Source organism: Salmo trutta, chromosome 26 (assembly GCF_901001165.1).
Source record: "Salmo trutta chromosome 26, fSalTru1.1, whole genome shotgun sequence".
NCBI lineage: Eukaryota > Metazoa > Chordata > Actinopteri > Salmoniformes > Salmonidae > Salmo > Salmo trutta.
Window position 1 is genome coordinate 48,393,699 of NC_042982.1, and position 72,089 is coordinate 48,465,787.

Below are 72,089 nucleotides of genomic sequence, written 5' to 3' on the forward strand. Positions count from 1 at the left end.
CACAAACCCACCGTGGCTGGACCAGGAAAAAGTACTCTTCTCTGACGAGTGGCGGTTTTGTCTCACCAGGGGTGATGGTCGAATTCACGTTTATCGTCGAAGGAATGAGCGTTACACTGAGGCCTGTACTCTGGAGCAGGATCGATTTGGAGGTGAAAGGTCTGTCATGGTCTGGGGCGGTGTGTAACAGCATCATTGGACTGAGCTTTTTGTGATTGCAGGCAATCTCAACGCTGTGCGTTACAGGGAAGACATCCTCCTCCCCCATGTGGTACCCTTCCTGCAGGCTCATCCTGACTTGACCCTCCAGCATGACAATGTCACCAGCCATACTGCTCGTTCTGTGTGTGATTTCCTGCAAGACTTGAATGGCAGTGTTCTGCCATGGCCAGTGAAGAGCCCGGATCTCAATCCCATTGAGCACGTCTGGGACCTGTTGGATCAGAGGGTGAGGGCTAGGGCCATTCCCCCCAGAAATGTCCGGGAACTTGCAGGTGCCTTGGTGGAAGAGTGGGGTAACATCTCACAGCAAGAACAGGCAAATTTGGTGCTGTCCATGAGGAGGAGATGCACTGCAGTACCTAATGCAGCTGGTGGTCACACCAGATACTGACTGTTACTTTTGATTTTGACCCGCCCCTTTGTTCAGGGACACATTATTCCATTTCTGTTAGTCACATGTCTGTTTAACTTGTTCAGTTTATGTCTCAGTTGTTGAATCTTGTTATGTTCATACAAATATTTACACACGTTAAGTTTGCTGACAATAAACGCAGTTGACAGTGAGAGGACGTTTGTTTTTTTGCTGAGTTTAGGTCCTGGATTGCAGGAAGCTTGGCCCCAGTGATGTACTGAGCCGTACGCACTACCCTCTGTAGCGCCTTACGGTCAGATGCCGAGCAGTTGCCACACCAGGCGGTGATGCAACCTGTCAGGATGCTCTCGATGGTGCAGCTGTAGAACTTTGAGGATCTGGGGACCAACGCCAAATCTTTTCAGTTTCCTGAGGGGGAAAAGGTATTGTCATTGCCCACTTCACGACTGTCTTGGTGTGTTTGGACCATGATAGTTCGTTGGTGATGTGGACACCAAGGAACTTGAAACTCTAGTCCCGCTCCACTGCAGCCCTGTTGATGTTAATGTGGGCCTGTTCGGACCGCCTTTTCCTGTAATCCACGATCAGCTCCCTTGACTTGCTCACATTGAGGGAAGGTTTGTTGTCCTGGCACCACACTGCCAGTTCTCTGACCTCCTCCCTATAGGCCATCTCATCATTGTTGGTGATCAGGCCTACCACTGTTGTGTCATCAGAAAACTTAATGATGGTGTTGGAGTCGTGTTTGGCCACGCAGTCGTGGATGAACAGGGAGTACAGGAGGTGAATAAGTACACACCCCTGAGGGGCGACAGTGTTGAGGATCAGCGTGGCAGACTTGTTGTGGGGGCGGCCCGTCAGGAAGTCCAGGATCCAGTTGCAGAGGGAGGTGTTTAGTCCCAGGGTCTTTAGCTTAGTGATGAGCTTTGTGGGCACTATAGAGTTGAACGCTGAGCTGTAGTCAATGAACAGTATTCTCACATAGGTGTTCCTTTTGTCCAGGTGGGAAAGGGCAGTGTGTAGTGCGATTGAGATTGCATCATCTGTGGATCTGTTGGGGTAGTGTGCGATTTGGAGTGGGTCTAGGTTATCCGGGAGGATGCTGTTGATGTGAGCAATGACCAGTCTTTCAAAGCACTTCATGGCTACCGGCATGAGTGCTACGGGTCGGTAATCATTTAGGCAGGTTACCTTCGCTTCCTTGGGCACAGGGACTATGGTGGTCTGCTTGAAACATGTAGGTATTACAGACTCCGTCAGGGAGAGGTTGAAAATGTCAGTGAAGACAGTTGCCAGTTGGTCCGCGCATGCTCGGAGTACACGTCCTGGTAATCCATCTGGCCCCTTGGCTTTGTGAATGTTAACCTGTTTATTGGTCTTGCTCACATCGGCTATCGAGAGCGTTATCACACAGTCATCCAGAGCAGCTGGTGCTCTCGTGCATGCTTCAGTGTTGCTTGCCTCAAAGCGGGCATAAAAGGCATTTAGCTTGTCTGGAATGCTTGCGTCACTGGGCAGCTCAAGTCTGGGTTTCCCTTTCTAGTCCGTAATAGTTTTCAAGTCCTGCCACATCAGAGCCGGTGTTGTAGGATTCAATCTTAATCCTGTAATGACGCTTTGCTTGTTTGATGGTTCATCTGAGGGCATAGCGGGATTTCTTATAAGCGTCCGGATTAGTCTCCCACTCCTTTAAAGCGGCAGCTCTAGCCTATAGCTCGATGCAGATGTTGCCTTTAATCCATGGCTTCTGGTTGGGGTATGTACGTACCAGTCACTGTGGGGACAACTTCATCAATGCACTTATTGATGAAGCCGATGACTGAGGTGGTGAATTCCCCAATGCCATTGGATGAATCCCGGAACATATTCCAGTCTTTGCTAGCAAAACGGTCCTGTAGCGTAGCATCCGCGTCATCTGACCACTTCCGTATTGAGCGAGTCACTGATACTTCCTGCTTTAGTTTTTGCTTGTAAGCAGGAATCAAGAGGATAGAATTATGGTCAGATTTGCCAAATGGAGGGCGAGGGAGAGCTGTGTATGCGTCTCTGTGTGTGGAGTAAAGGTGGTCTAGAGTTTTTTTTCTCTGGTTGCACATGTAACATGCTGGTAAAAATTTTGGTAAAACTGATTTAAGTTTGCCTGCATTAAAGTCCCCGGCCACTAGGAGCACCGCTTCTTGATGAGCGTTTTCTTGTTTGCTTATGGCCTTATACAGCTCGTTGAGTTCGGTCTTAGTACCAGCATCGGCCTGTGGTGGTAAATAGATGGCTACGAATAATATAGATGAGAACTCTCTCGGTAGATAGTGTGGTCTACAGCTTATCATGAGGTACTCTACCTCAGGCGAGCAATACCTCGAGACTTCTTTAATATTAGACATCACGCACCAGCTGTTATTAACAAAAAGACACACACCCCCACCCCTCGTCTTACCAGAGGTAGCTTCTCTGTTCTGCCGGTACATGGAAAATCCCGCCAGCTCTATATTATCTGTGTCGTTGTTCAGTCACGACTCGTTGAAACAAAATATATTACAGTTTTTAATGTCCCGTTGGATGATCGTAATCGTAGATCATAACGTTTTTCCCCAGTGATTACATATCAGCAAGTAGAACGGAAGGCAGTGGGAGTTAACTCGCTCGCCTACGGAATCTCAGAAGGCAGCCTGATCTGCGTCCTCTTTTCCTCCGTCTTTTCTTCACACAAATGATGGGGATGTGGGCCTTTCCCGGGAGAGCAGTATATCCTTCTCGTTGGACTCGTTAAAGGAAAAAGGGTTTTCCAGTTCATGGTGAGTAATCCCAGTTCTGATGTCCAGAAGTTATTTTCGGTCATAAGAGATAGTAGCAGCAACATTATGTAAAAAATAAGTAAAAAAAATAAGTTATAAACAATGCAAAAAAAACAATTGGTCAAGGGCATGTAAAACGTCAGCCATCTTAACACTCCTGCAGCCGCTGCAAACTACCCGACAACATAAGATTGCTAGCTAGCTAGACCATGGGAAAACTACTGCTCGCTATTGTACAGTAACCTGTTGGCCTTCAAGAAGGCCGAAGTTTTCATTAAAAACGGTCCCACTCTTTATGTAAAAATGTGATTGGTTGATTCCACTGTCACTCCAAAATGTTGCCCTAGTACAGTTGAACGGCAGATGCCTTGCTTCTGATTGCCTAACCAATGGCTGACTTAGATAGCTAGATTTTGATAATTTTTTCTCTTCAGTGTTAACCCTTTCCTTTCCAACTTAAACTGAAGAGATTAAATCAGAACATCATTGAACATAACAATATAATTTTTAATACTATAATAATTATTTAATAAATCCTTAGCCCTTCTCTGAAGGCGTTGAAGGCCCATTGTTCCCCACTTTGTTTGGGTTAGTAATCATTTATAGAGTGGCTCTATTTGCCCTCAGCGTGTATTTTTTTCACTACTCTGTATGTTTAAAGTAAATACTGGACATTTTGGACTTATTATGGAGAGTAATTTAACAAATTATAATAATGGTCTTGATTTGGACATTTTTCTGACCTCGGTCTTGACTCTGTCTCGGGACCCCTTCTCCCCATCTCAGTCTTGACTCGGTCTCGCCCCATTATCATAGGACCCTCTCTCATTATCATAGGACCCTCTCTCACTATAATAGGCCCCTCTCTCACTATCATAGGACCCTCTCTCACTATCATAGGACCCTCTCTCCCTATCATAGGACCCTCTCTCATTATCATAGGACCCTCTTTCATTATCATAGGACCCTCTCTCATTATCATAGGACCCTCTCTCATTATCATAGGACCCTCTCTCACTATCAAAGGACCCTCTCTCATTATCATAGGACCCTCTTTCATTATCATAGGACCCTCTTTCACTATCATAGGACCCTCTCTCACTATCATAGGACCCTCTCTCACTATCATAGGACCCTCTCTCACTATCATAGGACCCTCTCTCACTATCATAGGACCCTCTCTCATTATCATAGGACCCTCTTTCATTATCATAGGACCCTCTTTCATTATCATAGGACCCTCTATCATTATCATAGGACCCTCTTTCATTATCATAGGACCCTCTCTCATTATCATAGGACCCTCTTTCATTATCATAGGACCCTCTCTCACTATCATAGGACCCTCTTTCATTATCATAGGACCCTCTCTCATTATCATAGGGCCCTCTTCCATTATCATAGGACCCTCTCTCATTATCATAGGACCCTCTCCCATTATCATAGGACCCTCTCTCATTATCAAAGCAGCCTTTCTCTCATGAATATTTCCACACATCATCCTCAATCTATCTGCAGTCCTCTTTCTCTATTGCTCTTGCTATTTCCATCTTTCTTTCATTCTTCCATCCATCTTCAACTGCCTCCCACTCTCTCACACAAACTAATAGTGACATGTGTTGTCTACTCCTCCCCCTCCCCTCCCCTCTCCTTTTTTCTTTATTTTTTTTCTTTCTTTCTTTTGCACTTTCCATGTCTCTCACACATACAGAGCCTTCAGAAAGTATTCACACCCCTTGACTTTTTCCACATGTTGTTGTGTTACAGCCTGAATTAAACATGGGGCACTGGCCTACACACAATACCCCATAATGTCAAAGTGGAATTATATATTTTTAAATGTTTACAAATATATAAAAAATGAAAAGCTAAAATGTCTTGAGTCAATAAGTATTCAACCCCTTTGTTATGGCAAACCTAAATAAGATCAGGAATAAACATTTGCTCAATAGGTTGCATGGACAATAACAATTACTTCCTCTGTACCCCACAAAGGTCCCTCAGTCGAGCAGTCAATTTCAAACACAAAGAACAGGGAGGTTTTCCAATGCCTAGCAAAGAAGGGCACCTATTGGTAGATGGGTAAAAAAAAGCAGAACTTGAATATCCCTTTGAGCATGGTGAAGGTATTAATTACACTTTGGATGGTGTATCAATACACCCAGTCACTACACAGATACGTGTGTCCTTCCTAACTCAGTTGCCGGACACGAAGGAAACCACTCAGGGATTTCACCATGATGATAATGGTGACTTATAAAACAGTAACAGAGTTTAACGGCTGTGATAGAAAACTGAGGATGGATCAACAACATTGTAGTTACTCCACCATACTAACCTAAATGACAGAGTGAAAACAAGGAAGCTCATACAGCATATAAATATTCCCAAACATGCCTCCTGTTTGAAACTAATACTGCAAAAAACATGGGAAAGCAATTCACTTTTTGTCCTGAATACAAAGTGTTATATTTGGGGCAAATCCAATAAAACACATTACTGAGTACCAGTCTCCATATTTTCAAACATAGTAGTGGCTGCATCATGTTATGGGTATGCTTGTAATCATTAAGGACTGGGAATTTTTCAGGATACAAAATCAACAGAATGGCGCTAAGCACAGGCAAAATCCTAGAGAAAAACCTGGTTCAGTCTGCTTTCCACCAGACACTGGGAGATGAATTCCCCTTTCAGCAGGACAATAACCTAAAACACAAGGACAAATCTACACTGGAGTTGCTTACTAAGAAGACAGTGAATGTTCCTGAGTGGCTGAGTTACAGTTTGGACTTAAATCTGCTTGAAAATCTAAGGCAAGACTTTCAAATGGTTGTCTAGCAATGATCAACAACCAATTTGACAGAGCTTGAAGAAGTTTGAAAAGAATAATGGGGAAATGTTGCACAATCTAGGTGTGGAAAGCTCTTGGAGACTTACCCAGTAAGACTCACAGCTGTAATCACTGCCAAAGCTGCTCCTACAAAGTATTGACTCAGGGGTGTGAATAGTTATAAAATTAGATATTTCTTTATTTAATTTTCAATAAATTTGCAAAAACATGTTTCACTTTGTCTTTATGGGGTATTGTGTGTAGATGGGTGAGAGAAAAAAAATCACTTCAATCCATTTTGAATTCAGGCTGTAACACAACGAAATGTAGAATAAGTCCAGGGGCATGAATACTTTCTGAAGGCACTCACTGTCTCTCTCTCTCTATCACTCTCTCTCATCAAACTCCTCTCGCCTCTCTTGTCTCTAGAACTCTGGCTACAGGGACTGTGATGTCCAGTATGCAGAGCTGGATACTGCGTCTCTGGCCTTCTCCCCCAGCACACGGAGCTCTATGCACTCTGCCGGGGACCTTGTCGAGTATGCAACCATCCAGCCTAGCTCACACTAACGCATGCCATTATAGGCCTTTTCCCTCCGACTCTGGCCTCAAGGTACACAGACTAGTGCACTCTCCTCTCCCATCTCTCATCTCCAACTGCCTCCCACACTCTCCTCTCCTCTCCTCTCCCATGCCTTAATCTCCCACTGCCTCCCATACTCTCCTCTCCCTCTCCTCTCCTCTCCCATCACTCATCTCCAACTGCCTCCCACACTCTCCTCTCCTCTCCTCTCCCATGCCTTAATCTCCCACTGCCTCCCATACTCTCCTCTCCCTCTCCTCTCCTCTCCCATCGCTCATCTCCAACTGCCTCCCACACTCTCCTCGCCTCTCCCCTACTCGCCTCTCCCTCTTCAGCCTCCTCTCCCCTCCTCGACTCTCCCTCTTCAGCCTCCTCTCCCCGCCTCGCCTCTCCTTCTTCAACATCCTCGCCTCTCCCTCTTCAGCCTCCTCTCCCCTCCTCGCCTCTCCCTCTTCAGCCTCCTCTCGCCTCCTCGCCTCTCCCTCTTCAGCCTCCTTGGCTCTCCCTCTTCAGCCTCCTCTCCCCTCCTCGCCTCTCCCTCCTCAGCCTCCTCTCCCCTCCTCGCCTCTCCCTCTTCAGCCTCCTCTCCCCTCCTTGCCTCTCCCTCTTCAGCCTCCTCTCCCCTCCTTGCCTCTCCCTCTTCAGCCTCCTCTCCCCTCCTCGCCTCTCCCTCTTCAGCCTCCTCGCCTCTCCCTCTTCAGCCTCCTCTCCTCTCCCCTCCTCGCCTCTCCCTCTTCAGCCTCCTCTCCACTCCTCGCCTCTCCCTCTTCAGCCTCCTCTCCACTCCTCGCCTCTCCCTCTTCAGCCTCCTCTCCCCTCCTCGCCTCTCCCTCTTCAGCCTCCTCTCCCCTCCTTGCTTCTCTTGCCCTTGTCTTTTAGTCTGCTATTGTTTCGTCCACGACTTCTTTCTCTTCTCCCCTGAAAGATTTAATTCTCCCACTAGTGTGAAGACCATCTCTTCTCCCCCTGAAATAGTTAGTTTACCTGCTCGTGTAAAGATTATCACTGTTAAACAGGGCAGTGACTGCAGTGAGCCAGATTCACTGTTAAAACAAGCAGCTCTGTGTTCCTTCTCAAAGGACCTCCCAACTGCTGCCATCTTCACTCCCATTCAGGGATGGAAGTACAGAATAACATGACTGTGTCCTAAATGGCACCCTATTCCCTATATAGTGCACTAATTTTGCCCAGAGCCCTGCCTTATCTTTCACCCTATGGGCCTTTGTCAAAAGTAGTGCACTATGTAGGGAATAGGGTGGCATTTGAGAAGCAAACAATGCCTATGGACATGGTCCAGGTATAAGTAACACAAGAGTAATTTCCTTCATGTTGTCTCAACACAGTGCTGGTCCCAGAGAGAGACAACCACATGAACACAGTGCTGGTTTAGGGAGAGACCACCACATGAACACAGTGCTGGTCCCAGGGAGAGACTACCACATGAACACAGTGCTGGTTTAGGGAGAGACCACCACATGAACACAGTGCTGGTCCCAGGGAGAGACCACCACATGAACACAGTGCTGGTTTAGGGAGAGACTACCACATGAACACAGTGCTGGTTTAGGGAGAGACCACCACATGAACACAGTGCTGGTCCCAGGGAGAGACCACCACATGAACACAGTGCTGGTTTAGGGAGAGACCACCACATGAACACAGTGCTGGTCCCAGGGAGAGACAACCACATGAACACAGTGCTGGTTTAAGGAGAGACAACAACATGAACACAGTGCTGGTCCCAGGGAGAGACAACATGAACACAGTGCTGGTTTAGGGAGAGACAACCACATGAACACAGTGCTGGTTTAGGGAGAGACAACCACATGAACACAGTGCTGGTCCCAGGGAGAGACAACCACATGAACACAGTGCTGGTTTAGGGAGAGACAACCACATGAACACAGTGCTGGTTTAGGGAGAGACAACCACATGAACACAGTGCTGGTCCCAGGGAGAGACAACCACATGAACACAGTGCTGGTTTAGGGAGAGACCACCACATGAACACAGTGCTGGTCCCAGGGAGAGACAACCAAATGAACACAGTGCTGGTCCCAGGGAGAGACAACATGAACACAGTGCTGGTTTAGGGAGATAACCACATGAACACAGTGCTGGTCCCAGGGAGAGACCACCACATGAACACAGTGCTGGTCCCAGGGAGAGACAACCACATGAACACAGTGCTGGTTTAGGGAGAGACCACCACATGAACACAGTGCTGGTTTAGGGAGAGACCACCACATGAACACAGTGCTGGTCCCAGGGAGAGACAAACACATGAACAGGGTCTTTATGAATAAGCCTTTCCTTGTTGTTCTTAAAGAGGAATCAAGTCAACTGCCCTGTCTGTCTGTCTGTCTGTGAGACAACCACATGAACACAGTGCTGGTTTAGGGAGAGACTACCACATGAACACAGTGCTGGTTTAGGGAGAGACCACCACATGAACACAGTGCTGGTCCCAGGGAGAGACAACCACATGAACACAGTGCTGGTTTAGGGAGAGACCACCACATGAACACAGTGCTGGTCCCAGGGAGAGACAACCACATGAACACAGTGCTGGTTTAGGGAGAGACCACCACATGAACACAGTGCTGGTTTAGGGAGAGACCACCACATGAACACAGTGCTGGTCCCAGGGAGAGACAAACACATGAACAGGGTCTTTATGAATAAGCCTTTCCTTGTTGTTCTTAAAGAGGAATCAAGTCAACTGCCCTGTCTGTCTGTGTGGTGCAGCATCATAGGGGTCCAATCCACAGTTGCCCAAATACAAGAACGTAGTAAGGGCCTACTCAGACGAATGGGTGACAAATGTTTTCCGTGAATTTGAGCATTTCAGAAATAGAGTGACATCTAGAGGTTCAACAGCATGGAGAGTGACCGTTGGTCTACAGAAAGATCAATTTTAGAGTTGTTGAGTAGGGAGTTGGTCGTGTTTTTTGGCACACAGAAATATGATTTTATTCAACGATATTTCTAATTTGACATGCAAAGTCTTCCAAATGTAAAATAAAATTACAAATTAAAGTTTTCACTTTAAAAAGAAATGTATTTCATAAAGAGTTCATTCATGGATATGTTAATTCATGAAATATATGTTGATTAATGGAAGATATTAGTGATGCATTCCCCAGTTTCATTGAATGCACAGCTTAATGCTCAGCTTAATGAGAGACTGAATACACAGCTTAATGAGAGAGATTGAATGCTCAGTTTAATGAGAGACTGAATGCACAGCTTAATGAGAGAGATTGAATGCTTAGTTTAATGAGAGATTGAATGCTCAGCTTAATGAGAGACTGAATGCTCAGCTTAATGAGAGAGATTGAATGCTCAGTTTAATGAGAGATTGAATGCTCAGCTTAATGAGAGAGATTGAATGCACAGCTTAATGAGAGAGATTGAATGCTCAGCTTAATGAGAGAGATTGAATGCACAGCTTAATGAGAGACTGAATGCACAGCTTAATGAGAGATTGAATGCTCAGCTTAATGAGAGACTGAATGCTCAGCTTAATGAGAGAGACTGAATGCTCAGCTTAATGAGAGACTGAATGCTCAGTTTAATGAGAGAGATTGAATGCTCAGTTTAATGAGAGACTGAATGCTCAGCTTAATGAGAGAGATTGAATGCTCAGCTTAATGAGAGAGACTGAATGCTCAGCTTAATGAGAGAGATTGAATGCTCAGCTTAATGAGAGAGATTGAATGCTCAGCTTAATGAGAGAGAGAGCTTCTGTCACAGTGTGAAGACGTGATGCTTTTCTTACCTACCATCTTATTGGCATCATAGGAGGCTTGACATCCAGAGTAAGAGGCCATTTTCTAGGAGACATTCAGTTGTAAATGGGTTCTGTCGTTATGTAAAGTCATATAGACCAGGAGTCTGCGGTAATAATAACACAGTCTATGCAGTGGAAGTGTAACTTTCAAAATGACTTTTCTTCATGCCTATTTAAGCATCACAATAAGTCAATTTATACCTGGTTCTAACATGTGTCTTGATCTTTTCCACATTCTGACTGTGCCCCCATTGTAGCTGTTGCATCTACATATGGTAGTAAAATGTGTCTTTTATCTGTTCACTGTGTCCACATTGTGACCAGATATCCTGGTCCCTCCCTGAATGCAAATTATTTGATAGATCTTCTTTCAATATCATATTGATTATTTATTGTATGACACATTGATGCCATAAGTCAATGATGTCACCTGTCAATTATTTTAGAGGGCGGAATAATGATTTTATTTGTATTTTTTATTTATTTCACCTTTATTTAACCAGGTAGGCCAGTTGAGAAGAAGTTCTCATTTACAATTGTGACCTGGCCAAGATAAAGCAAAGCAGTTCGACACATACAACAACACAGAGTTACACATGGAATAAACAAACATACAGTCAATAATACAGTAGAAAAATAAGTCTATATACAATGTGAGCAAATGAAGTGAGATAAGGGAGGTAACGGCAAAAAAAGGCCATGGTGGCAAAGTAAATACAATATAGCAAGTAAAACAATGGAATGGTAGATTTGCAGTGGCAGAAAGTGCAAAGTCGAAATAGAAATAATGGGGTGCAAAGGAGCAAAATAAATGAATACAGTAGGGGAAGAGGTAGTTGTTTGGGCTAAATTATAGATGGGCTATGTACAGCTGCAGTAATCTGTGAGCTGCTCTGACAGCTGGTGCTTAAAGCTAGTGAGGGAGATAAGTGTTTCCAGTTTCAGAGATTTTTGTAGTTCGTTCCAGTCATTGGCAGCAGAGAACTGAAAGGAGAGACGGCCAAAGTAGGAATTGACTTTGGGGGTGACCAGAGAGATATACCTGCTGGAGCGCGTGCTACAGGTGGGTGCTGCTATGGTGACCAGTGAGCGGAGATAAGGGGGGACTTTACCTAGCAGGGTCTTGTAGATGACCTGGAGCCAGTGGGTTTGGCGATGAGTATGAAGCGAGGGCCAGCCAACGAGAGCATACAGATCGCAGTGGTGGGTAGTAAATGGGGCTTTGGTGACAAAACGGATGACACTGTGATAGACTGCATCCAGTTTGCTGACTAGAGTGTTGGAGGCTATTTTGTAAATGACATCGCCGAAGTCGAGGATCAGTAGGATGGTCAGTTTTACGAGGGTATGTTTGGCAGCATGAGTGAAGGATGCTTTGTTGTGAAATAGGAAGCCAATTCTAGATTTAACTTTGGATTGGAGATGTTTGATGTGAGTCTGGAAGGAGAGTTTACAGTCTAACCAGACACCTAGGTATTTGTAGTTGTCCACATATTCTAAGTCAGAACCGTCCAGAGTAGTGATGCTGGACGGGCGGGCAGGTGCAGGCAGCGATCGGTTGAAGAGCATGCATTTAGTTTTACTTGTATTTAAGAGCAGTTGGAGGCCACGGAAGGAGAGTTGTATGGCATTGAAGCTCGTCTGGAGGGTTGTTAACAGTGTCCAAAGAAGGGCCAGAAGTATACAGAATGGTGTCGTCTGCGTAGAGGTGGATCAGAGACTCACCAGCAGCAAGAGCGACATCATTGATGTATACAGAGAAAAGAGTTGGCCCAAGAATTGAACCCTGTGGCACCCCCATAGAGACTGCCAGAGGTCTGGACAACAGGCCCTCCGATTTGACACATTGAACTCTATCAGAGAAGTAGTTGGTGAACCAAGCGAGGCAGTCATTTGAGAAACCAAGGCTATTGAGTCTGCCGATAAGGATGTGGTGATTGAAGATTTAAGTGGTTTCACTGTCCAGATCCGTCTATGTACACTTGTAAGATATCTAGACACTATGGGCCCCTGACTACCTCTGGATGTGGTCAGGAAAATCTGATCACAATGTGTGTTTTGATTGTGTCCACATTTGAAGACAGGTGTACGCAGGATGTGGACAAGATCAGGAAAAAGGATACATGTCAGAACCAGGTATAAACGGGCCTGTAGAGATTTTCTATGGAGTTCATTGTGAAAGTTAAATGTGTATAATTCAGTTCAATTTAAAATGGATTTCAGACAAAGTTTGAGTGAGTGAATATTGCAGAAATTATCCTTCAGTCAGATGCTGCTGTAGAAGAGTGAGTGCTTATAGTCACAATGCTCTGAGTCAGTCTCATTGTGTCCTAAGATGGCACCCAATTCCCTACATTGTACACAGAAATGTAGAGCACTATAGGGAATTGTGTTCCACTTTAGGGAATTGTGTTCCACTTTAGGGAATAGTGTTCCACTATAGAGAATAGTGTGTCACTATAGAGAATAGTGTGTCGCCATAGGGAATAGTGTTCCGCTATGGAGAACAGTGTGCCGCTATAGGGAATAGTGTTCCGCTATAGGGAATAGTGTTCCGCTATAGGGAATAGCGTGTGACTATAAGGAATAGAGTGTGAGTATAGGGAATAGTGAGTGACTATAGGTAATAGTGTGTGACTACAGGGAATAGTGTGTGGCTATAGGGAATAGTGTTCCTCTAAAGGGAATAGTGTTCCTCTAAAGGGAATAGTGTTCCTCTATAGGGAATAGTGTTCCTCTAAAGGGAATAGTGTTCCTCTAAAGGGAATAGTGTTCCTCTATGGGGAACAGTGTGTCACTACAGGGAATATTGTGTCGCTATAGGGAATAGAGTGTGAGTATAGGGAATAGTGAGTGACTATATGGAATAGTGTGTGACTATAGGGAATAGAGTGGGAGTATAGGGAATAGTGTGCCGCTATAGGGAATAGAGTGTGAGTATAGGGAATAGTGTGCCGCTATAGGGAATAGTGTGCGGCTGTAGGGAATAGTGTGCGGCTGTAGGGAACAGTGTGCGGCTGTAAGGAATAGTGTGTCGCTATAAGGAATAGTATGCGGCTATAGGGAATAGTGTGCCGCTATAGGGAATAGTTTGCCGCTATAGGGAATATTATTTTTCTTTTGGGAATAGAGTGTTGCTATAGAGACTAGTGTTCCACAAGAGGGAATAGTGTTCCGCTATTGGGAAAAGTGTGCTGCTACAGGGAATAGTGTATCGCTATAGGGAATAGTGTGCCTCTTATAGGGAATAGGGTGTCACTATAGGGAATAGTGTTCCGCTATAGGGAATAGCGTGTAGCTATAGGGAATAGCGTGTAGCTATAGGGAATAGCGTGTGACTATAGGGAATAGTTGTGTGTATATAGGTAATAGTGTGCCGCTATCAGGAATAATGTGTCGCGATAGGGAATAGTGTGCCCCTATAGGGAATAGTGTGCCGCCATAGGGAATAGTGTGCTGCCATCGGGCATAGGAAATAGTGTTTCTCTATAAGGAATAGATTGTTGACATAGGGAATAGTGTTTCTCTATAAGGAATAGATTGTTGACATAGGGAACAGTGTTTCGCTATTGGGAGTAGTGTTCCACAAAAGGGTATAGTTTTACGCTATAGGGTATATTGTTCTGCTATAGGGAATAGTGTGTCACTCTAGGGAACAGTGTGTCGCTATAGGGAATAGTGTGTCGCTATAGGGAACAGTGTGCCGCTATAGGGAATAGTGTGTCGCTATAGGGAATAGTGTTCCACTATAGGGAAGACTGTTCCGCTATAGGGAATAGTGTGTCGCTACAGGGAATAGTGTTCCGCTATAAGGAGTGTTGTTAGGCTTTAGGAAATTGTGTGTGACTTTAGGGAATAGTGTGTGACTATAGGGAATAGTGTGTGACTATAGGGAATAGTGTGGGACTATAGGGAATAGTGTGGGACTATAGGGAATAGTGTTTGGCTATAGGGAATAGTGTGCCGCTGTAGGGAATAGTGTGGGACTATAGGGAATAGTGTGTGACTATAGGGAATAGTGTGGGACTATAGGGAATAGTGTGTGACTATAGGGAATAGTGTGGGACTATAGGGAATAGTGTGGGACTATAGGGAATACTGTGTTGCTATAGGAATAGTGTTCCCCTATAGGGAATAGTGTTCCGCTACAGGGAATAGTGTTCTGCTACAGGGAATAGTGTTCTGCTACAGGGAATAGTGTGTCACTATAGGGAATAGTGTGTCACTATAGGGAATAGTGTGTCGCTATAGGGAATAGTGTGTCGCTATAGGGAATAATGTTCCGCTATAAGGAAAAGTGTGTCGATATATGGAATAGTGTGTCGCTATAGGGAATAGTGTGTCGCTATGGGGAGTAGTGTGTCGCTATAGGGAAAAGTGTTCCTCTGTAGGGAATAGTGTTCCGCTATAGGGAATAGTGTTCCGCTATAGGGAATAGTGTGTCGCTACAGGGAATAATGTGTCGCTACAGGGAATAGTGTGCCACTATTGGGAATAGTGTGTCGCTATAGGGAATAATGTGTCGCTATAGGGAATAATGTGTCGCTACAGGGAATAGTGTGCCGCTATTGGGAATAGTGTGTCGCTACAGGGAATAGTGTGCCGCTATTGGGAATAGTGTGCCGCTATAGGGAAGAGTTCTGCTATAGGGAATAGTGTGCCTCTTTAGGGAATAGTGTGCCTCTTTAGGGAATAATGTGTCGCTATTGGGTATAGTGTTCTGCTTTAGGGAACAGTGTTCCTCCATAGGGAATAGTGTGTCGCTTTAGGGAATAGTGTGTGACTTTAGGGAATAGTGTTCTGCTATAGGGAATAGTGTGCCTCTTTAGGGAATAGTGTGCCTCTTTAGGGAATAGTGTGCCGCTATTGGGTATAGTGTTCTGCTTTAGTGAATAGTGTTCCTCCATAGGGAATAGTGTGTCGCTGTAATGAACAGTGTTCCTCCTATAGGGAATAGTGTTCCGCTATAGGGAATAGTGTGCCGCTATAAGGAACAGTGTGTCGCTATAGGGAATAGTGTGTCGCTATAGGGAATAGTGTGCTTCTTTAGGGAATAGTGTGCCGCTATTGGGTATAGTGTTCTGCTTTAGGGAATAGTGTTCCTCCATAGGGAATAATGTGTCGCATAGGGAATAATGTGTCGCTATAGGGAATAGTGTGTCGCTATAGGGAATAGTGTGCTTCTTTAGGGAATAGTGTGCCGCTATTGGGTATAGTGTTCTGCTTTAGGGAATAGTTTTCCTCCATAGGGAATAATGTGTCGCATAGGGAATAATGTGTCGCTATAGGGAATAGTGTGCCTCTTTAGGGAATAGTGTGCCGCTATTGGGTATAGTGTTCTGCTTTAGGAAATAGTGTTCCTCCATAGGGAATAGTGTGTCGCTGTAGTGAACAGTGTTCCTCCTATAGGGAATAGTGTTCCGCTATAGGGAATAGTGTGCCGCTATAAGGAACAGTGTGTCGCTATAGGGAATAGTGTGTCGCTATAGGGAATAGTGTGCTTCTTTAGGGAATAGTGTGCCGCTATTGGGTATAGTGTTCTGCTTTAGGGAATAGTGTTCCTCCATAGGGAATAATGTGTCGCATAGGGAATAATGTGTCGCTATAGGGAATAGTGTGTCGCTATAGGGAATAGTGTGCTTCTTTAGGGAATAGTGTGCCGCTATTGGGTATAGTGTTCTGCTTTAGGGAATAGTTTTCCTCCATAGGGAATAATGTGTCGCATAGGGAATAGTGTTTCTCTATATGGAATAGAGTGTCGCCATCGGGAATAGTGTTGCTCTATAGGGAATAGTGTGTCGCTATAGGGAATAGTGTTCCGCTACAGGGAATAGTGTGCCGCTATAGGGAATAGTGTTCCGCTACAGGGAATAGTGTTCCGCTACAGGGAATAGTGTTCCGCTACAGGGAATAGTGTTTCGCTACAGGGAATAGTGTTCCGCTACAGGGAATAGTGTTCCGCTACAGGGAATAGTGTTCCGCTACAGGGAATAGTGTTTCGCTACAGGGAATAGTGTGCCGCTATAGGGAATAGTGTAGCCACACACTATTCCCTGTAGCGGAATATATATATATACACACACACAGTACCAGTCAAAAGTTTTAGAAACCTACACATTTAAGGACTTTTCTTTTTTTTACTATTTTCTACATTGTAGAATAATAGTGAAGACATCATAATAACACATATGGAATCATGTAGTAACCCAAAAAGTTTTAAACAAATTAAAATATATTTAATATTTGAGATTCTTCAAAGTAGCCACCCTTTGCCTTGATGACAGCTTTGCACATTCTTGGCATTCTCTCAACCAGCTTCATGAGGAATGCTTTTCCAACCGTCTTGAAGGAGTTCCCACATATGTTGAGCACTTGTTGTCTGCTTTTCCTTCACTCTGTGGTCCAACTCATCCCAAACCATCTGAATTGGGTTGAGGTCGGGTGATTTTGGAGGCCAGGTCATCTGATGCAGCACTCCATCACTCTCCTACTTAGTCAAATAGCCTGTATGCAGCCTGGAGGTGTGTCTGGGTCATTGTCCTGTTGAAAAACAAATGATAGTCCCACTAAGCCCAAACCAGATGGGACGGCATATCGCTGCAGAATGCTGTGGTAGCCATGCTGGTTAAGTGTTCCTTAAATTCTAAATAAATCACCAACAGTGTCACCATCAAAGCACCCCCACACCATCACACCTCCTCCATGCTTCACGGTGGGAACCACACATGCGGAAATCATCCGTTCACCTACTCTGTATCTCACAAAGACGGTTGGAATCAAAAATCTAAAATTTGGACTCATCAGACCAAAGGACAGATTTCCACCAGTCTAATGTCCATTGCTCATGTTTCTTGGCTCAAGCAAGTCTCTTCTTTTTATTGGTGTCCTTTAGTAGTGGTTTCTTTGCAGCAATTCGACCATGAAGGCCTGATTCAGGCAGTCTCCTCTGAACAGTTGATGTTAAGATGTGTCTGTTACTTGAACTCTGTGAAGCATTTATTTGGGCTGCAATTAGGTGCAGTTAACTCTAATGAACTTATCCTCTGCAGCAGAGGTAACTCTGGGTCTTCCTTTCCTGTGCCGGTCCTCATGAGAGCCAGTTTCGGATAGGTGGGGCGCTAGCATTCGGTGAAATTGCAGAGCACAAAATTCAAAAATACAAAAATCGTAATATTAAACATTTATGAACATACACGTGTCTTACATCGTTTAAAAGCTTAACTTCTTGTTAATCCAACCGAGTTGTCAGATTTCAAAAAGGCTTTACGGTGAAAGCAAACCATGCGATTATTTGAGGACAGCGCCCCACACACAAAAGCATTAAAAACATTTTCCAAACCAGCAGAGGCATCACAAAAGTCAGAAATATCGATAAAATAAGTAACTTACCTTTGAAGATCTTCCTCTGTTTGCAATCCCAAGGGTCCCAGCTACACAACAAATGGTCATTTTGTTCGATCTTTATATCCCAAAAAAGTCAGTTTAGTTGGCGCATTTGATTCAGTAATCAACCCGTTCCACTCGTTCAACGTGCATACAAAGGAATCCCAAAAGTTACCAATAAACTTCATCCAAACAAGTCAAACAACGTTTCTAATCAATCCTCAGGTACCCTAATAAGTAAATAAACGATCAAATTTAATGTAGTATGTTCATTACCGGAGATAAAAAACGAAGTGCGCGCCCTCATCCATGCGCGCCATAAGACTACAGTCCAAAATGAGAGCCACCTTAAAAAACTACAATTAATAAGTCATTTTTCAGAAATCAAGCCTGACACCCTTTCTAAAGACTGTTGACATCTAGTGGAAACCATAGGAACTGCAATCTGGGAGGTATTCCTTTGAATATCCCATAAACAAGCATTTGAATGGTCTGTGACCTCAAAAAAAAAAGAATCCGGATGGATTCGCCTGCCATATCAGTTCTGTTATACTCACAGACATTATTTTAACAGTTTTAGAAACTTCAGAGTGTTTTCCATCCAATACTACCAATTATATGCATATCCTAGCTTCTGAGTAACAGGCAGTTTACTTTGGGCACGTCATTCATCCGAATTTCTGAATACTGCCCCCTAGCCCTAAAAAGTTAACGCTTGATGGTTTTTGCAACTGCACTTGAAGGAACTTTAAAAGTTCTTGAGATTTTCTGTATTGATTGACCTTCCTGTCTTGATGTAATGATGGACTGTTGTTTCGCTTTGCTTATTTGAGCTGTTCTTGCCATAAAATGGACTTGGTCTTTTACCAATTAGGGCTATCTTCTGTATACCACCCTTACCTTGTCACAACACAATTGATTGGCTCAGACGCGTTAAGGAAAGAAATTCCACAAATGAACTTTTAACAAGGCACACTTGAAATTGAAATGCATTCCAGGTGATTACCTCATGGAGCTGGTTGAGAGAATGCCTAGAGTGTGCAAAGCTGTCATCAAGGCAAAGAGTGGCTACTTTGAAGAATCTCAAATATAAAATATATTTTGATTTGTTTAACACTTTATTGGTTACTACATGATTCAACATGTGTTATTTTATATTTTTGATGTCTTCACTATTATTCTACAATGTAGAAAATAGTAAAAAAAATATAAGAAAAACCCCTTGAATGAGTAGGTTTGTCCAAACTTTTGACTGGTACTGTTTATATATTTTTGGGGGGTCGGAAGCGACCTCTTATGTCGCTTATGCATGGAACTGGCCCTACCTTTAGTTGTTAAACTGAACAGAAAGTCTCTCCCTCTTCTCTTTCTTCTCTTCTGTTCTTCTCTTCTCCTCTCTTCTTTCTCGAGATGATGTGAGGGACAATTGTCAGGCAGCCAACTAGACTCTCCTCAGGACATTTCATTACATTCATGACTAGACTCTCCTCAGGACATTTCATTACATTCATGCCTTAATAAGATACTGTACATCCGCTATCACAAGGAACATCTGTTGGAATATAAATCTAATGAATTCTGTCAGACCCCCAAATCACAGCTGTTGGTGTAGACGTCTAATGAATTCTGTCAGACCCTCAAATCACAGCTGTTGGTGTAGACGTCTAATGAATTCTGTCAAACCCCCAAATCACAGCTGTTGGTGTAGACATCTAATGAATTCTGTCAGACCCCCAAATCACAGCTGTTGGTGTAGACGTCTAATGAATTCTATCAAACCCTCTTGGTTGCTCTTCCCAAAACCAGTCATACCCCTAAATGATCTGACCCTTTATTTTTATTTTTTGTCTAAATTGACACCAAATGTAAATTCCTGTAGCTTAGGACGTGAAGCAAGGGTATGCATATTCTTGATACCATTTGTAAGAAAACACTTTGAAGTTTGTGGAAATGTGAAAGAATAAAAGTCATTAGATCTGGTAAAAGGTAATACAAAGAAAAAAACGAGCTCTTTTTTTGTTTTTGTTTTTCATCATCTTTGAAATGCAAAAGAATGGCCACAATGTATTATTCCTGTTAAGGCACAATTTAGATTTTGGCCACTAGATGGCAGCAGTGTATGTGCAACGTTTTAGACTGATCCAATGAACCATTGCATTTCTGTTCAAAATGTTGTATCAAGTCTGCTCAAATGTGCCTAATTGGTTTATTGATACATTTTCAAGTTCATAACTGTGCACTCTCCTCAAACAATAGCATGGTATTTTTTTCAATGTAATAGCTACTGTAAATTGGACAGTGTAGTTCGATTAACACGAATTGAAGCTTTCTGGCCATATCAGATATGTCTATGTCCTGGGATTTTTTTTTGTTACTTACAGCCTCATGCTAATCACATTAGAGCACGTTAGCAGGGGGGACAGCGATCCTGTAGAGGTTAATGAAATACACACAGAGGCCATTTTCACTGAATGTAATATTATATATCTAGTTCTTTCCTCAAGAAATATTAGCCATGTTGATGTGAGGGAGTAACTGAAAGCTTTTCTCTGTTTCATTTCCAAAGGCTGCGTATTGCTTTAATTATTTATCTCTGGAGGCACTGTTAGAGTTTAAAGTTCTGCTTCAGAGTCAGAAGTTTTCCTAAAAAGAAGTTCCCCCTTCATTTTGAAGTTGTCTAATTAATTTGCATTTTGTCTAAGTCAGGACTTCCACTTAATGGCGGGTGTAGACCATATCCGGAGATTAAAATAGTTTGACAAATAAGGCCTCAGGAGGGAAAGCATTAGCAACGGAAAGAAAGTACTTAAGGTTAAGTTCCTTCCGGTCACGCTTTGTCTAAAGGAACATTAGATGTTTTCCACAAAGAGGTAGAATTATTCACCTGACAAAGCCAGAGTTTGTTAATTAAGGCACCATAAGTGTTCTTCTTTACTGACCCGAAACAAATGCATTTTTAAGAAGGTCTAGTCCCCTCAAACTCAACTCTGAACCTCTGGTCTAGTCAATGACTTGGGAGTGTGAACCAGGAGGACTAGTTAATGAGTTGGGAGTGTGAACCAGGAGGGCTAGTTAATGACTTGGGAGTGTGGACCAAGAGGGCTAGTTAGTGACTTGGGAGTGTGGACCAGGAGGACTAGTCAATGACTTGGGAGTGTGAACCAGGAGGACTAGTTAATGACTTGGGAGTGTGGACCAAGAGGGCTAGTTAATGACTTGGGAGTGGGGACCAAGAGGGCTAGTTAATGACTTGGGAGTGTGGACCAAGAGGGCTAGTTAATGACTTGGGAGTGTGGACTAAGAGGGCTAGTTAATGACTTGGGAGTGTGCACCAGGAGGGCTAGTTAATGACTTGGGAGTGTGAACCAGGAGGGCTAGTTAATGAGTTGGGAGTGTGAACCAGGAGGGCTAGTTAATGACTTGGGAGTGTGAACCAGGAGGGCTAGTTAATGACTTGGGAGTGGGGACCAAGAGGGCTAGTTAATGAGTTGGGAGTGTGAACCAGGAGGGCTAGTTAATGAGTTGGGAGTGTGAACCAGGAGGGCTAGTTAATGACTTGGGAGTGTGGACCAGGAGGGCTAGTTAATGACTTGGGAGTGTGAACCAGGAGGGCTAGTTAATGAGTTGGGAGTGTGGAATTCACCTTCACACTGTCCTCTAATCCTTCTTCACATCAGCTCATCTGTCTTTGTCTCTACAGAAATACATCAGCTCATCTGTCTTCATGTCTCTACAGAAATACATCAGCTCATCTGTCTTTATGTCTCTACAGAAATACATCAGCTCATCTGTCATTGTCTCTACAGAAACACATCAGCTCATCTGTCTTCATGTCTCTACAGAAACACATCAGCTCATCTGTCTTCATGTCTCTACAGAAACACATCAGCTCATCTGTCTTCATGTCTCTACAGAAATACATCAGCTCATCTGTCTTTATGTCTCTACAGAAACACATCATCTCATTTGTCTTGTCTTCAGCTCATCTGTCTTTGTCTCTACAGAAACACATCAGCTCATCTGTCTTTATGTCTCTACAGAAATACTTCAGCTCATCTGTCTTTATGTCTCTACAGAAATACTTCAGCTCATCTGTCTTCATGTCTCTACAGAAACACATCAGCTCATCTGTCTTTGTCTCTACATAAATACATCAGCTCATCTGTCTTCATGTCTCTACAGAAACACATCAGCTCATCTGTCTTTGTCTCTACAGAAACACATCAGCTCATCTGTCTTTATGTCTCTACAGAAATACATCAGCTCATCTGTCTTCATGTCTCTACAGAAACACATCAGCTCATCTGTCTTTATGTCTCTACAGAAACACATCAGCTCATCTGTCTTTATGTCTCTACAGAAATACTTCAGCTCATCTGTCTTCATGTCTCTACAGAAACACATCAGCTCATCTGTCTTTGTCTCTACAGAAATACATCAGCTCATCTGTCTTCATGTCTCTACAGAAACACATCAGCTCATCTCTTTGTCTCTACAGAAACACATCAGCTCATCTGTCTTGTCTTCAGCTCATTTGTCTTGTATTTCTGTCTTCCTATGTTGATGCCGGTCACATGTCTTTGTTGATCCCCTTTTTCCTGATCTGTTGGGCAGTGTTTGTTTAAAATTACCTTTGTTGTTCAATGGTTTTGGCTAGAATTTTTTTAACTTTGTCTAAACGTTCAATCCTTTGGCCTATATGTGTTCTGATCCCTTTACAAAAGTGTCTATATGTTTTCCATGCTCAACCCTCTGCTCAACCCATACCTGGCTGCTATCACAGGTATCATTCCAGCTGACAGCCCTCCCTCCCCCTGCTCAACCCATACCTGGATGCTATCTCAGGTATCATTCCAGATGACAACCCTCCCTCTGCTCAACCCATACCTGGCTGCTATCACAGGTATCATTCCAGCTGACAGCCCTCCATCCCTCTGCTCAACCCATACCTGGCTGCTATCACAGGTATCATTCCAGCTGACAGCCCTCCCTCCCTCTGCTCAACCCATACCTATTATTATTGCTCTAGATAAGTGAAGATGCACTGCAACATGCAATAGGCCATAGTGTAACTCAACCCCCCCCCCCCCCGCTATACATGAAATTAGTAAAAAATAAATTTCTTCAAAATGTAGTATAATTTTTGTTGTATTATCTGTGGATTTGTTGCCCATACCAACGAACAGATCTGGGATCCTCCTTATCATAGATGTAAAGATGCTGGGGGGCAGTTTGTAAGTTGATGTTTCATCTCCCTTTTCTCATCTTTCATATTCTTTTGTTTGCATGTTTACATACTGTTTGTCTGTCATTTCAACTAATCATCATGACATTCACATGTTTTATTTGGATGTCTACGTAAAAGATGATCAGACTAATTGTCTAATTTGATTTAAAGTAAAAATGTTGGTAGTAATCAATGTTCCCTCTAAACTGCGCTCGTACGCGGCCGCACAGCTCACCCTGGGACTGTCACGGAGAATAAATATCAGCCCGCACAGAGAAGCATGAGATTGAACTTCACTCATCTTTCTAGTTTTCCCCTTTAGTTAACTCTATCAAAGTTTCCCTGTACTGTGGGAATTGTGATCGAATCAACGCAATATTAGCCACTTTCAATGCAACATACAAACGGTGCAAGATATTTTCTTGTAGGCAGAGTATATTGGAGTAGGATTCTATTGCATTGACAGCCACGACTCAGGCCCATACTCTACACAGACCGGTGCCTCATAACCAGACAGAGCTGCAGTATCCCTATATGCAAATAGACCCTTACTATATATGGATCTGTGCCCTTCACTTTGAACTGGACAGTGTTTACAGCATGAGTGGTTGCGAGTAGATTTGTTTGTTTTGAGATCAAAGCGAGAGCTGCATGTAGCCACGTCTGCATATTTGTTAATATCCTTTACCAGTTAGTAAGTTATTAGCCCAGTTATAGATCATTTGTAGTCAGCAATAAGGGCGTGATTGCTTCCTACAAGAGCAAAAAATGTGTACATTTCTAGACATCTTTGAAAAGAAAGTCAGGTAAAGAGCGTTTTTTTCTGTCTTAAAGGGTTGTATTTTGAGACAGGCTGGAATAAGCTAAGTAGCCAATAGGCAGAGGGTAGCATAATTTGTCTGGTTCTCTGTAATAATGGTGTGGGAATAATAATGGATTTTATTTTGTAAAGTGATTTCTTGCATCAAACAACACAACAACATGTTCAGTCACCTTGTCTGAAGGACAAGTGGATCAACAGGTTAATGTAAATCCCCCCCCAAAAAATCAAAAGTGTCATGGAATGTAGGTCTACATTGAACACCATACATTGGCTGCTACTGTAGGCTGAACGATAGAACAGCTATTTCCATGTTAAAATGTTATGGGATGCATTTTCTCCTTTGTTTTTGTTGGTAGGCCACTCTGGTAGGCCGATGTTGTGATCAAACAGCCACAGTAGTCTACTTGGCCACTGTTATAACTAACTTAAAGCAGGTACAGCCTCTGTGTTCACAGTAAACACTCGCCAGAAGTTGCCAGAAATACGTGCCAGAAGTTTGCGCTCAGCAGACCTGAAACTTGCTCAGTGCCACATTTTTTGGAGGGAACATTGGTAGTAAGCATGCCGCTTTATTAAAATCACCAATAGGGAAGATACGTAATAAGTAATAGGGAAGATACGTAATTACTATCTTCACATTCAAACAAATATTTTATAAAATGAAGTTTTCGAAGAGGAAGTTGTACAATTGAATTAACTATGATAATGTATGATAATCAACTGAGATTTAAGTCGCAATTAATTCATCTCACTTTAATATTAAGGGAAAATATATATGTTAAAACCATCTTAAAAATGTCCTAGTTTTTGAAATATTTTTTATTTTTTGTCCATTAAAATAACATCAAATTGATCAGAAATACAGTGTAGACTTTGTTAATGTTGTAAATGACTATTGTAGCTGGAAACGGCAGATTTTTTATGGAATATCTGCATAGGCGTAGAGGCCCATTATCAGCAACCATCACTCCTGTGTTCCAATGGCACGTTTATTTTTATTTTTTTTATTTCACCTTTATTTAACCAGGTTGGCCAGTTGAGAACAAGTTCTCATTTACAACTGCGACCTGGCCAAGAAAAAGCAAAGCAGTGCAACAAAAAAACAACACAGAGTTGCACATGGGATAAACAATCGTACAGTCAAAAACACAATAGAAAAATCTGTATAGTGTTGGCAAATTAAGTAAGGAGGTAAGGCAATAAATATTACAATAATGGCGAAGTAATTACAATTTAGCAATTAACACTGGAGTGATAGATGAGGATGTGCAAGTAGAAATACTGGTATGCAAAAGAGCAGAAAAACCAAAACAAATATGGGGATGAGGTAGGTAGTTGGTTGGTTGGTTGGATGGGCTATTTACAGATGGGCTGGGTGCTGCAGCGATCAGAAAGCTGCTCTGACAGCTGACACTTAAAGTTAGTGAGGGAGATATGAGTCTCCAACTTCAGTGATTTTTGCAATTCGTTCCAGTCATTGGCAGCAGAAAACTGGAAGGAAAGGCGGCCAAAGGAAGTGTTGGCTTTGGGGATGACCAGTGAAATATACCTGCTGGAACGGGTGTTACGGTTGGGTGTTGGTATGGTGACCAGTGAGCTGAGATAAGGCGGAGCTTTACCTAGCAAAGACTTATAGATGACCTGGAGCCAGTGGGTTTGGCGAGGAATATGTAGCGAGGACCAGCCAACAACAGCATACAGGTCGCAATGGTGGGTAGTATAAGGGCTTTGGTGACGTTGTGTTAGCTAATCCAAGTTGATCATTTTAAAAGGCTATTTGATCATTAGAAAACCCTTTTGCAATTCTGTTAGCACAGCTGAAAACTGTTGTTATGATTAAAGAAGCAATAAAACTGGCCTTCTTTAGACTAGTTGAGTATCTGGAGCATCAGCATTTGTGGGTTTGATTGCATGCTCAAAATGGCCAGAAACAAAGACTTTCTTCTGAAACTCGTCAGTCTATTCTTGTTCTGAGAAATGAAGGCTATTCCATGCGAGAAATTGCCAACAAACTGAAGATCTCGTGCAACACTGTGTACTACCCCCTTCACAGAACAGAACAAACTGGCTCTAACCAGAATAGAAAGAGGAGTGGGAGGCCCCGGTGCACAACTGAGCAAGAGGACAAGTACATTAGAGTGTCTAGTTTGAGAAACAGATGCCTCACAAATCCTCAACTGGCAGTTTCAGTAAATAGTACCCACAAAACACCAGTCTCAACGTCAACAGTGAAAAGGCAACTCCGAGATGCTGGCCTTCTAGGCGGACTTCATTGCTCCAGACCACCGCAAGGGGGAGTTAGAGCACTCTTTATGCAATTGGGTCCCAAGGTTTTTATATTACCAATCATATCGAGTGGTTCCAATGAGATGGATTGGGATGAATTGGACCACAGAGTGATCTGGAAAAGTAGCCAACAAGTGCTCAGCATGTGTGGGAACTCCTTCAAGACTGTTGGAAAAGCATTCCCCATGAAGCTGGTTGAGAGAATGCCAAGAGTGTGCAAAGCTGTCATCAAGGCAAAGGGTGGCTACTTTGAAGAATCTCAAATATGAAATATATTTGCCACTAGATGGTATCTATCATGTCACCTCTGATTGAGTACCCAGGAGTCTAGCATTAAACCTCTGATTGAGTACCCAGCAGTCTAGCATTAAACCTCTGAGTACCCAGCAGTCTAGCATTAAACCTCTGATTGAGTACCCAGTAGTCTAGCATTGAACCTCTGATTGAGTACCCAGCAGTCTAGCATTAAACCTCTGATTGAGTACCCAGCAGTCTAGCATTAAACCTCTGATTGAGTACCCAGCAGTCTAGCATTAAACCTCTGATTGAGTACCCAGCAGTCTAGCATTAAACCTCTGATTGAGTATCCAGCAGTCTAGCATTAAACCTCTGATTGAGTATAAACCAGTCTAGCATTAAACCTCTGATTGAGTACCCATCAGTCTAGCATTAAACCTCTGATTGAGTACCCAGCAGTCTAGCATTAAACCTCTGATTGAGTATAAACCAGTCTAGCATTAAACCTCTGATTGAGTATCCAGCAGTCTAGCATTAAACCTCTGATTGAGACCCAGCAGTCTAGCATTAAACCTCTGATTGAGACCCAGCAGTCTAGCATTAAACCTCTGATTGAGACCCAGCAGTCCAGCATTAAACCTCTGATTGAGACCCAGCAGTCTAGCATTAAACCTCTGATTGAGTACCCAGCAGTCTAGCATTAAAACTCTGATTGAGTACCCAGCAGTCTAGCATTAAACCTCTGATTGAGAACCAGCAGTCTAGCATTAAACCTCTGATTGAGTATCCAGCAGTCTAGCATTAAACCTCTGATTGAGACCCAGCAGTCTAGCATTAAACCTCTGATTGAGTATCCAGCAGTCTAGCATTAAACCTCTGATTGAGTACCCAGCAGTCTAGCATTAAACCTCTGATTGAGTACCCAGCAGTCTAGCATTAAACCTCTGATTGAGTACCCAGCAGTCTAGCATTAAACCTCTCACAAGATTGACTAGTCGATATTAATGCACTTTGTTGCTATCTAAGCTAAGGAGGTTTAATGACTCCACCCCCTCCCCTGATGAAATATTACATTTAGTCTTATACCTGTTTAATCAACAGTGTAAATACTGATGTAGAAACATGGTGTTACTAGTGTAATAAATTGTTATCACACACATATAAAAAACAACTTCATGTAAAGTGTTACTTATGTTTGTGGTTTGATTATGGAAGGCAATCTTTCAACGAACTCTCAATGCCATATTGATATTTATTTGTTTATAGCTGACACTAAAATGGTCTGTTCGCTTTGACTCTCTTTGTTTCCACAGAACTGTGGGTGGCAAGAACCATCCAACCCGGCTGAACATGTGAGCTACCATCGAGTCTACAACAAGGAACACTGTCTCGAGTCACAACCAACTCAGACCTACCCCCCTCCTGTTACCTTCTTACCCCAGAACCCCTACACACATCCTCTCTCCAACAACCCCCTGTACCCCGCCAGCTATCCCGCCCAAGGCCAAGGTCAGGGCGAGGCGCCACGGCCCCTCTTCCCTAAGGAGCAGTCCGTGTGACCCACTGCTATAGCTCCAGCGCTGTAAGAGACATCATCATTCTGAAATACACCAAGCTACACCAAGCTTTGCTGTAAGGGTGTCTATGCTATGCCCCTGCCCCATCACCACCACTGTCTCTCTGTCTGTCCTATGAGAGTGATGATGGAGTCGGCATCCCCTGTTATGATGGAAGTGTCAGTTGTTTGTGGACAAGAAAACCTTGTGTGTTGTGCACTGCATGTTCCACCGAGGCTGTCAGTAGGACCCCTCATCTTGTTCTGTTATTATAGACACCATCTCACTCCACTTCACCTCACTGTCCTAATGGAACTCTGTTCTTCAAACTTCACTCTCTACTTCACATGGACCTAGCTATCCTCACTGTCTTCACCTCACTGCCCTACTGGGTTGATTTTTGTCAACAAAAAAATGTATGTGAAGAAATATGTACACCCCCTGGAAAGTGGTCATTATTTTTATGTATTTTACATATTTGGACACATGGATATTTGAGTTAAATTCATTGATAAAAGTAACCGAATATTTACTTTGAAAATGTTATGCAATTAATATAAACAAACATGCAATGTCCTTATGCAGAAAATGTGAGTATACCCCTTCCTTTACAATGGCTGAACTTAGATTCAGCTGCACCAAAAAAGGTGCATTAAGGAAGTCATTAGAGAGTACCTTGGGAGGGTCCAGCCTTCCATAAAGATTATAAACTTGGTTTTAACCATATGGCTGTGTGGTTACACATCATGCCAAGATCAAAAGACCTCCGAGGCCCTCAGAAGAAGCATTATTGATGCCCATGAGTCTGGGAGGGGTCACATATCAATTTCCACACATCATTCCACTGTCCGACGGATCATCCACAAATAGAGAACATTCCAGACCACTGGCAACCTACATAGGACAGGTCTTCCCACCAAATTTAACCCAAGAGCTGACCGAAAGAAAGAATATCAAGACACCACTGACATTTGCCAGACAACACCTGGGTAAAGACCACAACTACTAGAACAATGTGCTCTGGACAGATGAGTCAACGGTGAAGTTGTTGGGCGCAATGCCAGACGCCACATTTGATGAAAACGAAACACTGCCTTTGAACAGAATAACCTCATACCAACAATAAAGCATGGAGGTGGTGGCATTATGGTTTGGGGCTGCTTTGCTGCCTCAGGGCCTGGCCAACGTGCCATCATTGAATCAACCATGAATTCCATATTGTACCAGAGAATTCTTGAGGAGAATGTGAGGCCATCTGTAAAGAAGCTGAAGCTGAACCGAACATGGATCTTCCAACAGGACAATGATCCAAAACGCTCAAGCAAAGCTACAACAGAATGCCAAAAAAATAAGAAATGGAGGGTTATGGAATGGCCGAGTCAAAGCCCAGGTCTCATTCCTGTAGAAATGGAGGGTTATGGAACGGTCGAGTCAAAGCCCAGGTCTCATTCCTGTAGAAATGGAGGGTTATGGAATGTCCGAGTCAAAGCCCAGATCTCAATCCTGTAGATTTTTGATGAATAAATGATTGGCAAGTTTAATCTTTCAGTGTCATGTTTTAAATGAGGTTACCTTTGTCAGTAGTGTTGAAGCGAAGATGACATATCCATCTGTCCAAATAAATACAACAAAGACAACCTTCCGGGGGTTACTTACTCTTCAGCATGACTGTACACCATGGTGTAAGATTTTATAATACTATTTTACCTTTTCTCTTCCCACAGTAGTAGTGACCTCTTTTCTCTTCCCACAGTAGTAGTGGCCTCTTTTCTCTTCCCACAGTAGTAGTGGCCTCTTTTCTCTTCCCACAGTAGTAGTGGCCTCTTTTCTCTTCCCACAGTAGTAGTGGCCTCTTTTCTCTTCCCACAGTAGTAGTGGCCTCTTTTCTCTTCCCACAGTAGTAGTGACCTCTTTTCTCTTCCCACATTAGTAGTGAACTATTTTTTCTAGCTTAGTATACACTTTTGTATGTATTGCTTTTTGTTTTATGTTTGTTAAAGCTAATTTGCTTGCTTCTTTATAAATGCTTACATGTATGTGTGATTGAGTGTGTGATGTTATTTCGTCACCATTGGTTTTAGTAAGAATAAATATTGATAGTGAATGACAGGATATCTAAACAGGATAATTGGCAGTTCATCCTGGATTACTCATCACAATGTCCACACCATATATAACAACAAGCTAATGGTTCTAGATCCAATCTAAGTACTGTTTTAGTTTTAGTATATCATTTACTTGTAGCTGCCAAAGAAATAGAGCATGCCAGGGTTGGGGTGAATACCATTTTAAATCCAGTCAATTCAGGAAGTACACTCACATTCAAATTCTCTTAAATGCTTTTCAATGAGGAACATTTTGAACTGGAATTGGGTTTACTTTCTGAATTGACTGAAATTGAAATGGTATTGACCACAACCCTTGAGAATACCATATTGTAGTTCATGACAGCATACCATACTGTAGTTCATGACAGCATACCATACTGTAGTTCATGACAGCATACCATACTGTAGTTCATGACAGCATAGGGGTACTGTAGTTCATGACAGCATAGGGGTACTGTAGTTCATGACAGCATACCATACTGTAGTTCATGACAGCATACCATACTGTAGTTCATGACATGTTCATTTGTTTTCATGGCAATGTCCATTTTGTCTGCTGGGAAGGGATGTATATGCAGATGCTTTGAAATGGACAATACTTTCCAAGTTTACGTCACCAATGCTGGCTTGCTCTCCATATCTGTATGTGAAATAGCTCAACTCAGAGATGAAATGAGGTCCATTGTGTTTTGTGGCGTATAACAAAGTTATTATAAGGAAGGACTTCGTCAGACTTGCAGGTCCAATAGACAAATTTGACAATCAAACACCAACCAGGGCTGTCCTCAAAGAACTTGAACGAGCGAACATTGATTTCTTGGTGTATTTTAGAAATGTGATTTTGTTGTAAGGTTTTGATGATATCTTGAGGGTGGCCAGGAGACTACTTCAACCCAACCTTTCTCTGTCTGATTTCAAGATTTTTGAACATGGTTTTTAGAATTATTTTGATATAAAGAGTTTCAAATCAAACGATCTAGCATTCATCTTGCAGAGAATAGCATGTCAGTAATAAACAATACTACTCCAGGTATTTTACGTTAGGACAAGGCTACACTGTGACAGTGCTGATTTCAGACCATAAGCTAATGTGTTTGAACTGAGAGCCAGTTAGAAGCTATTACCACCGAAATACGACTGTCACACAAATACAATCCAAAGTTCAATGTTTTACCATGTCAGTTGTATGTTCTTAAAAAAAGGAAACAAATTGTGTTTGTGCTCAATGTGAAAGAAAAAAACGGATGAACTAGAGGTTTTTGAAGGTAATAAAATGCAACTTGTAAACAGTGGTTCTTGGGATAGAGTAACATTTTGTGTGAGACTTTCTCCTTCATGACCTTGTTGTCTTGCGATGTCGCTATATGTGTGCTAGTATTTCGTTAGGTGTGCCAGTGGTTTCTGGTTGGTCTGAAACTGCTGATGAAGTGTATTACTGCTGTAAAGTGCCCGCTGTATGGAAACAGTGGAACACATCCTACTCATGTAACACCATTACTATTGCTGATCTCCTCCTCCTCCACATCCTAATCCTCCTCCTATTCCACATCCTCCTCCTCCTCCTCCTCCACCTCCTCCTCCATATTAACCTCCTCCTTCTCCTGATCCTCCTCCTCATCCTCCTCATCCTCCACATTCTCCTCCTCCAAATCCTCCACATCCTCCTCCTCCATATCTTCCTCCACATCAACCTCCTCCACATCCTCCATATCCTCCTCATCATCCATCTCCTCCTCCTTCTCCTCCTCCTTCTCCTCCTCCTTCTCCTCCTCTTCCTCCTCCACTTCCTCCTCCTCCACATCCTCAACATCCTCCTTCTCCTCCTCCTTCCCCTCATCTTCCTCCTCCACATCCTCCTTCTATTCCGCGTCCTCCTCCACATCCTCTTCCTCCACATCCTCTTCCTCCACATCCTCTTCCTCCACATCCTCCTCCTCCACATCCTCTTGTCCTCCTCCACATCAACCTCCTCTTATTCCTCCACATTCTCCTCCTCCATATCCTCAACTACATCCTCCTCCTCCTCCTCCTCCTCATCCAAATTAACCTCTTCCTCCTCCACATCCTCCTCCTCCTCATCCATATTAACCTCCTCCTCCTTCTCCTGATCCTCCTCCACATCCTCCACATCCTCCTCCTCCACATCCTCCACATCCTCCTCCTCCACATCCTCCACATCCTCCTCCTCCACATCCTCCTCCTCCTCCATATTAACCTCCTCCTCCTTCTCCTGATCCTCCTCCACATCCTCCACATCTTCCACATCCTCCTCCTCCTCCTCATCCATATTAACAACCTCCTCCTCCACATCCTCCTCATCCATATTAACCTCCTCCTCCTCCTCCTCCTTCTCATCCATATTGACCTCCTCCTCCTCCTCCACCTCCTCCTCCTTCTCCTGATCCTCCTCCACATCCTCCACATCCTCCACATCCTCCTCCTCCACATCCTCCACATCCTCCTCAACATCCTCCTTCTCCTCTTCCTAATTCTCCTCCTCATCCTCATATTCCTTTTCTCCTCATCCTCATCCTCATCCTCCACATCCTCCTCTTTCACATCCTCCTATGCCTCCTTCTCCTGTTATTATTTTATTATTTGCAATATAAGCTACAAACTGCTGCATTTGTGGACACTAAACAGTTATGTTGTCCGTGGTATTGGCAAAACAACAATTGTCCAACAATTGCTGTCGAACTTGTGTTAGCAATAGATTTTCACAATAACCTTTACCATGTTACAGAGTTTTATGAAACTAACTTTGTAGCACCCATAACTAAACATTATACTGTATATGCCTCTTATTGCATTGAAATTCAGTTATTTTCAATGTCCTACTGAAGATGACTGCCATGCATCTACTTTCCGTCTCTCTCTGGTTTCACATATGAAGTGTTTTCCTTGTATTATCTGTGGAAATGGGATCTGGTCTGATCTGATCTGGATCAATGTGGAAATGTAAACTTGTAATCATTGTGAGTGTTGCCACTGCTAGGGAACTCTAAAATACTGTTTGTGAGACATTTCAACTTATATTTTTTACATGGAATTATGTTTGATGTAAATATTAACAATGTATGTGTCAAAATAAACTGATGCAGTTAAACATTAAACTTTGTGTTATGGTGTTTGTAATCTTTGTTTATTTAACTCACCAGTCAGAAATCCCACTGTACAGTTTATATGACCTTACCTTAGTTCAAAGTAGTCAGTGAGTGTCACATCACATATTGAATTCTAGTAATGGTATGGCACATGGAAAGCTGAATTTATTTCACACTAATAACAGAACCAGGGATGGGACATGAGTAAACTGAATATATTTTACACTAATAACAGGAACCAGGGATGGGACATGAGTAAACTGAATATATTTTACACTAATAACAGGAACCAGGGATGGGACATGAGTAAACTGAATATATTTCACACTAATAACAGGAACCAGGGATGGGACATGAATAAACTGAATATATTTCACACTAATAACAGAACCAGGGATGGGACATGAATAAACTGAATATATTTCACACTAATAACAGAACCAGGGATGGGACATGAGTAAACTGAATTGTATCTCACACTAATTGTCACAACTTCTTCCGAAGTCGGTTCCTCTCCTTGTTCGGGCGGTGTTCGGCGGTCGACGTCACCGGTCTTCTAGCCATCGCCAATCCATTTTTCATGTTCCATTTGTTTTGTCTGGTTGTCACACTCACCTGGTTTCAATGCCCCTATTTACATGTTGTATATGTTCCCTCTGTTTCCCCATGTCAGGAGTTGTTTATTGTAAGTGCATGTGCTTATTGTGACTGGTGCGATACAGGTTTTGTTGCCCATGTGTTTTGTTATTCTTGTATGCCGGTAGTTATGTACATTAACCTGTCTGGGAACCTGGGACGCTTGCGTCCCACCCTAGTCAACAGCCAGTGGAATCGCGTTGCGCGAAATACAAATACCTCATAAATGCTATAACTTCAATTTCTCAAACATATGACTATTTTACACCATTTTATAGATACACCTCTCCTGAATCGAACCACGTTGTCCGATTTCAAAAAGGCTTTACAGCAAAAGCAAAACATTAGATTATGTTAGGAGAGTACCCAGCCAAAAATAATCACACTGCCATTTTCAAAGCAACTAGCATGCATCACAAATAATCAAAACACAGCTAAATGCAGCACTAACCTTTGACAATCTTCATCAGATGACACTCCTAGGACATCATGTTACACAATACATGCATTTTTTGTTTGATAAAGTTCATATTTATATATAAAAACAACATTTTACATCGGCGCGTGACGTTCAGAAAATATTTTCCCTCAAATGCTTCCGGTGATCAGCGCTACAATTTACAAAATTACTATTCGAAAACATTATTAAAATGTAATATTGTCATTCAAAGAATTATAGATTAACATCTCTTGAATGCAACCGCATTGCCAGATTTAAAAATAACTTTACTGGGAAATCACACTTTGCAGTAAACGAGGTGCTATGCTCCGAAAAATAGGCTAGGCGATACAGGTTAGCGCCATCTTGGAACCATCTAAAATCAAATATACTATTGTAAATATTCCCTTACCTTTGATTATCTTCATCAGAAGGCACTTGCAGGAATCCCAGGTCCACAACAAATGTAGTTTTGTTCGAAAAAGTTTATATTTTATGTCCCAATAGCTCCTTCTTGTTAGCGCGTTCCGAAGGCTACTCATAATGTACGAGGCGTGCGGTACTTGTCGTCACGAATGTGCAAAAAATGTATATTTACGTTCATTCAAACATGTCAAACGTTGTATAACATAAATCTTTAGGGCCTTTTTCAATCAGAGCTTCAATAATATTCAAGGCGGACGATTGCATTGTCTTAGTAAACGTTTCGGAACAAAAGGGTACCCACGGGTGCCCGCGTCATAGTAGTAATGGCCCTCCCACTATGACCAACTTTCCAAGCCTCTCTTTCGGTCAGTTTCTACCGGAGAAGACTCAAACTACTTTGTAAAGACTGCTGACATCTAGTGGAAGCCTTAGGAAGTGCTAAATGAATCATAACTCACGGTGTGTTTCATAGGCAAAGTGTTGAAGGTGATTCCACAAATCAGATTTCCACTTCCTGCATGGAATCTTCTCATGTTTTGGCCTGCCATATGAGTTCTGTTATACTCACAGACACCATTCAAACAGTTTTAGAAACTTTAGAGTGTTTTCTATCCAAATTATATGCATATTCTAGTTACTGGGCAGGAGTAGTAAGCAGATTAAATCGGGTGCGGTTTTTTTATCCGGCCGTGCAAATACTGCCCCCTAGCCCCAACAGGTTATTAAACAGCTCCAGCTATTTACCAAGTCCTGCTCTCCTGTGTTTGACTTCCATGCCACCAGTTACACATCCTGACAGAATTCCCGACCCGACAGCAGGAGTAGGTGCCGAGGAGCGCATCCAGGAGCAAGCGAACATAATCCACCAGCTCGGCACCATCGTGGATCAAGTTATCCAGACCATTGGGAGAGACAGGGAGGTCCACCAGCACGTTCAACAATGCAACCCGAACCTCCACTACTCACTCCTTCTGCAACTGGTCCAAGTGGGATGCATCTCACCCTTCCCGGGGAGTATGATGGGGTGGCGGCACAGGGCCAGGGTTTCCTGTTACAGCTGGACCTTTTATGTATTTATTTTACCTTTATTTAACTAGGCAAGTCAGTTAAGAACAAATTCTTATTTTCAATGACCGCCTAGGAACAGTGGGTTAACTGCCTGTTCAGGGGCAGAACAACATATTTGTACTTTGTCAGCTCGGGGATTTGAACTTGCAACCTTTACGGTTACTAGTTCAACACTCTAACCACTAGGCTACCCTGACGCCCATGACCTATACCTAGACACCATTTACCCAGCTCCCTCGAGAAGGGAGAGGGTGTCCGCCCTCATCTCGTGCCTCACAGGGAGAGCTCTGGAGTGGGCCAACGCCGTGTGGGGAGAAGGAGAAGCGGCGTTGGAGGACTTCACTGAGTTCACCTGCCGTTCTGGGCGGTTTTCGATCACCCACCCGCTAGGGTAGAGCGGCGGGTGAGCGCCTCTTCCAGCTGAGGCAGGAGACAAGGAGCGCCCAGGAGTTTGCCCTAGAGTTTAGGACCCTGGCTGCCGGCGCGGGATGGAATGACAGGGCCCTGATCGAGCACTACCATTGCAGTCTGCGTGAAGATGTCCGTCGGGAGTTGGCCTGCAGAGACACCACCCACATGTTGGATCAGCTGGTGGACCTGTCCATCCGGCTGGACAACCTGCTGGCTACCCGCGGACGTTCAGATTGGGGTCTGGTGGTTCCATCCCCTCGCACCCCCTCTCCTGAACCTATGGAGCTGGGAGGAGTTGTGTGTAGGAAGACCAAAGGGGGTTCCAGTTCGTGCACCATCTGTGGCCGCAGAGGACACACTGCCGGTCGGTGCTGGGTTGGTCCCTCTGGGAGTCGAGGCAGCAGGCAAGGCACACTGGCGTCACCCCAGGTGAGTCTGCACCACTCTCATCCAGAGTCCTCTGTTGTCCAACTGTTTGTACTTGTTCTTTTTCCTGAATTTTCCCCGTATTCCCAGCATAAGGCGCTAGTCGATTCAGGCGCAGCTGGGAATTTTATTGACAGAGCGCTCGCTTGTAGTCTTATGCTCCCCATTATCCCTGTGGCTAGACCTTTCCCAGTTCACGCTCTGGATAGTGGACCATTGGGGTCCGGGCTAATCAGGGAAGCCACTATCTCCCTGGCCATGGTGACACAGGGGAGTCATGAGGAGAGAATCAGTCTCTTTCTCATTGACTCTCCTGCATTTCCCGTGGTACTGGGCCTTCCCTGGTTGGCTCATCATAACCCCTCTATTTCATGGCAACAGAGGGCTCTCACAGGGTGGTCGCGAGAGTGCTCAGGGAGGTGTGTAGGGGTTTCCGTTGGTGCTACCACGGTGGAAAGTCCAGACCAGGTCTCCACCTTGCGCATCCCTCCAGAATATGCCGATTTGGCTCTTGCCTTCTGTAAGAAGAAGGCGACTCAATTACCACCCCATCGACGGGGGGATTGTGCGATAAATCTCCTGGTAGACGCTGCACTTCCCAGGAGTCATGTGTATCTCCTGTTGAAAGCGGAAATGGTGGCTATGGAGACATATGTCTCTGAATCCCTGCGTCAGGGGTACATTCGGTCATCCACTTCACCCGTCTCCTCGATTTTCTTTTTTGTGAAGAAGGATGGAGGTTTGCACCCGTGCATTGATTATCGACGTCTCAAGCATATCACAGTGAGGTACAGTTACCCGCTACCTCTTATCACCACGGCGATTGAGTCAATGCATGGGGCGCGCTTCTTCACAAAACTGGATCTCAGGAGCGCATACCACCTGGTGCGTATCCGGGAGAGAGACGAGTGGAAGACGGCGTTTAGTACCACCTCAGGGTATTATGAGTACCTCGTCATGCCGTACGGGTTGATGAATGCTCCATCAGTCTTCCAATCCTTTGTCGACGAGATTTTCAGAGACCTGCACGGGCAGGGTGTAGTGGTGTATATCGGTGACATTCTGGTATACTCCGCTACACGGGCCGAGCATGTGTCTTTGGTGCGCAAGGTACTTGGACGACTGTTGGAGCATGACCTGTACGTCAAGGCTGAGAAATGCCTGTTCTTTCAGCAAGCCCTCTCCTTCCTAGGGTATCGCATTTCCACGTCAGGGGTGGAGATGGAGAGTGACCGCATTTCAGCCGTGCGTAATTGGCCGACTCCCACGACGGTAAAGGAGATGCAGCAATTTTTAGGGTTTGCCAATTACTACCGGAAATTTATCCGGGGTTTTGATCAGGTGGCTGCTCCCATTACCTCACTGCTGAAGGGGGGTCCTGTACATCTGCAGTGGTCAGTTGAGGCGGACAGGGCTTTTGGGCAACTAAGGGCTCTGTTTATTTCGGCGCACGTGCTGGCTCATCCGGACCCCTCTTTGGCGTTCATAGTGGAGTAGGACGCGTCTGAGGCTGGGATAGGAGCTGTGCTCTCTCAGCGATCGGGTACACCACTGAAGCTCCGCCCCTGTGCCTTCTTCTCGAAGAAGCTCAGCCCGGCGGAACAAAACTATGACATAGGAGACCGGGAGCTGTTGGCTGTAGTCAAGGCTTTGAAGGCGTGGAGACATTGGCTTGAGGGGGCTAAACACCCTTTTCTCATCTGGACTGACCACCATAATCTGGAGTACATCCGGTCAGCGAGGAGACTGAACCCTCGCCAGGCAAGGTGGGCCATGTTTTTCACCCGTTTTGTTTTCACCCTTTCGTACAGACCAGGTTCCCAGAACTTTAAGGCAGACGCACTGTCCCGGCAGTATGACACAGAGGAGCGGTCCATGGATCCCACTCCCATACTCCCCGCCTCTTGTTTGGTGGCGCCGGTAATGTGGGAGCTGGATGAGGACATTGAGCGGGCGTTACGTGCAGAGCCCACTCCCCCTCAGTGTCCAGCTGGGCGTCAGTACGTTCCGTCTGCTGTCCACGACCGTTTGATCTATTGGGCACGTCACCCTCCTCTGGTCATCCTGGGATTGGTCGGACAGTACTGGTGGCCCACTTTGGCTAAAGATGTGAGGGTTTATGTTTCCTCCTGTTCGGTGTGCGGCCAGTGCAAGGCTCCTAGACACCTGCCCAGAGGTAAGTTACACCCCTTACCCATTCCACAACGGCCGTGGTCGCACCTGTTGGTGGATTTCATTACCAATCTTCCACCTTCACAGGGAAACACCACGATCCTGGTTGTTGTGGATCGTTTTTCTAAGTCCTGTCGTCTCCTCCCTTTGCCCGGTCTCCCTACGGCCCTACAGACTGCGGAGGCCGTGTTTACTCATGTCTTCCGGCACTATGGGGTGCCTGAGGATATAGCGTCTGATCGGGGTCCCCAGTTCACTTCGAGGGTCTGGAGGGCGTTCACGAAACGTCTGGGGGTCTCGGTCAGCCTTACCTCAGGTTTTCACCCCGAGAGTAACGGGCAGGTGGAAAGAGTTAACCAGGATGTGGGTAGGTTTCTGAGGTCTTATTGTCAGGACTGGCCGGGGGAGTGGGCAGCGTTCGTGCCTTCGGCAGAGATGGCCCAGAACTCGCTCCGCCACTCCTCCACTAACCTCTCTCTCTTTCAGTGTGTGTTAGTGTATCAGCCGGTTCTGGCTCCTTGGCATCAGAGTCAGACCGAGGCTCCTGCGGTGGATGACTGGTTCCGGCGTGTGGAAGAGACATGGGATGCCGCCCATGTTCATCTTCAGCGCGCCGTGCTGCGGCAGAAAGTGGGTTAGGGTTTCACAGGCTACAAATAATAACAGCAGTGCGAAATACAACTACCCACAATTAACAACTCCAAACATGCCTATATATAGGACTCTCAATCAGAGGAAAATAGAAACACCTGCCTCCGATTGAAACTACAAACTACAATACAAATAATACCTAAACTGGTCAGGACGTGACACTGCCCATGCCCACAGACTTACTAACTGGGGTTTACCTCAGTGTTGTTGTAGCTGCCCATGCCCACAGACTTACTACATCTAACCTCAGTTTTTCACAATTCTTGACATTTATTCCTAGTACAAATTCCCTGTCTTCGGTCAGTTAGGATCACTTTATTTTAAGAATGTGAAATGTCAGAATAATAGTAGAGAGAATGATTTATTTCAGCTTTTATTTCTTTCATCACATTTCCATTGGTTCAGAAGTTTACATACACTCAATTAGTATTTGGTAGCATTGCCTTTAAATTGTTTAACTTGGGTAAAACATTTTGGGTAGCCTTCCACAAGCTTCCCACAATAAGATGGTTGAATTTTGGCCCATTCCTCCTGACAGAGCTGGTGTAACTGAGTCAGGTTTGTAGGCCTTCTTGCTTGCACATGCTTTTTCAGTTCTACCCACAAATGTTCTATAAGATTGAGGTCAGGGCTTTGTGATGGCCACTGCAATACCTTGACTTTGTTGTCCTTGAGCCATTTTGCCATAACTTTGGAAGTATGCTTGGGGTCATTGTCCATTTGGAAGACTCATTTGCGACCAAGCTTTAACTTCCTGACGGATGTCTTGAAATGTTGCGTCAATATATCCATATAATTTTCCTCCCTCATGATGCCATCTATTTTGTGAAGTTCACCAGTCCCTCCCAAAGTACTCCACAACATGATGTTGCCACCCCAGTGCTTCACGGTTGGGATGGTGTTCTTCGGCTTGCAAGCCTGACCCTTTTTCCTCCAAACATAACGACGATCATTATGGCCAAACAGTTCTATTTTTGTTTTATCTGACCAGAGGACATTTCTGCAAGAAGTATGATCTTTGTCCCCATGTGCAGTGGCAAACCGTAGTCTGGCTTTTTATGGCGGTTTTGGAGCAGTGGCTTCTTCCTTGCTGAGCGGCCTTTCAGGTTATTTCAATATAGGACTCGTTTTACTGTGGATATAGATACTTTTGTACCTGTTTCCTCCAGCATCTTCACAAGGTCCTTTGCTGTTGTTCTGGGATTGATTTTCAGTTTTCACACCAAAGTACATTCATCTCTAGGAGACAGAACACATCTCCTTAGCGGTATGACGGCTGCGTGGTCCCATGGTGTTTATACTTGCGTGGTATTGTTTGTACAGATGAACGTGGTACCTTCAGGCGTTTGGAAATTGCTCCCAAGGATGAACCAGACTTGTGGAGGTCTACAATTTTTTCCGAGGTCTTGGCTGATTTCTTTTGATTTTCCCATGATGTCAAGCAAAGAGGCACTGAGTTTGAAGGTAGGCCTTGAAATAAATCCACAGGTACACCCTGTGACTCAAATGATGTAAATTAGCCTATCAAAAGCTTCTAAAGCCATGACATCATTTTCTGGAATTTTCCAAGCTGTTTAAAGGCACAGTCAACTTAGTGTATGTAAACTTCTGACCCACTGGAATTGTGATACAGTGAATTATAAGTGAAATAATCTGTCTGTAAACAATTGTTGGAAAAATGACTTGTGTCATGAACAAAGTAGATGTCCTAACCAACTTGACAAAACTGTAGTTTGTTAATTAACAAGAAATGTGTGGAGTGGTTGAAAAACGAGTTTTAATGACTCCAACCTAAGTGTATGTAAACTTCCGACTTCAACTGTATATACTGTATTCTATACTATTCTACGGTATCTTAGTCACTTAATGTTTACATTTCTGGCATTACTCATTTCATATGAATATACTGTATTCTATACTATTCTACTGTATCTTTGTCCGTTCCGCTCTGACATCGCTCGTCCATATGTATGTAGTCTTCATTCCTACTTAGATGTACGTGTGTTTTGGGTATATGTTGTGTAATTTGTTAAACATTACTGCACTGTCGGAGGTAGAAGCACAAGCATTTCGCTACACCCGCAATAACATCTGCTAAACACATGTATGTGACCAATAACATTTGATTTGATTTGATTAGACCACACTATTTACAAAGAGTTTTCGTCTATATTTTTCTAGCTGTCTATTTACCACCAGAAACCGATGTTGGCACTAAGACTCAATGAGCTGTTTAAGGCCATAAGCAAACAAGAAAATGCTCATCTAGAAGTCGCGCTCCTGGTGCTGATGTCACAATGGTGGTAGGCCTGATCACCGACAACGATGAGACAGCCTACAGGGAGGAGGTCATCGAACTGGCAGAGTGGTGCCAGGACAACAACCTTTACCTCAACATGAGCAAGACAAAGGAGCTGATCTTGGACTATAGGAAAAGGAGGGCTGAACATGGCCCCATTCACATCGACGGGTCTGTAGTGGAGCGGGTTGAGAGCTTCAAGTTCCTTGGTGTCCACATCACCATCAAACTATCATGGTCCAAACACACCAGGACAGTCATGAAGAGGGCACAACAATGCCTATTTCCCCTCAGGAGACTGAAAAGATTTGGCATGGGTCCCCAGATCCTCAAAAAGTTCTACAGCTGCACCATCGACAGCATTCTAACCGGTTGCATCACCGCATTATTATGCCAACTGCTCGGCATCCAACCGTAAGGCGCTACAGAGGGTAGTGCGTATGGCCCAGTACATCCCTGGGGCCAAACTTCCTGACATCCAGGACCTCTATACCAGGCGGTGTCAGAGGAAGTTCCAAAAAATTTACTCCAGTCACACAAGTCATAGACTGTTGTCTCTGCTACCACACGGCAAGCGATACCGGAGCACCAAGTCTAGGTCCAAAAGGCTCCTTAACAGCTTCTACCCCCAAGTCATAAGACTGCTGAACAATTAATCAAATGGTCACTCGGACAATTTACAATGCCCCCCCCCTTGTATTTACACTGCTGCTACTCTCTGTTTATTATCAATGCAGTCACTTTACCCCTGCCTACATCTACAAATTACCTCCACTAACCTGTACCCCTGCCTACATGTACAAATTACCTCAATTACCTCCACTAACCTGTACCCCTGCCTACATGTACATATTACATTTTTACATTTTTACATTTTAGTCATTTAGCAGACGCTCTTATCCAGAGCGACTTACAGTAGTGAATGCATACATTTCATACATTTTTTTTTTTTTTTTCTGTACTGACCTCGACTAACCTGTACCCCCACACATTGTCTCTGTACCGGTACCCCCTGTATATAGCCTCATTATTGTTATTTTATTGTCTTATTTAAAAATGTTTTACTTTAGTGTATTGAGTAAATATTTTCTAAACTCCATTTTCTTAAAACTGCATTGTTGGTTAAGGGCTTGTAAGTAAGCATTTCCCGGTATGGTCTACATTTGTTGTATTCAGCGCATGGTTTTTCTATACATCAGCAGGACAGAACGGCAGCATCGGGGAAGCTCAGGTGAGGTGGTGTGTGTCTCTTTGTTAACAGCAGCTGGTGTGCGATCTCTAATACTAATTAAGGAAGTCTCGAGGTTCTGCTTGCCTGAGGTAGAATACCTCATAATAAGCTGTAGACCATATTATTTACCAAGAGAGTTTTCATCTATAATTTTCATACCTGTCTATTTACCACCACAAACCGATGCTGTATAGGGCCATAAGCAAACAAGACAATTCTCATCCGGAGACGGCGCTCCTGGTGGCAGGTGATTTTAATGCAGGGAAACTGAAATCCGTCTTACATAATTTCCTAATTAATTAACTAAATAGTTAGACTGGGTACTGCGTTTACGTGTTTGGCTGTAAACTGGACACCACTGCCTTTACGTAAACGCAGTGGTTAACTATTTAACTATCTGCATTGACCCTTTCGACTGATCACATATGCTGCTACTGGTTATTATCTGTCACTTTATTCCTAGTTGTATGTAAATATCTACCTCAATTACCTCGTACTCGGTACTGGTACATATATAGCCAAGTGAACCAACCTGATTGCTGCAATCACCTTTCTACTTCACTTCAGACATCATGATACCTGTATGTGAAGTGAAATAGAATGGTAAACGCTGTGATCAGGGGTGTTCAACCAGGCTAGGTCATGAAGGTGAATTGGGACAAAACTTGCTCAAATGTCACCAACCTGTTGAAGTGTTCTCCCTGTTCCATTTCTAGGAATGTTCACAGCGAGGGCATGTTGGTGTGATGTTGAGGGTTGCTGGTCTTCTCTATGTGGTATGTTTGGCTGTAAACTGGACATCTCTCAAACAACTGCAGCAGGCAATCCTCATAACCAATGTACTTCCTCATGAGGTGGTGTTGACTCAGAGGGCCTGTGACAGGGTGATACAATAGACAGCCAAGTGGTAAATTCCATTTTGTTCTAAATAAAGGACAAAGCTTTTTGATAATGCACTTCACATCCAAAATGACTCTGCCAGTTGTATCTGCTAGGCTGGGGAATTAACCTACTAGTTTATCGAACTGGGAATATTTTATACAACTTTTAACATAACACATATTACAGTACCTGTCGTTGTTGATGAAGCCATCTGTGTCATCAGGGCAGTAACTCAGGTCACTATCAGAGCTCATGATGATGTGTCCTTTTCATAGGAGTCGACTGGCAACAACAGAGGTGTCTCAAGCTTATGTCGCATGACACACTTTTGTTCTGAGATCTTGCCTGACAAGCTGTGAAAATAGCAAGTGGACAGTGAATTCATTAAATTATTTTTGGAGCTCGCTAAACCATTGCAATCACATTGCTGGACCTGTTAATCATATTGCATGCTATGATACCCACCTTGGCTCCTTCTGGTAGGTCCCTTATCCGTTCATGGCCAGGGGATTCATCTGGCACCCAACTGGGCACTTTGTCTAACAGAAAAACAGGGTCAAAGATTGTCATCATCCCTCAATTATAAACATAGCTCGAGAAATAACGTAGTCTCGTTTGGAAGATAATTCTGTGCTTTACAGATGTAGACTGACTGCCTCCAGATTGGATTAGATTCAGGCCGGGTGACGCCGTTACACAATGCAACAAACTGTGACATGTTACACTATGCAACCAAATGTGATATGTTTTGCCTTGGCCCTGGGTTGGTTAGGTTTTGTTGCTGCTAGTTAGTACCATAAAGATCATATTAAACTACTAGAAGGGCTATGTCATAAACCCTCATAGTTTCAGAATGGATGAAAATGGCAGCCATACTCCAAATCGATATTCACGTCATAATAAGGAATTCCCCTTGACCACGGCCACAAACTGAACCACAGTGTAAAAAGGCCAACTATAACAAATCAAGGCGAAAAGCTGCACAATGCTTCCACCGGGAAATAGAGCCTGCGAGAAGAGCCCTGTGGCTTTAGGCTATTCACTGTGGGAAATGTGGGGACCTGATGTCCAAGTAAGCTACACGTAGCTATGCGTGTGGAAAACATTTCATCACAGCTAAGAGATTCTTAGGGCTAGACATCCTGTCAGCGGGACACCTGAAGGCAACATCTGGTGAAATTGGAGGGTGCGCAATTCAAATAAATAATCCTAATATTAAACATTTATGAACATACAAGTATCTTATATCGGTTAAAATCTTAAATTCTTGTTAATCTAACTGCATTGTCCAATTTACAGCAGGCTTTACAGTGAAAGCATGCCATGTGATTGATTGAGGATGGCGCCACACATCAACATGTTTTTCAACCAGCACAGGCTTCATAAAATCACAAATAGCGATTCAATAATCACTTACTTTTTAAAAATCTTCCTCTGTTTGCAATCCAAAGGGTCCCAGCTATAACATGCATAGTTGTTTTGTTAGATACAATCTTTCTTTATATCCCAAAAAGTCAGTTTAGTTGGCGCCATCGATTTCAATAATCCACTCGTTCAACATGCAGACAAAGGAATCCAAAAAGCTACCGCTAAACTTTGTTAAAACAAGTCAAACTAGGTTTCTATTTAATCCTCAGGTACCCTAAAATGTAATTAAACTATAATATTTCATACAGAAATAATTATGTTCAATAGAAAAGTAAAACTACCAAGTGCGCGTCCTCTTCGTCGCGCCCACAGACTCATTTCAAACTGTGACTCCCAGTACCAAAACTCAAAATTCTTCCTTGTTTTGGAAGAAACAAGCCTGAAACCTTGAACAAAGACTGTTCACATCTAGTGGAAGCCATAGCAATTTCAATCTGGGAGCATGGGATCTAAAAAAAAACGACATTTCCGGTTGGTTTGTCTTTTGGATTTTCTCCTACCATATAATTTTTGTTATAGTCTCATATATTATTTTACAAACTTCAAAGTGTTTTCTATCCAACGGTACCAATTATATGCATATGCTGGCTTCTGGGCCTGAGTAACAGGCAATTTACTTTGGGCATGTCAGTCAGGCGGAAATTCTGAAAAAAGGACCCTAGCCCCTTGTTTAGTATAGTACATTTGTAACTCCACTTGTAGCTGTATAGTCCATTTGTTAGTGTTGTTGTTGGTCTTGGCTAGCATAATGTTCCGTGGCTGCTAGCACGTTCATGAAAAGTGGCACGAGGGAAGCCCTACAACGTTACGTTTTGCTAAGTAATAAGAATACTTGAGAGCAGGCGATGTTAAAAAGTCATCTTTAGTGTACTTTAATTTACTTTTTTTCAATGTAGTTTTGTAATTTACTTAAATAAGCAGACAACAAGAAAATGTATATTGAAATGGGTAAAGTTTTCGCTGTAAGACAATGAGGTAACCCATGTGACCATGTGTTGTTTTCTCCCAAGGCGGACGGGGCCGCAACGTTCTACCGACTGGCTATTGGTGAGGGAGAAATACTAGTCTAATTGGAATGAATGGCATAATCCTGATTTAACAGGAAAATAAAAGTAAGGCATGGGATACACACTATATATACAAAGTATGTGGACTCCCCTAAACACACGTACATTGTAATATTGTTGTATGGTGGTATTATACATTTTGTATTGTAGATATGTAGTGGTGTAATAATGTTATGATGTACTGTTTTATCTTTTGTTTTTTATGTAATGTAAGTGCCTTAAGGACGCCAGGAAAAAGTAACTTCTGCCTTGGCAGGAACTAATGGTGATCCCTAAAAAAATCCAAGATGGCGTAGCAGTCGGACTTGTGTCTTTGTCTTGTCCCATCCCATGTATATATCGTTTTCTTCGTATATATTTCGTATATATTTTAATTTCACTTTCCATCTAGGGACTGAATATACTCTCCTGCAATCCGCGGTGTGGAACGGATCTACTAATTTCATCCTTTAGAACCGGAACACCCTTCAGCAGCTAGCCAGCTAACTAGCTACTAGCTAGTAGTCAGTTAACTCGGACATCAGCCAGCCTCAACCCGGTCAATTCCTGCCAGTCTGCACAGCGTGATATCAACCCAGAGCATATCGGACTGCTTTTTCTCTACCACATCTCCGGATTCCTACCGCAAGCTCTTAACCTTTACACCAGATCATCGCAGCTAGCTAGCGTCTCTGTCCCGAAAAACAAGCACCAGTTAGCCTGGAGCTAGCCTCAAGCTAGGCCCATCTCCCGGCTTGCCAAAGAGGTCCACCGGCCAAATCTTGGGCTACAATACCTATTTTGCCAATTGGCCTGGACCCTTTACTGCCGACAGGGAGCCCAACCAATCCATCACGACTGGTCTGCCGACGTAATCGTCCGAGGTGGTCTCAACAGACTCTTCCGTTACGACGTCGCCGGATGCCCATCTGCTAGCCCTGGCCTGCTAGCTGTCTGAATCGCTGTGTCTCCAGCTCGCCTAGCGTAGCAGCGACTACGGAACTGGCTCCCTGACTCATCTAGTGCTACTCATTGGACCCTATGATCACTCGGCTACACATGCCTTTCCCTAATGTGAATATGTCTTGCCTATTGCTGTTTTGGTTAGTGATTATTGTCTTATTTCACTGTAGAGCCCCTAGCTCTGCCCAATATGCCTTAGACAGCCCTTTTGATCCACCCCCAACAGATGCGGTGATCTCACCTGGCTTAACTGGTACCTCTAGAGCCAAAACCTCTCATCGTCACTCAATGCATAGGTTTACCTCCACTGTACTCATGCCATACCATACCCTTGTCTGTAAATGATAACTTGAATCTAGTCTTCCGAGCCAAGATATCTGATTCTTTTACTCTCTGTTCTGAACACACTAGACAACCAGTTCTTATAGACTTTAGCCGTACCCTTATCCTACTCCTCCTCTGTTCCTCTGTTCCTCTGGCGATGTAGAGGTTAATCTAGGCCCTGCAGCCCCGGCACCACTCCCATTCCCCAGGCGCTCTCATTTGTTGACTTCTGTAACCGTAAAAGCCTTGGTTTCATGCATGTCTCCTCCCTAAGTTTGTTTTATTCACTGCTTTAGCACACTCAGCCAACCCTGATGTCCTAGCCATGTCGAAATCATGGCTTAGGAAGACCACCAAAAACCCTGAAATTTCCATCCCTAACTATAACATCTTCCATCAAGATAGAACTGCCAAAGGGGGTGGAGTTAGCCTGCAGAGTTCTGCCATACCATCCAGATCTGTGCCCAAACAATTCGAGCTTCTACTTTTAAAAATCCACCTTTCCAGAAACAAGTCTCTCACCGTTGCCGCTTGTTATAGACCCCCTTCAGCCCCAGCTGTGCCCTGGACACCAAATGTGAATTGATCTATCTTCAGAGTTTGTACTGTTAGGTGACCTAAACTGGGATATACTTAATTAACACCCCGGCCGTCCTACAATCTAAGCTAGATGCCCTCAATCTAGCAATATAGCCTGGTTCCTCTCTAGGTTTCTTCCTAGGTTTTGGCCTTTCTAGGGAGTTTTTCCTAGCCACCGTGCTTCTACTCCTGCATTGCTTGCTGTTTGGGGTTTTAGACTGGGTTTCTGTACAGCACTTTGTGACATCAGATGATGTAAGACGGGCTTTATAAATATATTTTATTGATTGATTGAATATCACACAAATTATAAAGGAACCTACCAGGTACAACCCTAAATCCTTGACTGCCCTTGACCAGCACAAAAACATCCTGTGGCATTCTGCATTAGCATCGAATAGCCCCTGCGATATGCAACTTTTCAGGGAAGTCAGGAACTAATATACTCTCCCAGATAGGAAAGCTAAGGCTAGCTTTTTCAAACAGAAATTTGCATCCTGTAGCACTAATTCCAAAACATTTTGGGACACTGTAAACTCCATGGAGAATAAGAGCACCTCCTCACAGCTGCCCACTGCACTGAGGCTAGGAAACACTGTTATCATTGATAAATCTACGATAATTGGTCATTTCAATAAGCATTTTTCTACGGCTGGCCATGCTTTCCACCTGGCTACCCCAACCCTGGCCAACATCTCAGCACCCCCTGCAGCAACCTGCCCAAGCCCCCCCCTCCCCCACCCGCTTCTCCTTCACCCAATCCAGACAGCTGATGTTCTGAAAGAGCTGCAAAATCTGGACCCCTACAAATCAGCTGGGCTAGACAATCTGGACCCTCTCTTTCTAAAATTATCAGCCAAAATTGTTGCAAAACCCTATTACCAGTCTGTACAACCTCTCTTTCATATTGTCTGAGATCCCCAAAGATTGGAAAGCTGCCACGGTCATCCCCCCTTCAACTGGGGAGACAATCTAGACCCAAACTGTTATAGACCTATATCCATCCCGGCCTGCCTTTCTAAAATCTTCAAAAGCCAAGTTAACAAACAGATCACTGACCATTTTGAATCCCACCGTACCTTCTCCATTATGCAATCTGGTATCCAAGCTGATCATGGGTGCACCTCAGCCACGCTCAAGGTCCTAAACAATATCATAACCGCCATCGATAAAAGACAGTACTGTGCAGCCATCTTCATCGACCTGGCCAAGGCCTTTGACTGTCAATCACCGCATTCTTATTGGCAGACTCAATAGCCTTGGTTTCTCAAATGACTGCCTTGCATGGTTCACCAACTACTTCTCAGATAGAGTTCAGTGTGTCAAATCGGAGGGCCTGTTGTCCAGACCTCTGGCAGTTTCTATGGGGGTGCCACAGGGTTCAATTCTTGGGCCGACTCTTTTCTCTGTATATATAAATGATGTCACTCTAGGTGCTGGTGATTCTCTGATCCACCTCTATGCAGATGACACCATTGGGAGTCTCATATGGTGGCGCACAATTGGCCCAGTGTTGTCCGAGTTTGGACTGTGTAGGCCATCATTGTAAATAAGAATTAACTGACTTGCCAAATGAAATATAGGTTAAGTAAAAAAAAGTCCAATATTTATTTTTGCCCTAGACATGGGTTGCACCTCGGAGGCTAATGTGACTGTTTAGTCTAAGTGGCATGGAAATGCGATGACATTGCGCTATATCAATCATGACAAAAGTGTTCCTACTTATTATTTGGCTTCTTTTGTAATGTTGTGTTTTCAAGCAAAATCCGAGTTGTTTTGAGGTACACTAACATTAGCCAGCTAGCTAGCTAGTAGCTAACTAGTTAGGTAGCTAGCTAGCTAACATCAGCTATGCTAGCAATGATAATGATTATCAAAATATATATAACCAGCAGTCTTTTATTTAACCTTTATTTAACCAGGAAAATCCCATTGAGACCCAGTCTCTTTTTCAAGAGAGAACAGCCGTTACACTCAGCTTAGAGAGAAGAAGCCTCGTGAGGTATTGGTCTGTCACATGTCATTGTAAATAAGAATTTGTTCTTAACTGACTTGCCTAGTTAAATAAAGGTTGAATAAAAATGTAATAAAAACATGTTGGTCGGTCACATGGATGAAATAAAACGGTAATGATTAATTAATACTGCTAAATCATGCAAATATAACTTGTCTGTGCCTTATATAAGACAACTGCTGGGTCTGCCCAGGGAGAGCAACTGTGGTGCATTGAGTTGGTTGGAACCTCTCCAGCGCGCTGATAAATAAACAATAATTTAAGATTTCGAGTGTCCCTGTGTAAGAATTTCCACGACAATTTGGCGTCACCAACTGTATGATTGATTCTGCCTGCGGAGCTTTTCAGTGGGGGTCTGCGAGGAACACTGGTGGTGCCCCCCTCGGGTTCGTGCCATTGGGGGAGATCTTCGTAGACTATACTCGGCCTTGTCTCAGGGTAGTAAGTTGGTGGTTGAAGATATCCCTCTAATGGTGTGGGACTGTGCTTTGGCAAAGTGGGTGGGGTTATATTTGTATCCTGCCTGGTTGGCCCTGTCCGGGGGTATCGTCGGATGGGGCCACAGTGTCTCCTGACCCGTCCTGTCTCAGCCTCCAGTAATTATGCTGCAATAGTTTGTGTCGGGGGGCAAGTGTCAGTCTGTTATCTCTGGAGTATCTCTCCTGTTTTATTGGGTTAAGTACCCACCCTTTAACTTTTTATGGCTAGGGGGCAGTATTTTCACGGCCGGATAAAAAACGTACCCGATTTAATCTGGTTATTACTCCTGCCCAGAAACTATAATATGCATATAATTATTAGCTTTGGATAGAAAACACTCCAAAGTTTCTAAAACTGTTTGAATGGTGTCTGTGAGTATAACAGAACTCAAATGGCAGGCCAAAACCTGAGAAGATTCTGTACAGGAAGTACCCTGTCTGACCATTTCTTGGCCTTCTTCGCCATCTCTATCCAAAACAGAGTATCTCTGCTGTAACGTGACACTTCCTGAGGCTCCCATAGGCTCTCAGAAGGCGGCAGAATGTTGAATGATGACTTTGCAGGCCATGGCTGAAAAACAGTAGCGCATTTGGTAAGTGGTCGATCTGAGAACAATTAGACTGGTGCGCGCGTGCACGAGACGACTCCATGTTTACATTTTCAGTCTTTGAACGAAAACAACGACTCCCGGTCGGAATATTATCGCTTTTTTACTAGAAAAATCGCATAAAAATTGATTTTAAACAGCGTTTGACTTGCTTCGAAGTACGGTAATGGAACATTTTGAAATTTTTTGTCACGGTATGCGCCAGGTGCGTCACCCTTCGTTACCCTTTGGATAGTGTCTTGAACGCACGAACAAAACGCCGCTATGTGGATATAACTATGGATTATTTGGAACCAAAACAACATTGGGTGATGAAGTAGAAGTCCTGGGAGTGCATTCTGATGAAGAACAGCAAAGGTAATCCAATTTTTCTTATAGTAAATCTGAGTTTGGTGAGTACCAAACTTGGTGGGTGTCAAAATAGCCCGGCCATCATGGCTAGCTATCTACTCAGAATATTGCAAAATGTGCTTTCACCGAAAAGCTATTTTAAAATCGGACACCCCGATTGCATAAAGGAGTTCTGTATCTATAATTCTTAAAATAATTGTTATGTTTTTTGTGAACGTTTATCGTGAGTAATTTAGTAAATTCACCGGAAGTGTTCTGTGGGAATGCTAGTTCTGAACGTCACATGCTAATGTAAAAAGCTGGTTTTTGATATAAATATGAACTTGATTGAACAAAACATGCATGTATTGTATAACATAATGTCCTAGGAGTGTCATCTGATGAAGATCATCAAAGGTTAGTGCTGCATTTAGCTGTGGTTTTGTTTTTTGTGACATATGCTAGCTTGAAAAATGGGTGTCTGAATATTTCTGGCTGGGTACTCTGCTCACATAATCTAATTTTTTGCTTTCGCTGTAAAGCCTTTTTGAAATCGGACAGTGTGGTTACATAAATGAGAGTCTTGTCTTTAAAATGGTGTAAAATAGTCATATGTTTGAAAAATTGAAGTTTTCGGATTTTCGAGGAGTTTGTATTTCGCGCCACGCCCATCATTGGATATTGGAGCAGGTGTTCCGCTAGCGGAACGTCTAGATGTAAGAGGTTAATTCGCTCTCTCTCTCTCTTTCTCACTCTTTCTCTCTTCTCTCGGAGGACCTGAGCCCTAGGACCATGCCATCTGGATTACCTGGCCTGACGACACCTTGCTGTCCCCAGTCCACCTGGCCGTGCTGCTGCTCCAGTTTCAACTGTTCTGCCTGCGATTATGGAACCCTGACCTGTTCACCGGAAGTGCTACCTTGTCCCGGACCTGCTGGATTCAACTCTCTCTCTCTACCGCACCTGCTGTCTCTAACTCTGAATGATTAGCTATGAAAAGCCAACTGACATTTACTCCTGAGGTGCTGACCTGTTGCACCCTCTACAACCACTGTGATTATTATTATTTGACCCTGCTGGTCATCTATGAACCTTTGAACATCTTGGCCATGTACTGTTATAATCTCCACCCGGCACTGCCAGAAGAGGACTGGCTACCCCTCAGAGCCTGGTTCTTCTCTAGGTTTCTTCCTTGGTTCCTGCCTTTTGTCATGAAGTTGCCCTCTTTGGGTACAGTGAGCACCATCCACCTCTCTCTGCACCATCCCCCTCTCTCTCTCTCTCTCTCTCTCTCTCTCTCCTACACACAGGCTGCTGTTAGGCAGGTCATAACTTCTTGGAGGAGATTCTTCTTCATGGCCAGACAGTATAGAGAGAGAGAGTGAGTTTTCATAGAGAGAACAAAGGAATTTGTTCCACCTCACAGAACTTGAGAACTGAACAATATTCATGTTCTGGAGAATGTATAAATGGTCAGTGGAGTAGCCAGCTATGAATTGGTCCATTTGGTACAATTTTGTGAAACTCATGAGAGACAATACAGCTACATTACCATAACCCTGTTTATACAAGAGTCTCAGAGTTGTGAGGCTTGCATGTAATTGTGGTATAAAATGAATGAGTAAAGATGAAACTATTTGTGAAATGACGTGATGCTATGTAATGATGTTAATGTGAGAGAATGTGAGAGAATTGTATTTCTGTTTAAAGTTTCATTGGCCCACCCCCAGGAGCACAGACATGACCTGGCGTCATGGGACAGCCCTTTTCGATGTTCCGTATAAAACCCCCTTCAGGGTTTTCCCACTTCATGCCAAACTTACCTCGATTACCGAGAGGGCTAAGAGTTGAGTATAGACCATGCTTCTCTCAATTACCAGAGGGCTAAGGTTTGAGTATAGACCCTGCTTCTCTCAATTACCAGAGGGCTAAGGTTTGAGTATAGACCATGCTTCTCTCAATTACCAGAGGGCTAAGATTTGAGTATAGACCATGCTTCTCTCAATTACCAGAGGGCTAAGGTTTGAGTAGAGACCAAGATTACCTCAATTACGAGAGGGCTAAGGTTTGAGCCCATTGATGAATTCTTAACCATACCACATGGTTAACTCTCAGACTATCGAAACGACAGAATAACAACAAATCTTTGACACTAATTACAAGTCTGCAGCTAGGAATTCGGTATCATTGAACGTGAAGACCGACAACCGCCGAAACACCTATTCTATAACGACATTGCTGAATGTTACTCTGAACTATCCATTCTAACCACGGCAGAGAGAGAGAGAGGGCGGACAAACTCTCCAACAGAAACAAACTTTCCAACAGAGATCAGGACAACACACTGAGCGTATATATATACATATTGATTGCAATTATTGCCGAATGAGTGAGCTTTCATGTGCAAAGGATTAGCATTTAAATTGTTATAATTATCAACTATGTAGTGTCTTTTATCTCAGTCGACCCCCACTTCCCTTTTGTCCACCAAGCCGTGATACCGGTTTATCCCACTAGGGAAACTCCGCTATCATTTCCTTGTAACTATATCTACTGTTTGTTTGTGCATTTCTGTGATTATTTAGTTAGTAAATAAATGATTTAAGACAATTGATGTATGGATGACTCATAGTGAAGACTGGGTTCGTGCAGATAACCAACAATTTAGAAGGATTACTTTATCCTATCCCAGGTATTCCTTAAAGAGGTGGGGTTTCAGGTGTCTCCGGAAGGTGGTGATTGACTCCGCTGTCCTGGCGTCGTGAGGGAGCTTGTTCCACCATTGGTGTGCCAGAGCAGCGAACAGTTTTGACTGGGCTGAGTGGGAACTGTGCTTCCGCAGAGGTAGGGGGGCCAGCAGGCCAGAGGTGGATGAACGCAGTGCCCTTGTTTGGGTGTAGGGACTGATCAGAGCCTGAAGGTACGGAGGTACCGTTCCCCTCACAGCTCCGTAGGCAAGCACCATGGTCTTGTAGCAGATGCAAGCTTCAACTGGAAGCCAATGGAGTGTGTGGAGGAGCGGGGTGATGTGAGAGAACTTGGGAAGGTTGAACACCAGACGGGCTGCGGTATTCTGGATGAGTTGTAGGGTTTTAATGGCACAGGCAGGGAGCCCAGCCAACAGCGAGTTGCAGTAATCCAGACGGGAGATGACAAGTGCCTGGATTAGGACCTGTGCCACTTCCTGTGTAAGGCAGGGTCGTACTCTACGAATGTTGTAGAGGATGAACCTACAGGATCGGGTCACCGCCTTGATGTTAGCGGAGAACGACAGGGTATTGTCCAGGGTCACGCCAAGGCTCTTAGCACTCTGGGAGGAGGACACAATGGAGATGTCAACCGTGATGGCGAGATCATGGAACGGGTAGTCCTTCTCCGGGAGGAAGAGCAGCTCCATCTTGCCGAGGTCCAGCTTGAGGTGGTGATCTGTCATCCACACTGATATGTCTGCCAGACATGCAGAGATGCGATTCGCCACCTGGTTATCAGAAGGGGGAAAGGAGAAGATTAATTGTGTGTCGTCTGCGTAGCAATGATAGGAGAGACCATGTGAGGATATGACAGAGCCAAGTGACTTGGTGTATAGCGAGAATAGGAGAGGGCCTAGAACTGAGCCCTGGGGGACACCAGTGGTGAGAGCACGTAGTGCGGAGACAGATTCTCGCCATGCCACCTGGTAGGAGCAACCTGTCAGGTAGGACACAATCCAAGAGTGAGCCGCGCCGGAGATGCCCAACTCGGAGAGGGTGGAGAGGAGGATCTGATGGTTCACAGTATCAAAGTCAGCAGATAGGTCTAGAAGGATGAGAGCAGAGGAGAGAGAGTTAGCTTTAGCAGTGCGGAGAGCCTCCGTGACACAGAGAAGAGCAGTCTCAGTTGAATGACCAGTTTGAAACCTGACTGATTTGGATCAAGAAGGTCATTCTGAGAGAGATAGCAAGAGAGCTGGCCAAGGACGGCACGCTCAAGAGTTTTGGAGAGAAAAGAAAGAAGGGATACTGGTCTGTAGTTGTTGACATCGGAGGGATCGAGTGTAGGTTTTTTGAGAAGGGGTGCAACTCTCGCTCTCTTGAAGACGGAAGGGACGTAGCCAGTGGTCAAGGATGAGTTGTTGAGCGAGGTGAGGTAAGGGAGAAGATCTCCGGAAATGGTCTGGAGAAGAGAGGAGGGGATAGGGTCAAGCGGGCAGGTTGTTGGGCGGCCGGCCGTCACAAGTCACAAGATTTCATTTGGAGAGAGAGGGGAGAAAGAGGTCAAAGCATAGGGTAGGGCAATGTGAGCAGGACCAGTGGTGTCGTTTGACTTAACAAACGAGGATCGGATGTCGTCAACCTTCTTTTCAAAATGGTTGACAAAGTCATCCGCAGAGAGGGAGGAGGGGGGGAGGGGGAGGAGGATTCTGGAGGGAGGAGAAGGTGGCAAATAGCTTCCTAGGGTTAGTGGCAGATGCTTGGAATTTAGAGTGGTAGAAAGTGGCTTTAGCAGCAGAAACAGAGGTAGAAAATGTAAAGAGGAGGGAGTGAAAAGATGCCAGGTCCGCAGGGAGGCTAGTTTTCCTCCATTTCCGCTCGGCTGCCCGGAGCCCTGTTCTATGAGCTCGCAATGAGTCGTCAAGCCACGGAGCAGGAGAGGAGGACCGAGCCGGCAGGGAGGATAGGGGACATAGAGAGTCAAAGGATACAGAAAGGGAGGAGAGGAGGGTTGAGGAGGCAGAATCAGGAGATGTCTGGTCATGGCTCACATCAACAGCTTCCTCCCGGATACCCTAGACCCACTCCAATTCGCATACCTCCCGAACAGATCCACAAATGACACATTCTCAATCGCACTCCACACAGCCCTTTCCCACCTGGACAAAAGGAACACCTATGTGAGAATGCTGTTCATTGACTACAGCTTAGTATTCAACATCATAGTGCCCACGAAGCTCATCACTAAGCTAAGGACCCTGGAAACAAACACTTTCCTCTGCAACTGGATCCTGATCTTCCTGACCGGCTGCCCCCAGGTGGTAAGGGTAGGCAACAACACGTCTGCTGATCCTGAACATTGGGGCCACTCTGGCATTTGTGCTTAGTCCCCTCCTGTACTCCTTGTTCACCCACAACTGCACGGCCAGGCATGACTCCAACATCATCATTAAGTTTGCTGACGACACAACAGTTGTAGGCCTGATCATCGACAACGATGAGCCAGTCTATAGGGAGGAGGTCAGAGACCTGTCAGTGTGGTGCCAGGACAACAACCTCTCCCTCAATGTGAGCAAGTAACTGTGGACTACAGGAATAGGAGGGCCGAACAGGCCCCCATTTACATCGACAGGGCTGTAGTGGAGCTGGTCGAGAGTGTCAAGTTCCTTGGTGTCCACATCATCAACAAACTATAATGGTCCAAACACACCAAGACAGTCGTGAAGAGGGCATGACAAAACCTTTCCCCCTCAGGAGACTGAAAAGATGTTATTGGTCATCAGATCCTCAAAACGTTTTACAGCTGCACCATTAAGAGCATCTGACCGTAAGGCGCTACAGAGAGTAGTGTGTATGACCCAGTACATCACTGGGGCCAAGCTTCCTGCGTTCCAGGACCTATATACTAGGTGGTGTCAGAGGAAAGCTCAAAAAATTGTCAAAGACTCCAGTCATCCAAGTCATAGACTGTTCTCTCTGCTACCGCATGGCAAGTGGTACCGGAAGTTCAAGTCTAGGACCAAAAGGCTCCTTAACAGCTTCTACCCCAAACCATAAGACTGCTAAACAATTAATCAACTGGCAACTGGATTAATTACATTGACACCCCCCCACCATTTGTTTTTTATACTGCTGCTACTCGCTGTTAATTATCTATGCATAGTCACTTCACCCTAACCACATGTACAAATTACCTCGACTAACCTGTACCCCCACACATTGACGGTACCTGTACCCCCTGTATATAGCCTCGTTATTGTTATTTTTTGTGTTACTTTGGTTAATTTGGTAAATATTTTCTTAATTCGTTCTTGCCCTTAACCAACAGTGCAGTTCTTGTAAGTAGGCATTTCACAGTAAGGTCTACATGTGACAAATAAAGTTTGATTTGATTTGACTTCCTACCGAAGATTCAGTAAACTTTATTAATGATAAAGAATTTTTAGGACTATTTAAAATGTAGCATAGTGAAAACTAAGTACATGTTTATTTTCTTTCTTCCAGGACTGATGGAATGTCTGCTACCACGTTTTTTTTTTGAGGCAGGTGCCTTGGGAGAGCAGTTAAAAGTGCCCTGATCCAGCTGTTAAGGGAATTCCCAAATGAAGCAAGGCCTTTTTGTTTGTATTTACCCTACAATTTTTGCTACACACACACCAGCACCCACACACAACCCACCTATTCATGAATATTTGTTAGTGGTTAATACTCTGTTTGATTTAGAAATGTGGGGTCTTTTTATTTGGTTTTAGTGTGTTTTTCAAAGATTAGAAAGGATGCTGTACACAAATGAAAGTTTCTATTGTCAGAGTTTTGGTTGCACACATGTAAATTATCTTGATTAGAAGAAATGTACTGAATAACCCAATGTAAACCTGATACACAAAATGTTTGAAATGTTTGAAATATCTTTAAATAATGTCTGAGGTACAGGAAAACAAACACTCACTTAATAGGTTTGACTGACCTCTGACCACTGTTCTGGCTCCCTGGTGAGGCCTGATCACCCTCAATAGAATGTTTCTCTCCTGTAGACAGTTTTTTTATGGGCTATGTAAAAACAAATAATTAGGAAGAAGTTTATAATGTATAAATAGTACAATGTGTGAGAAGGACAGAGAGAGAGAGCTATTTTACCATTATCTTATGGGATACAGTTATTTCCTTGTGGAGTTATCAAGAGAATTAGATTAGTTATTCTAATTTGTTACATTTTTATTTAACAGGCAGTGTTGTTTTTTGGGGATGCATGAATCACGATCTGAGTCATGTGTCCACAGGGGGAATTACCAGTCCCCTGGGGCCTTTTGGTAAATATGCACATTTTCTTCACATGACTGCCTGTAAAAGGAACAAAAGAGAAGTTGGTAATGAATGACAGTTACTCCAAATGAATTGAAGTTTTCCCCACCTTGAGTGATATATGTGTATTGCTGTTGTTTTGTTTGCTTTGCTTTTGTCTTGCTTCAATAACAAATCTCACCAGATTGGGTCTGCTGGATGGTGGGGATTTCACCCCAAGGATTGGCCCTCTGACTCCCTGACCTGTAACTCTGCAGTGAGATCGACAAGATGATAGGGGAGTATAAGCCAATTTGGGAGGGAATAAATGGTTTCAACTATGTGTTTTTTTTTAAAACTAAACTGTTGCTCAGGTCTGTCCTCTCTCGAGGTCATGGCGAAGGTGACCACAGATGGTATCTAGATGCATGGAAGATCATTTGACCAAGAACAGTGTAAACCTCTAACCGGCTGAAAATGGCAAAAATGGTGTTCATTATGGTCCTTCACCACTTCTATCGTAAGTCCGAGCCAGCAACCTGTACACAGCATCCAGAAGCTATCAACTGCCTTTTCTCTCATGCTTTTTCTCTCAGGAGTGTGACATGGGTCCATGTGGAGTGAGCGTGAAGAGAAATCCAGTCCAAACTTCTGTCATGCGGTGTACTGGTAGGAAAATGGACAAGACATAAGGACTGTAGAGGACTGGTGAGAGACATTATCAAAGGCCATTCACTTTGAACATGTGCCATTAAAAGGACGGACTGAAACACTACCTGAAGAAGAACATGAAGAAATGCCAGGAAGGATGAGTGCCGGGGACGGAGGGGGTGGCCAACCGTGCCCGTAATTAATTTAGGCTTATCCAAAATTGTTTATTTGGAATATCAGGTTGATTGTGGAGGTCTGCACACTGCAAAATGTATAGTAATTTAGACTAAGAATGCATTGCGATACCAATCTGTCAAGTGATAGAACCAATGTGAAGCACTAAGGACTGTCATTCTAAATTTGGGTTGGATAATTTATCAATAGTTAATTATGATTTGGAAAGGCAAGGCTGCTAGAGACAGAGCTGTGCCCTAAACAATCTGAAGAGAGCCACTAGATTGCAGCTTGGGCCCCAATCTCATTCTGATCAAAAAAGCCTGTCACTAAAATGTACCTGTTGTGTTCAGTGATTCCGCTCCGGGCAGCCGAGCGGAAATGGAGGAAAACTCGCCTCCCTGCAGACCTGGCATCCTTTCACGCCCTCCTCTTTACATTTTCCTCTTCTGTCTCTGCTGCTAAAGCCACTTTCTACCACTCTAAATTCCAAGCATCTGCCTCTAACCCTAGGAAGCTCTTTGCTACCTTCTCCTCCCTCCTGAATCCTCCTCCCCCTCCCCCCCTCCTCTCTCTCTGCAGATGACTTCGTCAACCATTTTGAAAAGAAGGCTGATGACATCCGATCCTCGTTTGCTAAGCCAAACGACACCGCTGGTCCTGCTCACACTGCCCTACCCTGTGCTTTGACCTCTTTCTCCCCTCTCTCTCCAGATGAAATTTCGCGTCTCGTGACGGCCGGCCGCCCAACAACCTGCCCACTTGACCCTATTCCCCTCCTCTCTTCTCCAGACCATTTCCGGAGACCTTCTCCCCTACCTCACCTCGCTCATCAACTCATCCTTGACCGCTGGCTACGTCCGTTCCGTCTTCAAGAGAGCGAGAGTTGCACCCCTTCTGAAAAAACCTACACTCGATCCCTCCGATATCAACAACTACAGACCAGTATCCCTTCTTTCTTTTCTCTCCAAAACTCTTGAACGTGCCGTCCTTGGCCAGCTCTCCTGCTATCTCTCTCAGAATGACCTTCTTGATCCTAATCAGTCAGGTTTCAAGACTGGGCATTCAACTGAGACTGCTCTTCTCTGTGTCACGGAGGCTCTCCGCACTGCTAAAGCTAACTCTCTCTCCTCTGCTCTCATCCTTCTAGACCTATCTGCTGCCTTTGATACCGTGAACCATCAGATCCTCCTCTCCACCCTCTCCGAGCTGGGCATCTCCGGCGCGGCCCACGCTTGGATTGCGTCCTACCTGACAGGTCGCTCCTACCAGGTGGCGTGGCGAGAATCTGTCTCCGCACCACGTGCTCTCACCACTGGTGTCCCCCAGGGCTCTGTTCTAGGCCCTCTCCTATTCTCACTATACACCAAGTCACTTGGCTCGGTCATATCCTCACATGGTCTCTCCTATCATTGCTACGCAGACGACACACAATTAATCTTCTCCTTTCCCCCTTCTGATAACCAGGTGGCGAATCGCATCTCTGCATGTCTGGCAGACATATCAGTGTGGATGACGGCTCACCACCTCAAGCTGAACCTCGGCAAGACGGAGCTGCTCCTCCTCCCAGGGAAGGACTGCCCGTTCCATGATCTCGCCATCACGGTTGACAACTCCCTTGTGTCCTCCTCCCAGAGTGCTAAGAACCTTGGCGTGACCCTGGACAACACCCTGTCGTTCTCCACTAACATCAAGGCGGTGACCCGATCCTGTAGGTTCATGCTCTACAACATTCGCAGAGTATGACCCTGCCTCACACAGGAAGCGGCGCAGGTCCTAGTCCAGGCACTTGTCATCTCCCGTCTGGATTACTGCAACTCGCTGTTGGCTGGGCTCCCTGCCTGTGCCATTAAACCCCTACAACTCATCCAGAACGCCGCAGCCCGTCTGGTGTTCAACCTTCCCAAGTTCTCTCACGTCACCCCGCTCCTCCGCTCTCTCCACTGGCTTCCAGTTGAAGCTCGCATCCGCTACAAGTCCATGGTGCTTGCCTACGGAGCTGTGAGGGGAACGGCACCTCCGTACCTTCAGGCTCTGATCAGGCCCTACACCCAAACAAGGGCACTGCGTTCATCCACCTCTGGCCTGCTCGCCTCCCTACCTCTGAGGAAGCACAGCTCCCGCTCAGCCCAGTCAAAACTGTTCGCTGCTCTGGCACCCCAATGGAGGAACAAGCTCCCTCACGACGCCAGGACAGCGGAGTCAATCACCACCTTCCGGAGACACCTGAAACCCCACCTCTTTAAGGAATACCTGGGATAGGATAAAGTAATCCTTCTACCCCCCCCCCCCAAAAGATTTAGATGCACTATTGTAAAGTGTTTTTTCCACTGGATATCTTAAGGTGAATGCACCAATTTGTAAGTCGCTCTGGATAAGAGCGTCTGCTAAATGACTTAAATGTAAATGTAAATGTTAAAGCAATAAACATGTTGGCTATTAATTCAATGTTTACAGTAGACCGTTTTCAAAGGGATTTTTTGTTTTTTAGGGACAGTCACTCTTTAAATTTCAATCAGGCTGTAAAGCTTAATTTAAACGATGTGGATTGAATAGAACCCTAAGTGTTTCTCAGGTTGCCTAAAGGCCTGTTAAGATCTCCCCCACTAATGTAACTGTCCCATATGAAGTATTCTGTCTGATTGACAGTGCTGTACCGTGGGTTTAATAACAACAGATACTGATATTGGACAACAGTAGCCAGAATTCTGTAATAACCGACATCAACCGCAGGCCTTCAAACATCTGCTGGACAGAGCAATATTAAATTAAACCCATTGACTCTGTAATGTGGTTTAACCATGGGAACAGATGCAGTTAGGTTCTTGGCCTCTCCTCTCTGACTGGCTGGCAGACAGCATACGGTCACTCTGCAGAGTTTAGTTTTTATATTTGCTGAAGTCCCCATACTCTGTCTTCCCTGCTCTCTCTCTCTTTCACCATCTATTGCTCTCCTCCATTTGCTTTCCTCCATTTTCTCTCTCTCTCTCTCTCTCTCTCTCTCTCTCTCTCTCTCTCTCTCTCTCTGCAGGAAATTAACACCAAAGAGCCTTGCCAGTGGTAGAAGTTTGCTGTGTTGCTAAGAATGTATATTTTCTGCTTTTGTCATCAAAGGTTTTTTATTTCACCTTTATTTAACCAGGTAGGCTAGTTGAGAACAACTGTGACCTGGCCAAGATAAAGCAAAGCAGTGCGACACAAACAACAACAGAGTTACACATGGAATAAAAAAACATGCAGTCAATAATACAAAAGAAAAAGTCTATATATATATAGTGTGTGCAAGTGAGGTAGGGTAAGGGAGGTAAGGCAATAAATAGGCCATAGTGGCGAAATAATTACAATATAGCAATTAAACACTGGAGTGATAGATGTGCAGAAGATGAGTGTGCAAGTAGAGATACTGGGGTGCAAATGAGAAAAATAAATAAAGTAAATAACAGTATGGGGGATGAGGTAGTTGGATGGGCTATTTACAGATGGGCTAAGTACAGGTGCAGTGATCTGTGAACTGCTCTGATAGCTGGTGCTTAAAGTTAGTGAGGGAGATATGAGTCTCCAGCTTCAGTGATTTTTGCAGTTCGTTCCAGTCATTGGCAGCAGAGAACTGGAAGGAAAGGCGGCCAAAGGAGGAATTGGCTTTGGGGGTGACCAGTGAGCTAGCTATACCTGCTCGAGCGCTTGCTACGGGCAGGTGTGCTATAGTGAGCTGAGATAAGGCGGGGCTTTACCTAGCAAAGACTTATAGATGACCTGGAGCCAGTGGGTTTGGTGACGAATATGAAGCGAGGGCCAGCCAACGAGAGCATACAGGTCGCAGTGGTGGGTAGTAAATGGGGCTTTGGTGACAAAACGGATGGCACTGTGATAGACTGCATCCAATTTGCTGAGTAGAGTTCTGGAAGCTATTTTGTAAATTACATCGCCGAAGTCAAGGATTGGTAGGACAGTCAGTTTTACGAGGGTATGTTTGGCAGCATGAGTGAAGGATGCTTTGTTGTGAAATAGGATGCCGATTCTATATATATTTTTGGATTGGAGATGCTTAATGTGAGTCTGGAAGGAGAGTTTACAGTTTAACCAGACACCTAGGTATTTGTAGTTGTCCACATATTCTAAGTCAGAACATCCCAGAGTAGTGATGCTGGACGGGGGGGGAATTATGGGCAGCGATTGTTTGAAGAGCATGCATTTAGTTTTATTTGCATTTAAGAGCAGTTAGAGTCCACGGAAAGAGAGCTGTATGGCATTGAAGCTCGTCTGCAGGTTAGTTAACACAGTGTCCAAAGAAGGGCCAGAAGCATACAAAATGGTGTTGTCTGCGTAGAGGTGGATCAGAGAATCACCAGCAGCAAGAGCGACATCATTGATGTATACAAAGAAAAGAGTCAGACCGAGAATTGAACCCTGTGGCACCCCCATTGAGACTGTCAGAGGTCCGGACAACAGGCCCTCCGATTTGACACACTGAACTCTATCTGAGAAGTAGTTGGTGAACCAGGCGAGGCAGTCATTTGAGAAACCAAGGCTGTTGAGTCTGCCGATAAGAATTTGGTGATTGACAGAGTCGAAAGCCTTGGCCAGGTCGATGAATACAGCTGCACAGTAATGTCTCTTATCGATGGCGATAATGATATCGTTTAGGACCTTGAGCGTGGCTGAGGTGCACCCATGACCAGCTCGGAAACCGGATTGCACAGCGGAGAAGGTATGGTGGGATTCGGAATGGTCGGTGATCTGTTTGTTAACTTGGCTTTCAAAGACCTTAGAATAGCAGGGTAGGATAGATATTGGTCTGTAGCAGTTTGGGTCTAGAGTGTCTCCCCCTTTGAAGAGGGGGATGACCGTGGCAGCTTTCTAATCTTTGGGGATCTCAGACGATACGAAAGAGAGGTTGAAGAGGCTAGTAATAGGGGTTGCAACAATTTCAGCTGATAATTTTAGAAAGAGAGGGTCCAGATTGTCTAGCCCAGCTGATTTGTAGGGGTCCAGATTGTGCAGCTCTTTCAGAACATCAGCTATCTGGATTTGGGTGAGGGAGAAATGGGGGAGACTTGGACTAGTTGCTGTGTGGGGTGCAGGGCTGTTGACCGGAGTAGGGGTAGCCAAGTGGAAAGCATGGCCAGCCGTAGAAAAATGCTTATTGAAATTCTCAATTATCATGGGTTTATCGATGGTGACAGTGTTTCCTACACTCAGTGCAGTGGGCAGCTGGGAGGAGGTGCTCTTATTCTCCATGGACTTTACAGTGTCCCAGAACTTTTTGGAGTTTGTACTACAGGATTCAAATTTCTGTTGAAAAAGCTAGCCTTTGCTTTCCTAACTGCCTGTGTGTATTGGTTCCTAACTTCCCTGAAAAGTTGCATATCACAAGGGCTATTCGATGCTAATGCAGTACGCCACAGGATGTTTTTGTGCTGGTCAAGGGCAGACAGGTCTGGAGTGAACTAAGGGCTACATCTGTTCCTGGTTCTACATTTTTTGAATGGGGCATGCTTATTTGAGATGGTGAGGAAAGCACTTTTAAAGAATAACCAGGCATCCTCTACCGTCCGAATGAGGTCAATATCATTCCAGGACACTTAGAAAGGCCTGCTCGCTGAAGTGTTTTAGGGAGCGTTTGACAGTGATTAGGGCTAGTCGTTTGTCCGCAGACCCGTTACGGACGCAGGCAATGAGGCAGTGATCGCTGAGATCCTGGTTGAAGATGGCAGAGGGGTATTTGGGGGGCAGGTTGGTTAGGATTATATCTATGAGGGTGCCCGTGTTTACAGATTTGGGGTTGTACCTGGTATGTTCGTTGATCATTTGTGTGAGATTGAGGGCATCAAGCTTAGATTGTAGGATGGCCGGGGTGTTAAGCATGTTCCAGCTTAGGTCACCTAACAGCACGAGCTCTGAAGATAGATGGAGCAATCAATTCACATATGGTGTCCAGGGCACAGCTGGAGGCAGAAGGTGGTCTAAAGCAAGCGGCAATGGTGAGAGACTTGTTTCTGGAAAGGTAGATTTTTTAAAGTAGAAGCTAAAATTGTTTGGGCACAGACCTGGATAGTAAGAGAGAACTCTGCATGCTATCTCTGCAGTAGATTGCAACTCCGCCCCCTTTGGCAGTTCTATCTTGTCGGGAAAATGTTATAGTTAGGGATGGAAAATTCAGGGTTTTTGGTTGTCTTCCTAAGCCAGGATTCAGACACGGCTAGGACATCCAGGTTGGCAGAGTGTGCTAAAGCAGTGAATAAAACAAACTTAGGGAGGAGACTTCTAATGTTAACATGGATGAAACCAAGGCTTTTACGGTTACAGAAGTCAACAAATGAGAGCGCCTGGGGAATGGGAGTGGAGCTAGGGGCTGCAGGGCCTGGATTACCCTCTACATCACCAGAGGAACAGAGGAGGAGTAGGATAAGGGTAAGGATAAAGGCTGTAAGAACTGGTCTTCTAGTAAGTTCGGAACAGAGAGTAAAAGGAGCAGGTTTCTGGGCGTGGTAGAATAGATTCAAGGCATAATGTACAGACAAAGGTTTGGTAGGATGTGAATACTGTGGAGGTAAACCTATGCATTGAGTGACGATGAGCGAGATATTGTCTCTAGAAACATAATTTAAACCAGGTGAGGTCACTGCATGTGTGGGAGGTGGAACTAAAGTGTTAAGGCGTATTGAGCAGGGCTAGGGGCTCTACAATGAAATAAGGTAATAATTACTAACCAAAACAGCAATGGACAAGGCATATTGACATTAGGGAGAGGCATGCGTAGCCGAGTGATCATTGGGTCCAGTGAGTAGCTAGGCGAGCTGGAGACACGGCGATTCAGACAGCTAGCGGGCTGGGGCTAGCAGGCTAGCAAAGGGCCTTAGAGGGACGTCGCGACGGAAGAAGTCAATTGTAGCCTCTTCGTGCAGTTACGTCGGCAGACCAGTCATGATGGATCAGCAGGACTCCGTGTAGTAAAAGGGTTCAGTCCAATTGGCAAAATAGGTATAGTAGCCCCAAAAATTGGCTGATGGACCTCTTCAGCTAACAGTCCGGTGTGCTCTAGACAGCTAGCGGGCCGTGGCTAGCATGCTAGCAGATGGGCATTCAGGGGACATCGCGACAGGGGAGCCAGTTGAAAAGCCCCTCGGGCGGATTATGTCGGTAGACCAGTCGTGATGGATCGGCGGGGCTCCGTATCGGCAATAAAAGGGGTCCAGGCCAATTGGCAAAATAGGTGTTGTAGCCCAATGAGTGGCTGATGGACCTCTTCAGCTAGACGGGAGATGGGCCTAGCACAGGCTAGTTCCAGGCTAATTGGTGCTTGCTAATTGGTGCTTGTTTGGTTGATAATAGAGCTGAACCCCAACTCAGAATGTATATTTTCTGCTTTTGTCATCAAAGGCTTTGTTGATAATAGAGCTGAGTCCCAACTCAGAATGTAGATGACAGTTCCTTTGAGAGGATATTGACTATGTGCCAATTTGTATCTTCTCCATTCTAAAATGCACCTGTTTATCTCTAGACATAAAATTATCTTGTGTACCGTACTGGTTATTTTATCTTGCTGACTTCCTTAGTACGCATTTCATTGCAATTCTAATGACACATCAGGGGCCATGTGTATGAAGTGTCTCAGAATAGGAGTGCTGATGATGCAGTATCAGGGTTGCTGTTTAGATCACAATGAATAAGATTACATGGACAGGGGAGACCTGATCCTAGACCAGCACTCCTACTTTGAGATGCTTGATGCATCTGCCCCCAGATCCAGTAGCCAGAGATTCAACTGAACCAGGCTATACAGACTGTCACGAACCGGCTCAAAGTTCGTAACAAAAGGGATACACCGTGGAGACAAGGAATAACAAAATATATTTATTTAAATAAAGTAAACTAAATACAATTAACAATGGTGTGTGTAATCAGTAGCGTAAGTGAGTGCTTGCATGCATAAATGTGATAATGCGGGGTGTTGAAAGGTGCCAAAGCAAACAACCAAAAGGCCACAAAAATACAACAACAAAATCTATAAAGGTGTCTGCATGGAGAGAGTCTCTTCCATAAATGGTGAAGTAGTCTATTTATCCTGGGACACACCTGGGCCCAGGTGTGTCCCATGTCGCTGACGACCCTCCCGGCTCCACCCACCGGCATCCTAATAAGGAAAACAAGAGCAAAGAGAAAGAATACGGCAGACAGAGTGGGAGGGTCGTCACAAGACTAAACCCAGATCCAGCTGACTAAGATCATTCAGACTCACCCCAGAACAAGCTAATCCAGACCGTTCAGAATCACGTCATATCCAGCTGAACTAGATCCAGCTGAACCAGACCATGCAGAATCACCCCATATCCAGCTGAACCAGATCCAGCTGAACCAGGCCATGCAGAATCACCCCAGATCCAGCTGAACCAGACCATGCAGAACCACCCCATATCCAGCTGAACCAGACCATGCAGAATTACCCCAGATCCAGCTGAACCAGAACCAGCTGAACCAGACCATTCAGAACCACCCCAGATCCAGCTGAACCAGACCATTCAGAACCACCCCAGATCCAGCTGAACCAGATCCAGCTGAACCAGATCCAGCTGAACCAGACCATTCAGAACCACCCCAGATCCAGCTGAACCAGATCCAGCTGAACCAGGACCAGCTGAACCAGGCCATTCAGAACCACCCCAGATCCAGCTGAACCAGAACCAGCTGAACCAGACCATTCAGAACCACCCCAGATCCAGCTGAACCAGATCCAGCTGAACCAGAACCAGCTGAACCAGACCATTCAGAACCACCCCAGATCCAGCTGAACCAGAACCAGCTGAACCAGATCCAGCTGAACCAGGCCATTCAAAACCACCCCAGACACATGTTATCATCCTGACACCTTTTAACAAGCATTTATTGTAGTAATTAGTAATCCGCAGTGCAGGCTTTATTCAATTAATATTCTGGAAGTCATTATAATTTAACAGAACAGTAGGAAGCCAGAGACTTAATCCAGGGAAAGATTCTGATACAAATCTGCTGCATGCAGACCTGCAGAATTGAAACTTGCTTAGTAAACTATATAAACAAAATAATTTACCATACTGTATGACACAAACACATTATGAATCCATGAAAGACTACAATATATCTTCAATATTCTACTAGGATAGAACACATGCATTAAAATGTAGAAAATCAAAGCCTAACCAAAACCTATGACAAATTAAAAAGTAAACAAGTTAATCTCCTTCCTTACACTTGTATTAACGGCCCTGGCCTACCGCTAGAATGCTCTGAGATGGCCTTCGTCCCAAATGGCACCCTGTTCCCTAAGTAGTAGACTATATAGGGATTAGGGTGCCATTTGGGATGAAGTCTTGGTTTCTCTGTTAGCTCGTCGTGAACACGGTGCTCCAGCAAATACTGTATGTGCCATGAAAAATGACAACACCACCCACACAGTAAATCTGATGAGTCAACACAGTGATCATCGCAGGCTTAGCTAGCTGGATGTGTTTTGCATTGAATACCACTGCTGAAGATAAGGTACTTTATACACACACACACACACACACACACACACACACACACACACACACACACACACACACACACACACACACACACACACACACACACACACACACACACACACACACACACACACACACACAGCGTTATGGGTAAGAATTGTCCTTGTTCAAGATAGTGTTTTCATCAATAAGAAACAATGAGGCGATGAGGAAAAGGGTTCAAGGATGAAGTTGCATAAGATTCTTGGCTACAGTTGAGTAGATATTCTATGTTGTGCCCTTTCGGGTGCATGAGTTTCAGGGCCATAGAACCCAGCTATCGGTATGGGTTAGACTAGAATAGCAGAAATGTAAAAAACATTTTGACTAATGGGTTTGACTACTCTCAAATAATTTGTAGTAATACCATAACTGCATTAGCACATGAGTGTTTTTAATTCACACTGAACATGACAATATAAAACATTGGAGAGATCCACTAGCATTATCTAGCTACTCTAACAATCCACTTACAGTGGATGAATGCTTGATTCAGAGCCTTTTTCTGACTATCCTGGAAAGAGAGCTTCATTAACTTGTTCCCACTTGAGTAAAGGGGTGGGTGATGGAGGGAGGGTACGGGGTGGGAGGGAGGGTACGGGTGTATGCAGGAAAGAGGGTACGGGGCGGGAGGGAGGGAGGGTACGGGTGGATGCAGGAGGGAGGGTACGGGTGGATGCAGGAGGGAGGGTACGGGTGGATGCAGGAGTGAGAGTACAGGTGGATGCAGGAGGGAGGGTACGGGGTGGGAGGGAGGGTACGGGGCGGGAGGGAGGGTACGGGTGGATGCAGGAGGGAGGGTACGGGTGGATGCAGGAAAGAGGTTACGGGGCGGGAGGGAGGGAGGGTACGGGTGGATGCAGGAGGGAGGGTACGGGTGGATGCAGGAGGGAGGGTACGGGTGGATGCAGGAGTGAGAGTACAGGTGGATGCAGGAGGGAGGGTACGGGGTGGGAGGGAGGGTACGGGGCGGGAGGGAGGGTACGGGTGGATGCAGGAGGGAGAGTACGGGGCGGGAGGGAGGGTACGGGTGGATGCAGGAGGGAGGGTACGGGTGGATGCAGGAGGGTGGGTACGGGTGGATGCAGGAGGGAGGGTACGGGTGGATACAGGAGGGAGGGTACGGGTGGATACAGGAGGGAGGGTATGGGTGGATACAGGAGGGAGGGTACGGGTGGATACAAGAGGGAGGGTACGGGTGGATACAGGAGGGAGGGTACGGGTGGATACAGGAGGGAGGGTACGGGTGGATACAGGAGGGAGGGTATGGGTGGATACAGGAGGGAGGGTACGGGTGGATACAAGAGGGAGGGTACGGGTGGATACAGGAGGTAGGGTACGGGTGGATACAGGAGGTGTATCATTGGATAAATGTCTTTCATGTAACCTACACTATGTTATTCAATTAGATGACAATCTTTTGTAAGTATACTGTATATTGTTTTATATATTTTACTGAGATAGGACAGTGAAGAGGGGACAGGAAATGTAAGAGAGATTGCGAGTCAGAAGGGCTCTAGTGATTTGATAGGTCTTTAGTAAGATCCAAAGGTGCTGATATCTGTGCTGATATCAACTGATTTGATAGGTCTTTAGTAAGATCCAACAGTGCTGATATATGTGCTGATATGAACATGCAGAATGTATTCTGTGCACTTGTGGTTAAAATGTGTCTCTGAACTATGATTCTCAGCTGTGGAATACCAAAGCACTCCAGTTACTTATTTTTCCATGCAGAAATTATGTTAATTAGAAAACATATTTATTTATTCAACCTTCACAGACCACCTTAGTGGTTGGTCTGCCCCAAACCACAGCATGATTCAGAAGAATCTTCAGTAGTTGCCTGAACTCATGTGAGAGCTGAGTTGCTTCCCTCTGGGCCTATCAATCTGTCCGTATGTCTGTCTATCCGCTGTGAGCTCTGTCTGTTTTGCAGTGGTGTAAAGTACTTAAGTAAAAATACTTTAAAGTACTACTTAAGTAGTTTTTTAGGGTGTCTGTGCTATACTTTACTATTTATATTTTTGCTGACTTTTACTTTTACTTCATTACATTCCTGAAGAAAATAATGTACTTCTTACGCCATACATTTAGCTGCTGTGGATTCTACCATGGATATGGACCATAAGACTGGTGGGGTCCCTACAATAGCTGCTGTGGATTCTACCATGGATATAGACCAGGAGACTGGTGGGGTCCTCTACAGTAGCTGCTGTGGATTCTACCATGGATATGGACCATAAGACTGGGTCCCTACAGTAGCTGCTGTGGATTCTACCATGGATATGGACCAGGAGACTGGGGTCCTCTACAGTAGCTGCTGTGGATTCTACCATGGATATGGACCAGGAGACTGGTGGGGTCCTCTACAGTAGCTGCTGTGGATTCTACCATGGATATGGACCAGGAGACTGGTGGGGTCCTCTACAGTAGCTGCTGTGGATTCTACCATGGATATGGACCAGGAGACTGGTGGGGTCCTCTACAGTAGCTGCTGTGGATTCTACCATGGATATGGACCATTGAGACGAGAGCCAGAAAACTATTGCATCTTCGGAGTCAAAGTGGAGTTGCGTTGGAGATAAGAGTGGTAGATATTCCCAATGCATCCCCACCATGCCCTCTTATCTAGCCTTGAGGCTATGAAACCGTTTTGTGGCCCTGACCTCCCTGTCTTTACTGGGGCACATCAACTAGAACCTGCTCCAATCCCCCCACCACTCCACCGCAGTACCCAAGCCAGGACATTGCCTCTGCCTGGCCTGGGAATCCACAACCTCCCCCTCCTAGTGTGGTCACTGTAGGGAGTTCTATTGTAGGCGATGTGGTGGTTGCCAGAGTAAAGACATTCTCCTTCCCTGGCGGTAGGGTGTGTAATATTACTCGGCAGCTTAAGGTCATTCTAGACCGAAACCCTGAGCTGCAAATGGTGGTCATGCCTGCCGGTACTAATGACATCGAGCTGCGGCAATTGGGGGAGTTGAGAAGGGACTTCGAATACCTGAGGGACAGGCTAATG

General features: G+C 44.5%; 1 long non-coding RNA gene across 1 annotated transcript; it reads left to right on the forward strand.

Annotated features, from left to right (window-relative positions):
- Positions 1 to 6,688: 6,688 nt before the first annotated feature.
- Positions 6,689 to 30,054, forward strand: LOC115163870 (uncharacterized). Its single transcript, XR_003869823.1, has 2 exons — positions 6,689 to 6,830; positions 27,863 to 30,054. It is a non-coding gene; the product is annotated as an uncharacterized LOC115163870 (long non-coding RNA).
- Positions 30,055 to 72,089: the final 42,035 nt, after the last annotated feature.